This window comes from Papio anubis, chromosome 14 (assembly GCF_008728515.1).
Source record: "Papio anubis isolate 15944 chromosome 14, Panubis1.0, whole genome shotgun sequence".
NCBI lineage: Eukaryota > Metazoa > Chordata > Mammalia > Primates > Cercopithecidae > Papio > Papio anubis.
In genome coordinates, this window is record NC_044989.1 from 26,431,398 (window position 1) to 26,501,867 (window position 70,470).

Below are 70,470 nucleotides of genomic sequence, written 5' to 3' on the forward strand. Positions count from 1 at the left end.
ACTACAAAGTGGCTCATTGCTTATCTGAAATCAAATTTAACTGGGAGTTTCTGTTTTATCTGAATCTGACTTGAACCCGCTCTTAGAGGACCAAGCTTCCAGAATCCAATGACCACCTCAAGATTAGTGATCAGGGCTGGGCGTGGTGGCTCACACCTGTAATCCCAACACTTTGGGAGGCCGAGGTGAGTGGATCACCTGAGGTCAGGAGTTCGAGACCAGCCTGGCTAACATGGTGAAACTGCATCTCTACTAAAAATAGAAAAATTAGCTGGGTGTGGTGGCAGGCGCCTGTAGTCCCAGCTACTCAGGAGGCTGAGACAGAAGAATTGTTTGAACCCAGGAGGCGGAGGTTGCAGTGAACCGAGATCGCATCACTGTACTCCAGCCTGGGTAACAGAGTGAGACCTTGTCTCAAAAAAAAAAGATTAGTGATCAGCACTAATGGGGGTGAGAGGTGGGAGCAAGGAGGTGGGTAGAGACCAAAGGAGATAATAAGAAAGAAAAGAGAGGCCAGGTGTGGTGGCTCATGCCTGTAATACTACCACTTTGAGAGGCCAAGGCGGGTGAATCACTCGAGGTCAGGAGTTTGAGACCAGCATGGCCAACTACAAATCCAAAAGTTAGCCAGGCTTGGTGGTTACATCTGTAATTCCAGCTACCTGGGAGGCTGAGGCAGGAGAATCGCTTGAACCCAGGAGCTGGAGGTTGCAGTGAGTAGAGATCATGCCACTGTACTCCGGCCTGGGTGACAGAGAAAGACTCCATCTTAAAAAAAAAAAAAAAAAAAAAAAAATTAAAAAAGAAAGAAGAAAGAGAAGGTTTGAGAATGACTGTAGGAAGGCCTGCAGCTAGAAGGAGCAGGTGGGTTATAATCTGATCATCTCTGGTCACCATAGAAACCAGCTGTAAGTTCAACTAGAATGAGCTGATGAGCTCCAATATCTACGCCTCTCTGCCAGTGTAAACAGTCCACACTCCCTTCCCCCCAAGACCTACTGTTATCAGACCTGCTTCCAGCCAAGGATCTACCCCAGTCCTCTTCTTCTCCAGCCTTTTGTTCCTCTTTCTAGCCACAGTTTCAGGTGGCTGCCCATCAATACTGACCCCGCTGGGAGAGACAGGCAGCAAGATACCCAGTCCTTGCCCAGGAAGAAGTCACATTCTAGCCAGGGAGTAGACTACACAGGAGGGGAACAGCCCAAGGATACGTAGCGAAAGCTTGCTTAAAGAAAAAACAAAAGCAGGTGTGACCTGGCTTGTCTGCCCGCATCTTTCTGTCCTTTCCAGGGTAAAGCAACTCTCTCTTAATCCAGAATGTGATTACATTGATTGGGAAAACATTCAGTCTTTCAGACAAGCCACAGGCTGGCAGTAAGCACTGAATACAAATGCAGGGTTTGCAGTGACTGGAAATTACAGCCTGTTTGCAGGTAGCATGCAAATGTGTTCAAAATGTCCCCGACTTTGGGAGAAAAGGCGGGAAGTCTGGATTAAACTCCTATGCAAACCGTGAGGAGTGCTTTTGAAGGCACAGCGGGCTAAGGGCTTTCTCCATACCCCCTATTGGGTGGGCTCTGGTCTTACAGCAGATGTAGTAATTCTCCCCAGGGGGGCTTGCACGCACTTCCACATCTGTCCTCTCTCTACACAAGCTATGAATGTCATTTCCATTTTATAGATAGGAAAGTGGGGCTCTGAGTGATTCAGCGACCCAAACATGGTCACCTTGCTTAAAGTGGCAAACCCAGCCAGAGCCCTCCTCTCGCTTTTCCCTAGTTAGGCACAACTTGCGTAGGTGTCCTTGCATGTCTGAAGATTCTGCATTCTCAGGGATACATGAAGAAACTCCTATGTCCTCCCACCACCCCATCCACACTTGAGGATTCTGTGGCAGGGGGGCCCTTAACAGTAAAATTCCTTCCTTTGCTAAAAATGTGCTGAATTCGCTCCTTTTCATGATCTGTAACGTTACATAAGCTGTTGTCTTTTATCAGCTTTAACAAATCAGATATGAGCCATTAGGAGACAATTGTTCTTCTGATGGCCGAGGTCACCATACAACCAAGGCTGACTGATGTTTCACTTTCTAAAGACTCAGAAAAGGAAGGAAAACCCTGTCCCACCTCGCCCTAGCCCTTGTCTTCACTGACTGCAGGCCACAGCCACCAATTGACTTCTCTGGGCTGTGTCCTCAAGGGTACTGTCATGTGCGTCTGTCCGTGTGAAGAGACCGCCAAACAGGCTTTGTGTGAGCAATAAAGCTTTTTAATCACCTGGGTACAGGCGGGCTGAGTCTGGAAAGAGTCAGCGAAGGGACATAAGAGTGGGGCCATTTTATAGGATGTGGGTAGGTAAAGGAAAATTACAGTCAAAGGGAGGTTGTTCTCTGGCAGGCAGGTGTTGGGGGTCACAAGGTGCTCAGGCGGGGAGCTTTTGAACCAGGACAAGACAGGAAAAGGAATTTCACAAGGTAATGTCATCACTTAAGGCAAGGACCAGCCATTTTCACTTCTTTTGTGGTGGAATATCATCAGTTAAGGCAGGGGCAGGGCATTTTCACTTCTTTTGTGATTCTTCAGTTACTTCAGGTCATCTGGGCAAGTCACAGGGGATGCGATGGCTTGGCTTGAGCTCAGAGGCCTGACAGGTACCAGGAATGCAGAAGGGTGGAGATACAGGCCAAGTGTTAACATTTATGCTGGTTTGCAGATATAATATTTTACCCAGGAAATCAGGGCTTACAAAAATATGAGGCAAATTTTTATCCAACGTACAGGTTAAGTTCTATCCCTAAATTCCATCAAATAATAATCTGATGTGTAAAAATTAGTAATTCAAACTTTACACTGTTGGAACTTTTGTCAGGCCTCTGAGCCCAAGCTAAGCCATCAGATCCCCTGTGACCTGCACGTAAACATCCAGATGGCCTGAAGCAATTGAAGATCCACAAAAGAAGTGAAAATAGCGTTAACTGATGACATTCCATCAGTGTGATTTGTTTCTGCCCCACCCTAACTGATCAATGTACTTTGTGATCTCCCCCACCCTTAAGAAGATTCTTTGTAATCTCCCCAATCCTTGAGAAGGTTCTTTGTAATTCTCCCCACCTTTGAGAATGTACTTTGTGAGATTTACCTCCTGCCCACAAAACATTGCTCCTAACTCCACCGCCTATCCCAAAACCTGTAAGAACTAATGATAATCCACCACCCTTTGCTGACTCTCTTTTTGGACTCAGCCTGCCTCCATGACGCTCACACAAAGCCTGTTTGGTGGTCTCTTCACACGGTCGTGTGAGACAACTTTAACATATATTGAGCCTTAAGGGAATATGATTATGAGGCCTGGGTCACATGACAGGCAGTTGTAACCTAGGCAGCTGTAACCTGTTTCTCTGATTAGTTTTTTCCTTACCTACATTGTTTTGTAAAATGTAAATGACTAAAGGGTGCCAAGGAAGACCCCCTTGCTTCACTGTTGATCTTCATTACAGATTAACTTTTTCTCTTTTTGAGACCAAGTCTTGCTCTGTAGCAGGACAAGCCACAGACAAAACTCCTCAGACACCAAGTTAAAGAAGGAAGGGGTTTATTCGGCCAGGGGCATTGGCAAGACTCCTGTCTCAAGAGCCGAGCTTCCCGAGTGAGCAATTCCTGTCCCTTTTAAGGGCTCACACCTCTAAGGGGGTGCACATGAGAGGGTCATGATCAATTGAGCAAGCAGGGGGTACATGACTGGGGGCTGCATGCACCGGTAATTAGATCGGAACAAAACAGGATAGGGATTTTCAGTGCTTTTCTATACAAGGTCTGTAATCTATAGACAACATAACCAATTGGGTCGGGGTCAATCTTTAACTACCAGGCCTAGGGTGTGGCGCCAGACTATCTGCTTGTGGATTTCATTTCTGCCTTTTAGTTTTTACTTTTTCTTTCGTTGGAGGCAGAAATTGGGCATAAGACAATATGAGGGGTGGTCTCCTTCCTTGGCTCTATTGCACAGGCTGGAGTGCAGTGGTGCGATCTCAGCTCACTGCAACCTCTGCCCCAGGGTCCAAGTGATTCTCACGTCTCAGCCTCCCAAGTAGCTGGGATTACAGGCACCCGCCACCATGCCTGGCTAATTTTTGTATTTTTTAGTAGAGACAAAGTTTCACCATGTTGGCCAGGCTGGTCTCAAACTGCTGACCTCAAGTGAGCCACCTGCCTTGGCCTCCCAACAGCTGGGATTACAGGCGTGAGCCACCACACCCAGCTATTACAGATTAACTTTCTATACAAAGACTTCATGACTACCACGTTGTCTAAGACGGGATGTTAAATACACTCTTTTAAATTGGAAAGGAAATAAAAAGTTGTAAAGAAAACAAGCTCTATGGAAAAGAAAAACTAATTGTTATAACTCACAAACCAGCCTGTTGTAGAGAATGTTATAATCCAACTAAATGTCTTTGTTTCCTGCCTATATAAGCTAAACCTTAACTTTTTTGGCTTTTCCCCAAGCTTACTAGGATGTGAAAGACCTTAACTTTGAACTTTAGAGCACTGGCCCCATTTCTCTGGTGGCTGTTTTTCAGGTGGCTACTCCCAGCTCTTCGCTTGCATAAACTCTTCAAAATTGAATTCTGAACCTTTTTATTATTTCAGGTCAATAGATAGATTTTGCAAAGCCTCTGCATGTACATATTCATCCTGATTCTGTTCCCGGAAAGGGATCCCAATCCAGACCCCAAGAGAGGGTTCTTGGATCTTGAGCAAGACACAAGAATTCGAGGTGAAGCCACAGAGTAAAGTGAAAGCAAGTTTATTGAGAAAGTAAAAGAATGGCTACTCCATAGGCAGAGCAGTGACATGGGCTGCTTGACTGAGTATACTTACAGTTATTTCTTGATTATATGCTAAACAAGGGGTGGATTATTCATAAACTTTCTAGGAAAGGGGCGGGGATTTTCTGGAACTGAGGGTTCCTCCCCCTTTTTGACCATAGGTCACTTTTGTCGCCATCTTGGTTTTGGTGGGTTTTGGCCAGCTTCTTTACTGCATCCTGTTTTATCAGCAAGGTCTTTGTGACCTGTATCTCATGCCAACCTCCTGACTCATCCTGTAACTAAGAATGCTTAACCTCCTGGGAATGCAGCCTAGTAGGTCTCAGTCTTATTTTATCCAGCCCTGATTCAAGATAGAGTTGCTCTCTATCAAATGCTTCTGACAATTCCTCTGTATTTTTTTCAGAATTCCTGTCTCTTCAGGCCCTGATACCTTAGCCTGGGGCTCACTGCTACCTGGAAGCACTAATGCAATCTAGTTTTCTCCCCTAAAGCCCATTCTAGCCAAGTGGCAGAGACCGAGAGCCTCACTGTAGGTCACACCCTGGCGTGAGGGCTGATCAGCCACTCCATGGTGTCCACGTGGTTGTCTCTGCCTGGGGTGACCCTGCTTTCTGCACCTGGAGCAATCCGGCTCCTCCTTCAAGTCCCTACTCAGGTCTCTGAATTCCAGTTCCACAGGGCTACTGTGAAAACCAAGGCCATGGAGGTCAAGCTCCAGGCACAGGCCTGACACAGACGAGGTACCTGGTCTACGACAGCTCTGATTTATCACTGTTGTCCCCTCTTCTTGCCCACTCCCTTAGGTAATCCATCCCTCCTCCCTCAACCCCCTCTGCCTCTTACACATTCTCACATTGCTGCATGGTTAATGCCGTGCTGACCCTCTCCTCCAATGAATCTCAAATTCCCTGAGGGCAGTGACCTTGTCTTGCTTCCTTAGGACCCCATATCTGGCTCTAGGCCTTACACTTAGTGGACTTCATGTATATTTGCCAATAGACTCTTGTCTCTTGGGATCCACAGACAGTAGTTTGATGAATGGTCAGGACATTGTGATACATTAAAATTCATTGTATGATGTGGCTATAGACACAGACAGAGACTGTGCTACTGGTGACATCATGTCGGTCTGGTAATTAATAATGATCATTAGTAACGTTTACTTCAGGACAGTGCCCTTGGCCTGGACACGTGGGGAAAATGGTCCAGAGCCTCACCGACTGAGTCACTATACCCTATAGGAACGGCCTCTGATAGGGATGAGTGTCTGCTGCTGTGGGCTACCCCAGTATGCCCTTTGGGACAGAAGCTGTGTTTTATTCATCCTACATCTCAATAAACATTTTTTGATAAATCAATGAACTCCTCTGAAATCACACAAAACTAGAGGTGTTGTTGGAGACAAGAGATTCAGAAGAGACCAGGTGTAGTGGCTCACACCTGTAATCCCTGTACTTTGGGAGGCCGAGGTGGGCGGATCACCTGAGGTCAGGAGTTTGAGACCAGCCTGGCCAACACAGTAAAACTCTGTCTCTACTAAAAGTACAAAAATTAGCCGGGCATGGTGGTGCACGCCTGTACTCCCAGCTACTTGGGAGGGTGAGGCAGGAGAAGCCTGGGCAACAGAGCAAGACTCCATCTCAAAAAAAAAAAGTTAGAAGAAACCTCTTCTGGGTCTTCCAACTCCCCACTGACTGAAAGGAGAAGAGGCTCCAATTGAAGAAAGTTCTAGAACATTCTGTGGGTCCCAGACTTGCTCCACACTCACACCTCTGCACCACAGTACATGCCATGTCCATCCGCAAGAAAACCCTTCTGCTGTCTGTCTGGGGACCTCCTGTGTTTTTTCCAGGATCCCACTTACACACCTTCGCCAGCAGGTCTTCCTGCAATAAGGGGGGTCTAGTGCAGCCCCTTGAGAGTTCTAAGTCCACTCTGGCCATTTTCACAAGTTCAAGGCTGTCTCAGGGCAAGTAGGAGGAGTTGGCAGACAGGCCCTACCTCTTGTTGATCTATTTTTTTAATTACAAAAATTTTTGTGCGTGTGAGATAGGGTCTTGCTCTGTTGCTCAGGCTGAAGTACAGCGGTGTGACGATGGCTCACTGCAGCCTCAAAGTCCTGTGCTCAAGCAATCCTCCTGCCTCAGCTTCTCCAGTAGCTGGGCTCACAGGCCTGCATCATCACCCCTGGCTAATTTTTTAATATTTTTTGTAGAGATGGGGGTCTGGCTATGTTGCCCAAGCTGCTCTCAAACTCCTGAGATCAGGAGGCCTTGGCCTCCCAAAGTGCTGGGATAACAGATGAACCACCACACAGGCCACCTCCTGTTCATCTAAAATGAAGTTGCCAGCCAGCTGGGCGTGGTGGCTCACGCCTGTAATCCCAACATTTTGGGAGGCCAAGGAGGGTGGATCACTTGAGGTCAGGAGTTCAAGACCAGCCTGGCCAACATGGTGAAACCCTATCTCTTCTAAAAATACAAAAAATTTAGCTGGGCGTGATAGTGCTTACCTGTAATCCCAGCTGCTCGGGAGGCTGAGGCAGGAGAATTGCTTGAACCCGGAAGGCAGAAGTTGCAGTGAGCCGAGATTGTGCCACTGCACTCCAGCCTGGATGACAGAGCACGACTTCATCTTAAAAAAAAAAAAAAAGAAAGAAAAAAAGAAAGTGCGGAGGCACAAAATATAAGTTAAAGAGTTTACTTGAGCCAAAATAAGAACAGCTGCCCAAAAGACTCAGAACCAAGTGATCTTGGATATGAGTTCCCTTCCCTCTTTGTTACAAACAGGTTTTTAAAGGCAGAAAAAGGAGGACAAGGAGTGGGCTGATACAAAATTGTTTGTCAGGAATTCTCATTGGTTTACAGAAATCACATTGATTAGTGATTGGCTGTACAGTGCTAAGCTATAGGATGTGAGATACAGTGTTCAGTGCAGCATTGTTAGGTTAATTTATAGCTGTGGCAATAGCAAGCAGTTTCAAGAGATAAATACATAACTCAAAGTGGGAGTAGGACTTGATTGCTGTCTCATTTTAATGTCTCTCTGGGCCTGATAACTTATAGGACTCGCATTCCTCAGGTAAAAGTTATTTTCTCACCACTGAAACGAGATCTGCAGCATAGGGGAAGTGTGCTGGCTGAGTCTGAAGTCATTTTCCAAAATATCCGAGGCGTTTAAATCAGAGCAACTCCATCTTGAACAGGGGCTGGGTAAAATGAGGCTGAGACCTACTGGGCTGCATTCCCAGGAGGTTAGGCATTCTAAGACACAGGACGAGATAGGAAGTGGGCACAAGATACAGGTCACAAAGACCTTGCTGATAAAACAGGATGCAGTAAAGAAGCGGCCAAAACCCACCAAAACCAAGACAATGACAAAAGTGACCTCTGATTTTTCTCACTGCTCTTTATGTGCTATTTATAATGCATTAGCATGCTAAAAGACAATCCCACCAGTGCCCGTCAGTTTACAGATGCCATGGCAGCATCTGGAAGTTAACCTACATGGTCTAAAAAGGGGAGGAGCCCTCAGTTCTGGCAATTGCCCACCCGTTTCCCAGAAAACTCATGAATAATCCACCCCTTGTTTGGCATATAATCCAGAAATATCCATAAAAATAGCCGATCAGCTGCCCTTGGGGCTGCTCTGGCAATGGAGTAACCATTCTTTATCCTTTACCTTCTTAATAAACTTGCCTTCACTTTATGGATTCCCCACAATGTGCCAGGTCCAAGAACCCTCTCTTGGGGTCTGGATCAGAACCCCTTTCTGGTAACAAAAGGGTCTTGTCTCTGGCATGACAGGGCATGGGTGCAGACTACAGTGCTGGGAAAGGTATATTAGGAGCAGTTTTTTTCTTTTCTTTTTTCTTTTTTCTTTTTTCTTTTTTTTTAGACAGAGTTTTCGCTCTTGTTGCCCAGGCTGGAGTGCAATGGCTCGATCTTGGCTCACTGCAACCTCCGCCTCCCAGGTCCAAGCGATTCTCCTGCCTCAGCCTCCGGAGTAGCTGAGATTACAAGCATGCACCCCCATGCCCAGCTAATTTTTTGTATTTTAGTAGAGACAGGGTTTCACTATATTGGTCAGGTTGGTCTTGAACTCCTGACCTCAGGTGATCCACCTGCCTCAGCCTCCCAAAGTGCTGGGATAACAGGCGCGAACCACCATGCCCGGACTTTTTTTTTTTTTTTAAGACAAGGTGTCACCTTGTCACCCAGGCTGGAGCGCAGTGGCACGATCTCAGTTCATTTCAACCTCCACCTCCAGGGACTCAAGCGATCCTCCTACTTAGCCTCCTGAGTAGCTAGGATTACGGGTACTTGTCATGACACTCAGCTAATTTTTGCATTTTTAGTAGAGGCTGAGTTTTGCCATGTTGCCCAGGCTTGTCTGGAAATCTTGAGCTCAAGAATCCTCCTGCTTCAGCCTCCCAAAGTGCTAGGATTACAGGTGTGAACCACCACATCCGGCCAAGAGTAGGATTTTAAAAGCCAGAACCCCTCGAGGACTAAGCTCTGATTTTTTTTTACCTTGCCCAAATTCCTATCTAAGAGGTCTGGAGAGTCATGCCCTACAAACTATAAATTCTCATCAGATGGGTTTTATTTGACCCTATATATCGTGACTTACTTTCCAATCTGACTCTGGCATAATATTATGTGACAAAGAAGAAAGTCAAAAGATTTTACCAGAAAACATGTTTCTTTGCCATATCTTGAAATGGCACTGCAAATCAGTCTCTTGTGGGGGAAAATTTGCATCTGTAAAGAATGTCTATTACCAGCCGGGAGCGGTGACTCACGCCTGTAATCCCAGCACTTTGGGGGGCTGAGGTGGGTGGATCACGAGATGAGGAGTTTAAGACCAGCCTGGCCAACATGGTGAGACCCCCGTCTCTACTAGAAATACAAAAATTAGCCAGGCCTGGTGGCAGGCGCCTAAATCCCAGCTACTTGGGAGGCTGAGGCAGAGAACTGATTGAACCCGGGAGGTGGAGGCTGCAGTGAGCCGAGATCGCACCACTGCACTCCAGCCTGGGAGACAGAGCAAGACTCTGTCTCAAAAAAAAAAAAAAAAAAAGAATCTCTATTAACATAGATAGATATTTTTTCCCTTTCCTTCCCCACCCTCTATCCTCCTCCCGGCTTTGAGTTGTCCCGCCTTTCTGGACCAAACCAATATATTTCTTAAATGTATTTGATTGATGTCTAGTGCCTCTCTAAAATGCTGCGCCCCGACCACTTGGGCACATGTTCTCACGACCTCCTGAGGGCTGTGTCACGGGCCATGGTCACTCATATTTGGCTGAGAATAAATCCCTTCAAATATTTTAGGGTTTGACTCTTTGTCAACATCCTCTTCAAACAAACCTAGGGATGGTCTCTCTGCCTGGATGCCTCTGTGCTGCGACCAGAAGGTCCACAAAGGAGCAGTGAAGCAGGGCTTGGTGCAGGGGCCATGCGGAAGGCACGGATTTTTGGAGACTGGAGAACCCAAGCGCAAATCCCTATCCCACTGCTCACCAACAGGTTCTTAAGCAAATCACTCTGCTTCTCTGAATTTACTGTCCTCCGCTATAAAATGGTCTTCTCGGCAACTGGAGCTAGATGCCTTCGCCACTTTGCTGAGAGATATGAACTGTGCCCAAGGTGGGCGGTGTCAGAGAGGAGCCCCGACGTGGAAACGTCCAGCGTGGGAATCTCTTCTTTACAGGGTCCCCAAGGAACTCCCGGCAGGCCCACTTCAGGGCTCCTTTCTGACACTGCCCAGCTCAACCTCTCAAAACGATTCACAAAATGCTGTAATATCCACGATCCACCCTCACTGCACTGTCCCATCAGCCCCTTTTACAAATAGGAAGACCCAAAGACAAAAATAAGAAACCAAGGCCAGGCGCGGTGGATCACGCCTGTAATCCCAATACTTTGGGAGGCCGAGACGGGCGAATCACCTGAGGTCGGGAGTTCGAGACCAGCCTGGCCAACATGGGGAAGCCCTGTCTTGTCTCTACTAAAAGTACAAAAAAATTAGCTGGGCGTGGTGGCGGGCGCCTGTAATCCGAGCTACTCGGGAGGCTGAGGCAGTAGAATCGCTTGAACCCAGGAGGCGGAGGTTGCCGTGAGTCGAGATCATGCCACCGCACTCCAGCCTGGGCGACAGGGTGAAACTCCTTCTCAAAAACAAAACAAAACAAAAAACTGGGGGAGAGCGAGGAGGAGAAGAAAAAAAAATTAGGAAGACCTGGGCGGTGATTTGCCAGGGCCAAGGCGTGGCCACCAAAGCGCTCCAGGCCGACTCCGCAGAGCGCGGGCACCATGGCTCGGGCGCGCTCCCCGGGGGCGGGGCGAGCGGGAGGGGTCACGTGACGCCCGGCCCGGAAGCGCTCGCGCAGGAGACCCCGGGTGACGGGGCCGGGTGCCGCTAACTGGACCGAGCCCCAGCGTCCGCGACATGGCCTGGACCAAGTACCAGCTGTTCCTGGCCGGGCTCATGCTCGTTACCGGCTCCATCAACACGCTCTCGGCAAAGTGAGTCTGGGCCCTGACGGGCACGCAGGCCCTGGCGACCCCCGCGCTCGTTCTACGCCTTCCCCCTTCTCGGCCCTGCCCTCCCGGCTTCTTCTGCTTTCCCACTTGCTCCAGTCAGTTCGCGCGCTTTATGACCACCCAAGGGATGCGAGGCCCAGGGAAATGCGGAGCGGGGCTGCGCCCCGTGCGGGGGGATCCGCGCCCCGGCTTTGACTTGCTGTACAGCCTCCGCGCCTGTTTCCACATCTTTTAACAGGAGGGTTGGCCGATTCCTTTCCGCGGCCCTTCCAGTGCCGGCGTCCAAGCCTGAGCACCTCCCTCCATGAGCTGGGAGAGACCCCAGGACTTGTACACACGAGCTGCAGTAGTGGCTGTGCAGGCCGAGTGACCCAGTGAGCGTGGAGGCCTCAAGCGGCAGACAGGGAGGTACCCCACGGCCCCGCAAGGATGAGGGGTTAGAGCTGCGCCTTGAAGCTTAGGTGGGATTTCGGAATGTGGCTGAGACTTTAAGCCAAGGAAAGTCTACGGAAAGGCCAGATCAAAGTCGGCTGTAACCAGCATCAAATGCCCAGGCTAGATTTTCTCCCATAATCAGAAAAGTGCTTTTGAGCTGGGGAATGACATGTTGAAAGTGATATGATTCACTCGATGACATGAAGAGTCGTTTGGTGCAGGAAAAACCACTCCAAGGCTGCTGCATAGCAGAGGAGGGGAACTAGGAGGTGGCAGTGAGAAGAGAAAGGAAGGGACAACTGGTGGGAGAGACCAGGTGCCGAATGGCCACAGGCCTGAACCACATGAGCAAGAAACAAAGATCACTCCAGGGTTTCTGCCTGGGAGAAGAGAAGTGCCATTAACTCAGACAGAGAGGGCAAGTGGCACTTCAGCTCTGATGTTTTGGGGGTAAGACAGGGGGATAGTTCCCAGGAGGTTAGGGACTAAGGACCCAGGGCAGTCATGAGACTGAGGGACAGGATCTAGTCTCCCCTCTGTTGTGGGCAGGATGGCAGTTCTTTGTCTCTCTCTGTCTCCATCTCAGGGCAGGGCCTTCCTGCCCCTCCTTTTCTTGTTGCCCAGGCTGGAGTGCAATGGCACCATCTCAGCTCACTGCAACCTCCGCCTTCTGGGTTCAAGCGATTCTCCTGCCTTAGCCTCCTGAGTAGCTGAGATTACAGGCATGCACCACCACGTCTGGCTAATTTTGTAGTTTTAGTAGAGACTGGGTTTCTCCATGTTGGTCAGGCTGGTCTTGAACTCCCGACCCCAGGTGATTTGCCGCCTCGGCCTCCCAAAATGCTGGGATTACAGGTGTGAGCCACCGTGCCCGGCCCCTCCTTTTCACCATAAGAGCTGCAATGCCCAGTGGCCTTTGAAATGATACCAAGGTACATGGAGAACAGTGGACAGTGGCCCTCTCCAAGTTAGACCTCATGTCCACCTGGGCCCTGTCAGGCTCCAGAGCGAGGTGGGATTGATGTGGTGTGGAAAAGCTCTCATCAGGAGCTTTTCCACTCTGAAAGTGATGTTCCAGGTCCCCTGGGTTTTCTATCTGGCTTCACACTTTGAGAAACTGTCAGCCTTTTAAAGGGAAATGGCCATTTCTTATTTCTGAGGCATTTATACCTAGCAAACTCCATCAGTGGTATGAAAAGTGCCTCATCAGGCATGTATAAGGTACCTACGGTGTGTGAGGGAAGGGGACAGAAGTGACCAAGAGGTGATCCCTACCTTCGAGATGCTTGGAATCTGAGGTGGAGGAGACACACATGTACCCACACAGCAGTCACAGTGTTCTCCCTTCCCCAAACGATGGGCACAGTCACTGGAGCCCTGGGTGGGCCCCACCTGTTCCTCTGGTTCACCTCTGGCCAGCTGTGCCTTGTGGAGAACTGCTGACTTCCAGGCCCTGCATCCTCCTGGGGATCACCCCTCATGCTGAGTCCTTAGCTGTTCAGAGGCCCCAGCCTGAGGGTTCCCATCTCAGGATCCGAATGCAGCAAAGCAAGTCTTCTGTTCTGTCATGCTAGCCAAGGCCTCTGTGAAGTGCTTAGAGAGTGGCTGTAAGTCCACTAGGGCTGTTGCCCCTAAGGAGAATCCAGATTGCCAGTTACTGCTGGGGTAAACTGTGCTGACTCACCTCCTTCCTTAGAAAACTCCAAACCAGTCAGGTAGGAAACTTACAGATCCTCAGTCCCAGAAGCTGTCACCCTTAGAGGCTGCCTGAGAGTTAGGAAAAAGGCTCCCAGGTGACAGACCCAACTTTTGGTCCTGTCCCCTGCCTGACAGCTGGTGTGGGCCCTCTCAGGATCCTCCCACCCCAAGACAGGCCCCCAAATTGGACCCTAAACAGTGTTCTAAGGTCAAACCACGAGAAGGATACTCTTAGGGAGAAAGAGCATGTGGGAGCAGCTGCGTACACCCCGATGTGAAGTATGGATTTGAAATCACATTTCTGGCCAGGCACAGTGGCTTATGCCTGTCACCTGGCACTTTGGGAGGCAGAAGCGGGTGGATCACTTGAGGTCAGGAGTTTGAGATCAGCCTGACCAATATGGTGAAACCCCGTCTCTACTAAAAATACAAAAATTAGCTGGACATGGTAGTGTGACCTGTAGTCCCAGCTACTTGGGAGGCTGAGAAAGGAGAATTGCTTGAACCTGGGAGGCGGAGGTTGCAATGAGCCAAGACTGCACTACTGCACTCCAGCCTGGGTGACAGAGTGAGACTCAGTCTCAAAAAAAAAAAAGAAATCACATTGTTGACCCATGGTTTCCAGCAGGCACAGATAGGCAAGCATGTACTGACAACTAGCAGAAGCATCTCATGCACAAAGAGCACCTCGCATGCCCCAGGCCCTGCTCTGCCCTTTCATGTGTGAACTCAGGGAATTCTCATAACCGCCCTATCAGACAGAGCTAGGGGCTGATATTCCTGTATAAGGAAACTGAGGTAGGAAATGATTACATTCCTTGCCCAAGTTCAACTTAGCTACTAAGTGGCAGAGTTTATAGTTGAGCCAGCATGGTCTGGCTCTAGCATCCATGCTCTTAACCACCACTGGAGGGTGTGGCTAGGGACTTCTCCGGTCATTTTGGGGGCATTTAGAGTTGTTAAAAGCAGATAAATCATCCAGTCTAATCCCCACAATTTACAAAGGAGGCCCCAGGAGAAGTTTCTTTCTGTGATTCAACTGTTTGGTGTCTGAATGAAGGCTGGAACCCAGGCCTCAGGACTTTAAGTCCTGTTCTTTTATGACTGTGATACCCCAAAGTCCCTCCTTCCTGAGGGTTTCCTCCCACAGCTCCCCAGGACAGGACAGACAAGCCTGTGCTTGTGGAAGTTGTAAACCTGTAAGTGGCATCTGCCCTCCCAGCCTTTGATGTGTCCTCTCTCCAGGACTGGGCATCAAGCCTCTCAGCCAGCCTGGAGACCCTGCTGTCACCAGCCTACTTGTCCTCCCGCTGGAGCCCAGGCCACTCAAGGTTCTCTGGCAGTTTCTTGGCCTGTGACAAGAGCATGATGTTTCCCTTCCCAGGTTCTTGGGAGGATGAAAGGCAGTGGATGAGGAAGCACATCTGAGCACGTGCTGCCTGCTGTGCTGGGGCCGCAGGTCAACTTTCCTCTCTGCACGCTCAGCAGGCTTTGGGAGACTGCCACCAGCCATGCTGGCCCTGTGACCCCATCCCTGGGTCCTGGCAGGGGGCCCCTCCCTGTGAAGTGGCTTCTTCTTTCCCTGGCTGTTTTCTCAAAACCTCCTCACTAGCACCTTCTGTCAATCAACTTCTTTAGGCCAAGCCACTTCTGTCTGCCTGAGCCAGTGCCCATCCTCAGGTACTCATTTCAGAGCCCCAGTCTACTGAATCCAACTGAGGTTCTACATATGAAGAACCGGGGTCAACTGAGCACTGTGGCTCCAGCCTGTAATCCCAGCACTTTGGGAGGCCGAGGTGGGATGATCATTTGAGCCCAGGAGTTCAAGATCAGCCTGGACCTCGTTCTCTACAAAGGGAACCTCGTTCTCTACAAATAATAGTAATTAATTAATTAATTAATAGAGCCAGGGTCTAGTAGATGCCCACTAAGTAAAGCTCAGCTCCCCTCCTAAGTTCTGCAGGCTGTAGGGCCCTCCCAGCCAGGCAGGGATATGAGCCTGACTTCCCTTCATGCCCAGGCCAGGGACCCTGCCAAGGAAGTGGCAGGAAGCCTGGAAACCACTAGGCCTCTACTAGAGAAGAGGCGTTAGCTCTTCTTCTGTGTCCTTTCTGTGCCAGCTCCAATGTTTGCCCTTGGCAGCTGCCCCCACCACCCTTTGGTTCCATGAACTGGCATGGGATAATTGCTTCAAAGGGGTTGTTGGGCCAGCTTGAGGAAGTCTTAACTCAGGAGGACAGTGTAGTAGGGTGGGAAGTGCATAAGGCTTGGGAGCTGGGGAATAGATGAGCCACTGGGCCTCTCTGAGCCTCAGTTTCCTCATCTGTAAAATGGACTTGGTGATCCCTGCCCTACCTTCATCCCGGACACTGAAGATCTACTGAGGAAGGTTTCCTTTTTTTCTTTTTTCTTTTTTTTTTTTTTTTTGAGACAGAGTCTTGCTCTGTCGCCCAGGCTGGAGTGCAGTGGTGTGATCTCAGCTCACTGCAGGCTCCGCCTCCCGGGTGCACGCATTCTCATGCCTCAGCCTCCCAAGTAACTGGGACTGCAGGCGCCCACCACTATGCCTGGATAATTTTTTTGTATTTTTTTTAGTAGAGACAGGGTTTCACTGTGTTAGCCAGGATGGTCTCAATCTCATGACCTCGCCCATCTCGGCCTCCCAAAGTGCTGAGATTACAGGCGTGAGCCACTGCACCCAGCCTTTTCTTTTTTTTTAAAGACACAGTCTCTCTCTGTTGCCCAGGCTGGAGTGTAGTGGTGCCATCTCAGCTTACTGCAGCCTTGAGCCATCCTCCCACCTCAGCCTCCCAAGTCAATGGGACCACAGACACCTGCCACCATGCCCACCTAATTTTTGTATTTTTTGTAGAGACAGCGTCTTGCCATGTTTCCCAGGCTGGTCTCAAACTCCTGGGCTCAAGCAATCCACCTGCCTCAGCCTCCCACAGTGTTGGGATTACAGGCATGCACCACCACGCCCAGCATGAGGAAAGTTTCTAGTCCATAGAGATGAGAGGGCTCATCATTGTCACCTCAGGAGCCAGGGCCACCTGCTGTGGCACCCCAGAGAGTAGAGAAGCCTTGGCCCTTCTGTAGGTCCCAGGCAGGAGAAAGAAGGGGACTCACTGGGCTTGACAAGCTGGGGACACAAGAGGAAGTGGCAGAGATTCTGTGGGAATGGCCACAGCTAATCTGCCCAAGCCAGCCCCGTCGCCACTTCCTCAGTCTGTGTTCTCCACCCCCGCTCACGTGGACGTGCACACCTCCCAGAATGCTGAGCTTTGAGTTTGGGCCTGGCCAAACTAGGGAGTGACTCACCACCCAGCACGGAGAGCCCACTCCCCAGCCTGCCTGCCGAAAGGAGGGCCTCAGCTTGTTCCCGCGAGGGCCCTTCGGGCCTCCTGCCCCGGAGGTCATCTCCCCTAGAATGCAGTGTCTGCGGGGAAGACAGGCCTATCTGCTGGGCTGCCCCTCTCCTCCCACCAGCTAGGGGAGCAGGAACTCAGAGGAGAGCTTCAGAGCATCAGGGACGGGGCGCATAACTGCCTGCTGAGCTTCCAGGGTACTGGCCCTGTCTCAACCCCTGAGGAGCTGTGGGCCCCTGGAGCCCTCTCTGGCGCCTGGGTTCCTGTCTGTCAAATAAGGAGTTCTGTTCAGCTGATGGCTGAGTTTCTTCTGTTTCAGCATTGTGGCTCTGTGAACTGCAGGGACAATGGCTGAGGCCCCTCCAGCCACCTCTGCCTCAGCCAGCAGGACAGGTTCCAGATGTTTTTCCAGTAGCTTTCAGGCTGAAGCACAGCTGGGGCCACACTGACCCCAGCAAGGGGGAGATGGCTTCTGTTCAATGAAGGGAAAGGAGAAGGGACAGAAAATGAGTTTTGCTGAATACCTGCCATGTGCCAGGTCATGTATATACCCTTATATCATGTATTGCTTCTGACAGTTTGTCAGTGTTGGTAAGATTATCCCTGTAACTTGTCTAGCCTGTGGGACTTAAAACTCTGGGTTTTTTCTGTATTCTGCCTTTTCTGAGCATAAATTCAAGCAAGGTTTGACCCTGGATCTGCCTTAAGCCTCAGAGTCCCCATCTAAAATGAGGATCCTTGTTGTAAGGCTTAATGGAGTGTCCTATGAATTGTGCATTTAAGGAAACATGAGCTGGGCGCAGTGGCTCACACCTGTAATCCCAGCACTTTGGGAGGCTGAGGCAGGTAGATCTCTTGAGGCCAGGAGTTCGAGACCATCCTGGGCAACATAACAAGGCCCTGCCTTTACAGAAACTACAAAAATTAGCCAAGCATGGTGGCCCATGCCTGTAGTGCCAGCTACTCAGGAGGCTGAGGTGGGAGGATCACTTGAGCCTTGGGAGGCTGAGGCTGTAGTGAGCCGTGATCCTGTCTGAAAAAACAAAACAAAAAGACAAATGTTGTTGGCCAGACACAGTGGCTTATACCTGTAATCCCATCAGTTTGGGAGATCGATGTGGGTGGATCACTTGAGGTCAGGAGTTCGAGACCAACCTGGCCAACATGGTGAAACTCCATCTCTACAAAACAATATAAAAATTAGCTGGGCATGGTAGTGGGTACCCAGAATCCCAGCTACTTGGGAGGCTAAGGCAGGAGAATCACTTGAACCTGGAAAGCAGAGGTTGCAGTGAGCCAAGATCACGTTGCTACACTCCAGCCTGGGTGACAGAGGGAGGCTCCGTTTCAAAAAAAAAAAACAGAACAAAAACAAAAGACAACAAAAAACAAACATTGTGAAGGACTGACAGCAAAGTGCTGTCCACCTTAGGGGTCACTGCTGTCATCCCCAGGCACACTGGGGCTGGATTTTTGTTCTAGCCTGTGAGGCTGGGGTCTTTCTGATTCTGCACCTTGAGTCGAAGCCTGTCTGCAATCCAGGATGAGAAGCCTGGTTTTCTGCCCCAAGGTACCTGCAGGCCTGAGCATCTCAGGCTGGGCAAGGCATTCCATGCTGCTGACACCCAATCCCTTGGGCTGTCAGCCTGCCCCAGGCCCTCAGATACAAAGAGATTCCGTTTCCCCAGCCGGGAGCGCTGCCAGCCAGGCCTGTCTAGGCAGAGCTACCTGTGGAGAAAGCGAAGACAACCCTTGTGGGAGGTGGGGAGCTCAGCACCAGCCCTACAGTCAGCTCCCCAAGAAGCGCCCCAACTTTGGGGAAGGATAGGCCCCAAGGGGTTTCCCCTGTGGACCAGCTCGTTCTACCAGCAGGGGGCCCTCAGACTCAGGTGGGAAGTAGGACTTATGGAAACGTGGCCTCTGCACTGCAGTACCTGGCCTGTTTGCTGGAAGGGATCTGGAAGTCTCATTCATTCTACAAAAAATGTTGAGCTTCCGTAGAGTAACGTGCCAGGAGCAGAGGATTGAGAGATGTGGAAGCAGCCGGGTGCTGAGCTCTCTCAGATGACAGTAAATGAGGAACCAGAATGTGCTGGGTGTGTGAGTTGTCATTACTATAAGTGACTCAGGCAGTAGCCCAGCATGAGTTCTGGGTGGTGACCCCACAGCCAGATCAGGGAGGACTTCTTGAGCCTACCAGTCTGTGGTCTGGGTGTGGAACCAGGATGAGGAAGCAGCTTCGATACCTGCCCCCTGCAGACAAAAATAATAATAAAATAAATAATAATAATAATAATCCTTGCCTGAAGCTTCTGGTCGACCTTCATGGACCTGGCAATAGCTCCCTTGTCCTTCTTAGAGGAGCCTTGGTTCCTGGCCTGGGGATTCCCATCTCTCTGACTTCACTTGCTCTGGGCAGTTGGCTCTGTGCCCTTGGTAAGGCTTGACCTCTTCTCTCTTCCTTGCTTTGCCTCTGTTTCACTCAGTTGCCTCATGCAAGCCTTCTCAGGCGGCTCTTTCTGCAAAAGCAAGACTGGGTTCGAGAGCAGCCCTGATGGGTCTGTGGCATTTACCCATATTCCATGTGCTGTCCTGGCCAGGGATCCAAGAGCCAACAGCAAATCAGGCAGAAATTAGGCACCATGGGTACAGTGGCTCATGCCTGTAAATGATTTGTGCAGACTAGCCTGGGCAACATAGTGAGACCCTCTCTCTAAAAAAAAAAAAGAGAAAGAAATGAGACTCCAGCCCATGAGGTCAGGTGTTTTCCTGACCCGGGGTGGAGGCTTCCCCTGCTCCCAAACTCCCTGTTTTCTTTGCCCCACTGGTACTGGGACTGGTTACAGCCTGGTCCCCAAGCCTTGCCAGGCTCCCGGTTTCTCTCTGCCTTCTAACCAGTTCTGTCCGAACTTCTCCCTTCAACTCTCCTTTGCCCCCGCCATTCCTAAGAACCACAAGCAGTCTTAACTACCCCTCTTTCTCCACATCTCCAGGAGCTGGTGGGGTCTCTCACTGTGGAATAGGTTTGCCATAGCCCTGTTTTCTTCCTCAAACTCAGAGGCATATAGAGAAGCCAAAGCTGCACAGGGACTTTGTCAAACTTAGACCCTAACTGCGGCACAACCAGTGGCACATGCTGTGGGGCACTGCGGGGTAGGTACAGGAACCAGAGGACTCCCCTGCCCTTTGGGAGCTGAGGCTCGCTACAGAGATGAGCCAATGGCAGTACAGAGCTGTGCACTGCAATCTGACTACCCTGGAAAGACATTTCAAGGAAAGACATTTAATAAAAAGAAGCCCCGAGTCTTGCACTTTAGAGACATCCACTGCCTATGCAGGGTATGCTGCAGTAGGAGCAGGTCAGTGGCCCACAGGAAACGGCTCTGGGTCTGTGTTGACTTGAGTCAGCACGTGATGTGACTGATGCATTTGGAGCTGTGTCAACGAACCCAGGGTGTCAACACGAGGGAGGGGAACGCCTTGCTAGCCTCAGTCTGGGCCAGATCACATGCTCTTGGCTCTGGGCCTGGGTATACCAGAGTATTTCCAGAAGTCAGTGACCAGGGGTGAAAGGTTAGGAGAGGCTGGAGCTGTTTAGCCAGGAGATGAGAAGATTCAGAAGAAGGTCAATAAGTCCCCAGATACCTAAAGGGCTTTCAAATGAAAGATTAGACAAGACTCCACAGACCTAACGAAGCCCAGCAAAGATGAAATTCAAGACAGACTTTTCACGCACAGATGGCAGACAGTTCAGAGTGATTGGTGGTTAAGCTGCCCAAAGCACTATGCCACAAAGGATTCTGGGCTTGTGTCTAGGCTCATTGGGGAAGTATGTCATAATCAGTCATCACCATCTGCCGGGTGCTGGCTGGGAGGTCACACCAGGAGTGTGATGTCTTTGCCACCTGCTTAAAAGTCAGCATTAGAAAGATCTTCCAAACCATTCAGGCTCTTTGAAGGTGAGCAGGTGGTCTGTATTAGGTGGTCATTTCCCAGGGCCCACATACTCGTGTAGACCAGAGGTTCTTGATATTTTTCATGCCATGGGACTCTTTGACAGTCTGGCACAGCCTATGGACCTCTTCTTACAGTAATGTTTTAAAACGTGTAAATAAAAAGACTAGGGATCGGACCGGGCGCGATGGCTCATGCCTGTAATCCCAGCACTTTGGGAGGCCAAGGAGAGCAGATCACGAGGTCAGAAGATCGAGACCATCCTGGCTAACACGGCAAAACAGTCTCTACTAAAAATAAAAAAATTTTAAAAATTAGCCAGGCGTGGTGGCGGGCGCCCTGTAGTCCCAGCTGCTTGGGAGGATGAGGCAGGAGAATGGCGTGAACCCGGGAGGTGGAGCTTGCAGTGAGCCAAGATCTTGCCACTGCACTCCAGCCTGGGCGACGGTGAGACTCCGTGGGGAAAAAAAAAAAAGACCAAGGATTACAAAAGAAGTCAATTAAATTGAAATACAGTTATCAAACACTTAAAAAAAGCAAATTTGTGATACAGTAATATATATAGATATGCTTCTTTTTCTTTTTTTTGAGACAAGATCTTGCTCCATCGTCCAGGCTGGAGTGCAGTAGTGCAATCTCGGCTCACTGCAGCCTCTGCCCCCCAGGTTCAAGTGAGTCTCATGCCTCAGCCTCCTGAGTAGCTGGGATTACAGGCTTGCACCACCATGCCCGGCTAATTTTTATATTTTTAGTAGAGATGGGGTTTCACCATGTTGGCCAGGCTGGTCTCGAATGCCTGACCTCAAGTGATCCACCCACCTCAGCCTCCCAAAGTGCTGGGATTACAGGTGTGAGCCACTGCGCCCAGCTATATAGAAATGTTTTCTACTACATTAAATTATAAGTGGGTCTGACTACTGTAATTTTCATGAGTGATGAGTGTAAATGATACTTCACGATATATACAATGACTATAATATGATCACGAGAGTATCTGTGATTTCTATGCATTACAGAGGCACAGACACAGTAACTTGAGGAAATGCCAAGTTACAACTACTTGAGGTGAAGACCGGCCCCTTTGAGAGGGAGCGCCACTCTGGGGCCGAGTCACCCAGGTCTGGGCCTCTTGACATTGAGAGGTGTGAGCCTCTTCGCTAGCACCAGGGCACAATGCTGCCAAGGTCTGACCTTCCCTCTCTCTCCTACAGATGGGCGGACAATTTCGTGGCTGAGGGCTGCAGAGGGAGCAAGGAGCACAGCTTCCAGCATCCCTTCCTCCAGGTATCTGGCCGTGTCCCTCCTACCTCCTATCTCCCGGGCCTCAGACCAGGCGCCCCCGCCATGAGGCCAGGGTGTTTCCTGACCTATGAGTGGAGACTTCTTCTGCTCCCTGAAGAGCCATCCACTTCTCTCTCTCCCTCCCCAGAGCAGAATCCAAGGTCTAGAAGAGGGCAAAGAGCACCATCCTCTGCGAAAGTCCTGGCAAGTGGTCATGTCCTCACCACACCCAAGTCAGGACACGTGGAAAACATCAACCCTAGTGACAAGTCGGCTCTGTATCCACTGGGAGCCCAGACGCCATTTGGGACAGGGCAGACACCATAAATGGAAGACACTATTTGTTGAACTGAGAATCAGGAGACTCAAATGTCAGCCCCAGCTCTACCTCTTTGTGGCCTTACATAAGTCTTTGAGCCTCTCTTGGGTCTAGGTTTCTCCACCTGCGATTTGACTAGGGGTTGGCCTAGATGGATGGTTTTCAGAAAGGGCTCTGCACAGCCTTAGGGTTCATCAGGATGTATGAGGGCTTTGGGGCAGACCTAGGAGGCTATCTCTGGCCTCCATGGCAGCTCTGCATTTGTCTACGGTATATACTGGGGTTCTGGGTAAGCTCCTGTTTGACAGAAGTTGCATTAAAAAAAAAAAATAGTTAAAGATGATCCCCAAGGTCCCTTCCAGCTCTGAAGTCCTCGGGTTTTCATCCCTGCAGGCAGTGGGCATGTTCCTGGGAGAATTCTCCTGCCTGGCTGCCTTCTACCTCCTCCGGTGCAGAGCCACAGGGCAATCAGACTCCAGCGTAGACCCCCAGCAGCCCTTCAACCCTCTTCTTTTCCTGCCCCCAGCGCTCTGTGACATGACAGGGACCAGCCTCATGTATGTGGGTGAGTAACCAGGCCAGGCTGAGAAGGGCTCAGGGGAGGCTGTGGCTGAAGGGGCTACTGGGGGAACAGCCCCATCCCACCCGCCTCCACTTCATCCCACCATTCCCCCAGACTTCACACGCTCAGGCATGCAGGCAGGACTGAGTGAGCACTTACTACGAGCTTGGCATGTCTCCATCCCCGAAGACCCCTTAGTAACAGATGACCTTTGCCTTGGGAAGCTAATTGTCATTCATTTCTCCTTTCCTAGCTCTGAATATGACCAGTGCCTCTAGCTTCCAGATGCTGCGGGGTGCAGTGATCATATTCACTGGCCTGTTCTCGGTGGCCTTCTTGGGCCGGAGGCTGGTGCTGAGCCAGTGGCTGGGCATCCTAGCCACCATCGCGGGGCTGGTGGTCGTGGGCCTGGCTGACCTCCTAAGCAAGCACGACAGTCAGCACAAGCTCAGCGAAGTGATCACAGGTGCGGCCAGAGGCAGGGACACGGGGCTGCCCTATCTTGCCCTGTCCTCCTTGGGAGCCCAGCATAGACTCATACAAGCTCTGCCATGTGTCATATGCCAAGCCCTGGGTGAGGCGGGTAGCTCTGGAGGTGATGGATAGAATGTAGGGAAGACTGCAAAGGGATGTGGCTCCACCAAGGATGAGTGGCAGGCCGGGCAGGGCGAGGGGCTGGCTTGTCCTTTGATATAGATGCAGACATACAAACTACCGGATTTGGGAGTGGAAAGGAACGGGTGCTTACCAAGTGCCCAGCCTGGTGCTGAGCACTGTGTGTTCATCATCACAGTGACTCCCACAGGCCTTGAAGGGATGCATCACAGCCGATTTTACAATGAAGTGACTGTCCTGGGTCACTTAGGGTTGGGATCAGCCAAGAAATGTCTATCTCAAAGCCTGTTCCTTCTTGAAAGACCTGTGTCTTACCCTGTGGGGCAGCTCTTAGACACAGGCAGGCCTCTGGGGCCTCAGCCTGGCGCTGCTGGCCTGCCCCTCAGGGACCAGGGAATCAGGGACAGGCAGTAGTGACTGTGCCTGTGAACTACAGGGGGCCCTGCAGAGGTCAGGGGCTGGCATGTTGTGTCCCTGTGGCCATGCTGTCCTGGCCCCCACCCCCAGTGCAGCCCTGTTCTCATCTGGGTCCCTTCTTCCCCACAGGGGACCTGTTGATCATCATGGCGCAGATCATCGTCGCCATCCAGATGGTGCTAGAGGAGAAGTTCGTCTACAAACACAATGTGCACCCACTGCGGGCAGTTGGCACTGAGGGTGTGTGTGGGCACAGGGGCCTGGAAGGGGTGGGGTGGAAGGGAGCATGGGGAGCTGAGCTAGGGTTCACTTGGGAGGGGGTGAACTTCCTGCCCCCCATTGCCTTCCAGATGTGTTTTGACAAATCTTCTGACACCTGCTGTGCCAGGAGCCAGAGGAGACCAAGGACAGAGATGAATGAGATACAAGCCCTTCAGAGGAGGTGACCAGCAGGAAGAAAGGGCAGTCAGTGAATTCAAGCTTGGACTTGTGCTCGACTGATGTCTCATTGGCCATGCCTATCTGAGTCTCTCAGGACAGGGAGGGTGGCATTCGAGCTGCAAATTTCAACAGGCAGTAGTAGGAGCAACTCCAGAGCAAAGGCACGGGGGGCTGGACATGAATTTGAAAACCAGTGAGGAATAATTTGAGTGTAGCTGGGTGCGGTGGCTCATGCCTGTAATCCCAGCACTTTGGGAGGCCAAAGCAGGTGGATCACCTGAGGTCAGGAGTTTGAAACCAGCCTGCCCAACATGGCAAAACCCTGTCTCTACAAAAAATACAAAAATTAGCTCGGTGTGGTGGCGCATGTCTGTAGTCCCAGCTACTCAGGAGATTGAGACAGGAGAAATCGCTTAAACCGGGGGAGCGGAGGCTGCAGCAAGCCGAGATCTCACCACTGCACCCAGCCTGGGCAACACAGTGAGACTCCCTCTCAAAAAATAATAATAATTTGAGTGCAGTATAGGTTTGATGTTGGGGAAATAATCAGGAATTAAGTAGGTCAGGGTCATGTCATTAGAGAACTTTACCATCAAGCAAGTAGATTTAGACTTTAAATGACAGGCAGGGAGGAATCACTGAAAGTTTTTGAGCAGGGAAGTAACTATCAAAATTATGAGATTAGCAAGATAGAGCTGTGCTTTCAAAGAATGGCCTGGGGGCTAGTGCCTGTTGGGGAGCAGCTCTTGTCTGGCCCCCAGTGAGCTGAGGGGCTTAGGCAGAATGTGAATCAGCTATGTCAACAAGCATGCAGTCTATTTCCACTCATTTCTGTTTTCTAGCAAGAACTTAATGGTTGAAGCAGTGCATGGACTTACCTTCTGGCGCAAACTCCTTGTCACAGACCAGTAACACACTGAACTAGAAAGCTGTGTTTTTCCAAACTTGTGAAAATAATATAGTCAGTTGCAGCTAGCAGTTCTTTTTTTAAATGAATAGAATTTTTAAATATCAGAGCATTGTATACTGTAAGGGTGGCTATATTTTTATGAGAGAGTGTGCGTGTGTGTGTGTGTGTGTGTATATCCATGAACCTGTGCACATGTGTACTGGGTCACCATATAAAATGTATTTCTTGCTCGTGATCCAGTCAAAAAATCCCTGAGTGAAAGTGGAGAAGGGACAGCTAGAACCCATCTAATAGGCCACAAGCTCCCAATGAGAGGCTGAGGGATGTGAAAGGAGGGAGCCAGCATGAGGACCACTGGGAGGGAATGATCCGAGATCAGAGGAGGCCAAGCTGGTGGGCTGTGCTGGGGGTCTGGGGGCAGGTGGAGAGTGTAACTGTCTCCTCTACTCCCCAGGCCTCTTTGGTTTTGTGATCCTCTCCCTGCTGCTGGTGCCCATGTACTACATCCCCGCCGGCTCCTTCAGCGGAAACCCTCGTGGGACGCTGGAGGATGCATTGGACGCCTTCTGCCAGGTGGGCCGGCAGCCACTCATTGCTGTGGCACTGCTGGGTAACATCAGTAGCATTGCCTTCTTCAACTTCGCAGGCATCAGCGTCACCAAGGAACTGAGCGCCACCACCCGCATGGTGCTGGACAGCTTGCGCACCGTTGTCATCTGGGCACTGAGCCTGGCACTGGGCTGGGAGGCCTTCCATGCACTGCAGATCCTTGGCTTCCTCATACTCCTTATAGGCACTGCCCTCTACAATGGGCTGCACCGCCCGCTGCTGGGCCGCCTGTCCCGGGGCCGGCCCCTGGCAGAGGAGAGCGAGCAGGAGAGACTGCTGGGTGGCACCCGGACTCCCATCAATGATGCCAGCTGAGATTCCCTGGAGGCTTCTACTGCCACCCAGGTGCTCCTTCACCCTGAGACTGAGGCCACACAGGCTGGTGGGCCCCGAGTGCCTGTCCCCAAGGCCTCACCCTGTCACCTCCCTACAGAACCCCCAGGGCGGCTGCTGCCACAGAAGATAACATCCAAGTCCTCTTTTTCTCACTACCACCTGCAGGGTGGTGTTACCCAGCCCCCACGAGCCTGAGTGCAGTGACAGACCCCAGCTCTCTGGACCCCTCCTACAGCACTAGAGCTAAATCATGAAGTTGAATTGTAGGAATTTACCACCCTAGTGTATCTGAATCATAAACTAGATTATCATAGTTACCTAGTTTATGAGTCATAAGCTAGATTTGATTCTCCAAAGAAGAAAAGTCGGTGAGCAAATTTAAACCAGAACTAAGCATTATATTTTCTTTCTTTTTTTTTTTTTTTTTTTTTGAGACAGAGTCTCACTCTGTCGCCAAGGCTGGAGTGCAGTGGCATGATCTCGGCTCACTACAACTTCTGCCTCCTAGGTTCAAGTGATTCTCCTGCCGCAGACTCCCAAGTAGCTGGGATTACAGGTGCACACCACCACACCTGGGTAATTTTTGTATTTTTGTGGAGACGGGGTTTCACCGAGTTGGCCAGGTTGGTCTGGAACTCCTGACCTCAGGTGATCCACCTGCCTCAGCCTCCCAAAGTGCTGGGATTACAGGTGTGAGCCACCACGCCTGGCCAGAACTAAGCATGATGTTTTCTAAAATTTCTAAGATCCTCCCTAAACCTGTCTGGAGACCTGGGTTTTAGCCCAGACTCTGCCTCAAACTCACTGTAGCTCCCAGCACATTACCCAGTTGCTCTGGGCCTCGGTGTTATGCTCTGGGAAGTAGATGTTGATGCTGTGGACTTAGTGCCTTCTGGCCCCAGCATTCCATGGGCCTGTGATCTTCACCAACCTGAGAAAACAGTAACAGCCCATCCACTGGAAATACCCCTCTGCCCACAGCACCGCCCTCCTGTGCTGGTTATTTTTCTTCTTCTTCTTTTTCTTCTTTTTGAGACGGAGTCTTGCTGTGTCGCCCGGTTGGAATGCAGTGGCGCGATCTCAGCTCACTGCAACCTCCCCCTCCCAGGTTCAAGCAATTCCCCTACCTCAGCCTCCTGAGTAGCTGGGACTACAGGCACATGCCACCAGGCCCGGCTAATGTTTTGCATTTTTTAGGAGAGACGGGGTTTTGCCATGTTGGCCAGGATGGTCTCGATCTCCTGACCTCATGATCCACCTGCCTCAGCCTCCCATAGTGCTGGGATTACAGGCAGGAGCCACCATGCCCAGCGTTTTTTGTTTTTTTTGTTTTTTTTTTTTAAGAGACAGGGTCCTGCTTTGTCACCCAGGCACAGCTTACTGCAGCCTTGAATTCCTGGGCTCAATCAGTCCTCCTGCCTCAGCCTCCCAAGTAGCTAAGACTAACAGGTGTGTACCACCATGCCTGGTTTATTGTTTTATTTTTTTGCAGAGATGGGTCTCACTGTGTTGCCCAGACTGATCTCAAACTCCTGGCCTCAAGCGATCCCCCCATCTCAGCCTCCCAAAGTGCTGGGGTTATAGGCCTGAGCCACCACACCTGGGCAACAGAGTGAGACCTGTCCTTGTTTTCCTGCCCTTGCTCTCACCTCCGAGGCCTCCTCTGCCTGGGAGAGATTACAGGCGAATTCCAGGCAGCCCTTGTTAATTGTTTTTATGGGTTCTTTACCTGCTAGTTTAAAGACAAGGAAACTGAGGCCCAAAGTTCTACGTTGTTTGGCAAATGGAGTCTCCTACCCTCAGGTCCAGCAGCCACATGATTCTGCAGCAGACTGGGACCTAGAGCACATCTGGATTTCAGCCCCACCCCTGGCAACCTGCCTGCCTAGAGAACCCTCAAGATGACAGAATCCCCAGGATTCCACCATTTAGAGTAATTCTGGTATCCTGGGCATTGCGTTAAGTTGCTTAACTTTCATTCTGTCCTACAACAGCCTTCAGAGGTGGGAACAGGTGAAGAAACCATGCCCCAGAGAAGGTTAAGTGACTTCCTCTTCATGGAGCCAGTATTCCAACCTAAGTTTGCCTGATACCAGACCTGTGGCCCCACCTCCCATGCGGGTCTCTGTGGGGTCTTTGGGTTGGATCTCCTAGAGCTGGACTGGAAGCCTCATGTACTGTTGTCCTCTAGGTAACCACCCTGAAGAGAAGGGGTGGCATCAGGAACCACAGGGAACTGAGCAGCCTTTGTTCCAGTGCTGCTCCTTGGAACAGTTGATTGCAGACTCAAACCATTTTCCTGGGCAGCTCAGTCATAAAACACCAAATGCTTCCTTAAAATAGCCTCTGAGGGACGGGAGCTGTTGACAAGTGAAGCCCTCAGGTTGTGTGGGATTCCAGCAGGTTATTACAGCTTGTTGGGGAAGGGAGGGTCCATTCCACCAGCTTTGAATCCCAGGGTCCCCTGAGCTTCCCTGGGCCACAGTGTATGTCCCTGGAAGAAGGAAATGGACAGTGAGGATGATGGAGAGACTACAGCTGCCTCATCTAAAACCTGGGATCTTAAGAGCATTATTTTGGTTTTTTTTTTTTTTTTTTTAAAAAGGAAAATTGGCAATTGTATTAATCCATTCTCGCATTGCTATAAAGAAATACCTGAGACTGGGTAATTTAATTTATAAAGAAAAGAGGTTTAATTGGCTCACAGTTCTGCGGGCTATCCAGGAAGCATAGCAGCATCTGCTTCTGGGGAGGCCTTAGGAAACTTACAGTTATAGGGGAAGGCAAAGGGGAAGCAGGCACATCTTATGTGGCCGGAGTAGGAGCAAGGGGGCACGGGAGGAGGTGCCACACACTTTAAACAACCAGATCTCATAAGAACACTTTCAAGAGGACAGTACCAAGAGGATGCTGTTAAACCATTCATGAGAAATTCACCCCCATGATCCAGTCACCTCCCACTAGGGCCCACCTCCAAGATTGGGGATTACATTTCAATATGAGATTTGGGTGGGGACACACATCCAAACCATATCAGCAGTATTGGACTTTTTTCATGAAAGAGAAGGGGCACAAGAGGGTGTCTGGAGCTAGCCTCTAGAGTGTTGGTATGGAAAATCTCTCCAGTGTTTGAAAAGCATACCAGTTGCCTAGTCTTCCATTCATTGTTCAAATGAAGAAACCCAAAAAGCAGAACTTCCTAAGGGTCACACAGCCAGTTACAGGCAAAAGCCAGATGTCCTTGTTCTCAGTCCTTGCCTGTCCCGTTCTGCCACAGATACTGCAGCCAGAGGCCAGGCATGGTAGCTTATGCCTGTAATCCCAGCACTTTGGGAGGCCGAGGTGGGTAGGTCACCTGAGGTCAGAAATTCGAGACCACCCTGGCCAGCATGGTGAAACCCCGTCTCTACTAAACATACAAAAATTAGCCAGGTATGGTGGCACAAGCCTGTAATCTCAGCTACTCGGGAGGCTGAGGCAGGAGAATCGCTTGAACCCGGGAGGCGGAGTTTGCAGTGAACCAAGATCGTGCCACTGCACTCCAGCCTGGGCAACAGAGTGAGACTCAGTCTCAAAAAAAAGAGAAAAGTGTAAAGATATAAAGAAAAAATGCTTTTGTATACTTGCACAGTGTGTGTTTTAAGCTAAGTGTTATTACAAAACAGTCAAATTTTAAAGTTAAAAAGCTTATAAAGTTAAAATGTTACATTAAGCTAAGGGTAATTTATTATTGAAGAAGGAAAATTTTTCTTTTTAGAGACAGAGTCTTGCTCTGTTGCTCTCACTGGAGTGCAGTGGTATGATCCTATCTCACTGTAGCCTTAAACTCCTGGGCTCAAGCGATCCTCCTGCCTCAGCCTCCCAAGTAGCTGGCACTACAGGCATGCACCACCATGCCCAGCTAATTTTTTTTTTTCCTTTGGAGATGGGGTCTCACCACGTTGCCCACACTGATCTCTAACTACCAGGCTCAAACAATGCTCCTGCCTTGGCCTTCCAAAGTGTTAGGATTACAGGGGGAGCCAGTGCACCCAGCCCATTTTTTATACTATTTTTTACTGTACCTTTTCTAGGTTAGATGTTTAGATACACAAATACCATTGCGTTACAGTTGCCTACAGTATTCAGTACAGGAACATGCTGCACAGGTTTGTAGCCTAGGAGCAATAGGCTATACCATATAGCCAAGGTGTGAGTACACTATACCATCTAGGTTTATGTAAGTATACTTTATGACTGCACAATGACAAAGTCGTCTAACAACACATTTCTCAGAGCATATCCCCATTGTTAAGCATGGGAACTATATAATGCCTTTATTATAGATACATGACTGTATAATAAGGGCTATATGATAAGCCAGAGTTACCAGGGCACTTGGGAAACTTATTTTTTTTATTTTTTAGAGACAGAGTCTCTCTCTGTTACCCAGGCTGGGATGCAATGACATGATCTTGGCTCCCTGCAACCTCCTCCTCCTGGGTTCAAGCGATTCTCCTGCTACAGCCTCCTGAGTAGCTGGGTCTACAGGCACACACCACCACGCCCGGCTAATTTTTGTATTTTTAGTAGAGATAGGATCTCACCATGTTGGCCAGACTGGTCTCTGACCTCAACTCCTGACCACAAGTGATCCACCTACCTCAGCCTTCCAAAGTGCTGGGATAACAGACCTGAGCCACTGCACCCAGCCTACAAAATGTTTTTAAAAAAATTAGCCAAGTGTGATGGTGCATTCCTATTAGTCCCAGCTACTCAGGAGGCTGAAGTGGGAGGACTGCGTGAGTCCAGCAGTTCAAGGCTGCAGTTAGCTCTGACTGCACCACTATACCCCAGCCTAGGCAATAATGCAAGACCCTGTTGGGGGGGTAGGGGGAAACGTGTGTGTGTGTGTGTGTGTGTGTGTATGTATATACACACACGCACAAAACAGAATTTACCATTTTAACCAGTTTTAAGTGTACAGTTAGTGGCATTAAGCACATTCATAGTGTTGTGCAACCATCACCACCATCCATATCCAGAATTTTTCATCTTCTCAAACTAAAACTCTCCACCTATTAAATACTAACTCCCCATTCCTCCCCCACTCACTGGCAACCACCATTTTACTTTCTGTCTCTGAGTTCAATTATTGCAGGTACCTCATACAGTATTTTTTTTTTTTTTTTTTTTTTTTGAGACGGAGTCTCGCTCTGTCACCCAGGCTGGAGTACAGTGGCCGGATCTCAGCTCACTGCAAGCTCTGTCTCCCAGGTTTATGCCATTCTCCTGCCTCAGCCTCCCGAGTAGCTGGGACTACAGGCGCCCGCCACCTCGCCCGGCTAGTTTTTTTGTATTTTTAGTAGAGACGGGGTTTCACCGTGTTAGCCAGGATGGTCTCGATCTGCTGACCTCGTGATCCGCCCGTCTCGGCCTCCCAAAGTGCTGGGATTACAGGCTTGAGCCACCGCGCCCGGCCCCCTCATACAGTATTTGTCCCTTTTTTTTTTTTTTTTTTTTGAGACAGTCTTGCTCTGTTGCCCAGGCTGGAGTGCAGTGGCACAATCTCAGCTCACTGCAACCTCCTGCTCCCAGGTTCGAGCAATTCTCCTGCCTCAGCCTCCCGAGTAGCTGGGACTACAGATGCGTGCCACCACCCCCTGCTAATTTTTTGTATTTTTAGTACAGGTGGGTTTTCACCATGTTAGCCAGGATGGTCTCAATCTCCTGATCTCATGATCCACTGGCCTCAGCCTCCCAAAGTGCTGGGATTATACAGGCATGAGCCACCACTCCCAGCCTTGTCCTTTTTTTTTTTTTTTTGAGACAGATCTCACTCTGTGGCCCAGGCTGGAGTGCAGTGGCACAATCATGGCTCAGTTCAGCCTCAACTTCCTGGACTTGAGCGATCCTCCCACCTCAGCCTCCTGAATAGCTGGGGCAACAGGTGTGCACCTCCATGCCCAGGCTAATTTTTTTTTTTTTTTTTTTTTTGTATCTTTGTTAGAGGTGGGGTTTCTTCTTTCTTCTTCTTTTTTTTTTTTTTTTTTTGGAGACAGAGTCTCGCTCTTGTCACCTAGGCTGGAGTGCAGTAGCACAATCTCAGCTTGTTGCAACCTCCGCCTTTCGGATTCAAGCAGTTCTGCCTCAGCCTCCCGAGTAGCTGGGATTACAGGTGTGCGCCACAACACCTGGCTAGTTTTTGTATTTTTAATAGAGACGGGGTATCGCCATGTTGGCCAGGCTGGTCTTGAACTCCTGACCTCGGGTGATCCGCCGGCCTCGGCCTCCCAAAGTGCTGGGATTACAGGCGTGAGCCACCACACTCGGCAAGATGGGGTTTCGCCATGTTGGCCAGGTTGGATTCAAACTCAAGGGATCCAAACAGCTCGGCCTCCCAAAGTGCTGGGATTACAGGTGTGAGCCACCGCACCCCGGCCCAGCATTTGTCCCTTGGTGGACTGCCTTATTTCACTTAGCATAACGTCCTCAAGGTTCATCTATGTTGCAGCAGGTGTCAGAATTCCCATTGTGGTATACGCCCCATTTTGTTTATCCATACATCTGTTGATGGGCATTCAGGCTGTTTCTGCCTTCCGGCTGTTGTGAAGAATGCCGCTATCAACACGAGTGTGAGAGTATCTGTTCAAGTCCCTGGCTATATTTAAATTCTTTTGGATATTTAGCCAGAAGTGGAATTACTGGATCATCTGGTAATTCTATTTTTGATTTTTTGAGGAACCACCAATACTATTTTTCACAGCAGCCGCAGCATTTTACACTCCCACCAGCAATGCACAAGGGTTCCATGAAATTACTAATTTTATAACTAACTTTTTTCCTGATTACATGTTCACTGTACTACATTTAGAAAATGCAAGAAATAAAATTTAGAAAATTAAAATTCCCCTTACTCTACATACTGGGACAGGACTTGAATTTTTATTATCCCCAACAAAGGGAAGAGAGCGTTTTTCTGGGACGATTGCGTTGCTATAGTGCCGAGGCCTGCCCTGCCGGAACCCAAGCTCCGCCGATCCCGCCGTCCCCGCGACCCCAAGGATCAGCAGTTGAAGTTCACGCAGTTGAACTGGCTTCTGAGTGTATTTGTGGATAATTCCTGGGAGGGTCGCAGACACGACATGGGGTTGTCACATTCTCTGTGGGTCTGTTTCCTCGTCTTTAAAAGCCGTCTCTGCGTTGCTAGGGCAAAGCATAAAATGTTTAAGGAAAGTGACTTGTCTAGAAAAGCACGTGCTACAAACACACCATCTACGTTCCGAACTGAGCTTCGGTGTTTTGACTCGAGGGCACCTGAGGACGTCAGTACGGTCCCGCAAACACCAGCACCCAGATTGGCAAGCAGGGGCAGGAGAATTTCCCGCCCCCTCTTACTTCTTTAGGTGTCTATTGGTTGATTTTACCATCAGTCGCCCCTATCCTCCTATCATCGCCGCTATTTGTTCATACTCTCATTGGCCCTACCTGCAGTCGCTCTACGTAAGGGGCGTTCCAGAGTCAGCCACTGGAAGTCGCTGGATTCGGGTTTTAAAAAACGCCGGCGGTGAAGTGGGCGGAGCGATCGATTTGAACACGAGCGGCGCGGACTGCGGCCAAGCACCGGCTACTGTGAGGCTCGCGGCCCAGCGCTCTCTGGGCTCCCCAGAAGTCAGCCTTTCGCCCCCGGACCCGGCCGCCCGAGCAGGAGCCGTGGGGCCGGGCGCCGGCACCCTCCGCGGCGTGCCATGGGCCCGCGCCGCCGGAGCCGCAAGCCCGAGGCCCCGAGGAGGCGCAGCCCGAGCCCGACCCCCGGCCCCTCCCGGCGGGGCCCCTCCTTAGGTAACTGGCCGCGGCCGCATCTCGTAGAGGAGAAAACCGAGGCTCGCAGGCGGAGCCCGGATCTTCCGAATCCCGATCCCGTGGCCTTCCCTGCTGGGGGACAACGCGGTTCCGCCGTCTGGCATCCGCTCCGGGCACGGGCGGTGGCAGCCCTGCGAGGGACTGGAGCAAGCGGTTCCGAAAGCGGGAAGGGACCGGCGCAGCCGCTTGGCTCCTAACGCCGTCTTCTTGTTAGGACTAGCGGTTACCCAGCGCCCACCGCCGACCAGGCATTGCGTCCCACTGTTCGTGCGTTATCTCAGCTTTATATCGTGCCCATTTTACAGCTAATGAGAAAGCCAAGGCACAAGCCAGGGAGCTTGAGCAGAGTCACACAACTTGTTCTGGCGGACATGGGATTTCCAATCCTCTGTGTTTGTGCATTTTTAGATTGCACAAGTATTGACTACTTTCGGTGACGATTTCAAACAGGAGTCCTCTTAGGAGGCGTCTTTCAGGTTTTTTTTTCCCTTCCGGGACAGGCTGTTAGGCCTCGAACCGAGGCCTTCTGCGCTGCTCACGCTGTTGCGTTCCAGAGCTTGTGTCCGGGGAAAGAGGGGCCAAGGTCTGTGTCTTCATTGTCTGTGTGGTAGGCTGGTGGATGGGAGACCCAAGGGCAGGAGGAGGCAGATGCCTGTGTGGTACACGGTGGCAACAGCTGCTTTACTTATCTCTTAACTCTTGCTACATAGCTAGGAAGAAGATGGGAAGTGTATTGTAGAGTTTGTCTGTTTCATTGTTTTTTGTAGAGACTCGGTCTCCCTATGTTACCCAGGCTGGTCTCAAACTCCTGGTGATCCTCAAGTGATCCTCCTGCCTGGGCCTCCCAAAGTGCTGGGATTACAGGCATGAGCCACTGTGCCTATAGGCTTTTTGGTTTTTTGTGTTTTTTTGAGACCCATCGCCCAGGCTGGAGTGCAGTGATGCCATCAGGGCTCACTGCAGCCTCAACTTCCCAGGCTCAGGTGATTCTCCCACCTCAGCTTCCCGAGTAGCTGGAACTACAGGCATATGCCACCATGCCGGCTAATTTTTTGTATTTTTAGTAGAGATGGGGTTTTGCCATGTTGCGGCTGGAGTAGGTTGTTTCTAGATGTTGCTGTTGCGGATGGGATTTTTTTTCTTTCCCAAAACACAAGCATTTAACCTTTGCATCCAGCCAACTTGCTGACTTCTCGTTCATCCTAGTCTCTTTTAGTTGCTTCAATTGAAATTTTTAAGTAGACTATTATGTCATCTGCATATAACTTTAGAATCTTCCATTTTCGTCTCTAAACATTTTATTTCTTATTGTATGGTATTAGTAAGGCCCTGAGACTCACTAAGAGTGGTGTTTTGGCCATCTTTGTCTTATTTGTAATTTTAACAGGCATATGAAGTATGATGTTTGCTGTTGCTTTCCAAGGTAGAAGCATCCTTCTACTCCTGATCAAATGGAAGGTTATCTCAAATGGGCAGTCAACACTTCTTGGCAGTCCTACCACCTTTGTCTGGTATTCTTTCTTCAGTTTTAGAGACGGAGTCTCACTCTGTCGTCCAGGCTGTAGTGCAGTGGTGCTATCTTGGCTCATTGCGGCCTTGACCTCCTGGGCTCATGCAATCCTCTTGCTTCAGCCTCCCGAATAGCTAGGATGACACGTGCGCCACCATGCTTGACTATTTTTAAAGCTTTTTTGTAGAGACAAATTGTTTTGTCTCTACAAAGAAAAGCCATCGTGCCTGCCCTTTGTCTGGAATTCTTGCTTTTCCATTCTCCCCATGACTATTTCATACCTTTTTCTCCTTCCTCGACTTCCTACAGCTCCATTCCCCCTACTCTTAGCCAATGATGGCCTTGACTAGGTGTCCCCCTTCCTATCAAAGCTCTTCCTCCTTCTACATGGGGTCTTGGTCATATCCTTCTTTCACCTACAAAGGAGCTTTCTACCTGTGCTTAGATAAATCCAGACACTTAACACTGGCATTGGCACATGTGCTCTAGCATTTATGATCTTTTTTTTTTTTTTTTTTTTGAGGCAGAGTTTCCCTCTTGTTGCCCAGTCTAGAGAGCAACGGTGATCTCGGCTTACCGCAACCTCCACATCTTGGGTTCAAGTGATTCTCCTGCCTCAGCCTTCCGAGTAGCTAGAATTACAGGCATGCGCCACCACATCTGGCTAATTTTGTATTTTTAGTAGAGATGGGGTTTCACCATGTTGGTCAGGCTGGTCTCCAACTGCCAACCTCAAGTGATCCTCCTGCCTTGGCCTCCCAGAGTGCTGGGATTACAGGTGTGAGCCACCGCTCCCAACCATATTTATGATCTTAAGAGAAAGGGCAGGGGTGTCTCCTTGACCCCACATTCTCACTTCCCTATACCTCCCATTTCTCTCTATTTCCCTTCATAGCTCTCCTTTTAAAATAGCCAGACTTGTTAGGTCCACATACATTGCGTCTGATTCCTCACTTCCTAGTGACCCTACAACCCACTCCAATCTGACTCCCCACAACCAGTATCCCACTTCTAATTTGCTTGAACTACTCCTGTCAGGGTCACCAGCACCTTTTGTAGTGCCAAATCCAGTAGGCGGGTCTGTGTTCTTACTGTGTCTCAGAAGCATTTGACGCAGTGGGCCTCTTTCTCCTTGAAGCGTTCTGTTCCCTTGGCTTCCATGCCACTGTGCACTCTGGCAGTTCTGCTTAGTGTTCTTTACTGCTTGTGCTGCCTCCCTCCGCTCCTTGATGTTGGACTTCCTTGACATTCTTTTCCTTTCTACCCCCTCCCTAGATGGTCTCATCTCCTCAGTGGCTCTAAATCCCACCGAGATTTACATTGACAGCTCTCAAATTTATGTATACCTGGATCTCTCCTCTAACCCCAGATACCTATATCTAACTGCCTTTCTATCTGAAGGCTCGTGGTTATGTTAAACTTAACACACCCAAAACTGAACTTCTGGTTACTCCCCTCCAGCTCCTTCATCCTCAGTTTGCCCATTTCAGTAAATGGCACAACTACCCACCCAGTTGTTGAAACCACAAGCCTGGGAGACCACCATCTCCAATACAAATGCAGGTCCAGATAATTCTACTTCCAAACTGCTCCTTAATCACTCCATTTCCACCATCTCTGCTCCCACTACCCTAGTCCAAGCCACCAGCGTCTCTCAAGAGCAACTGTGAGAGCCCCCTAATCAGCTGCTAATCCACTTCCACTCTGTCCCTTTCCACTTCTTTCCTTACACAGCAGCTGGAGTGACCTTCAACATCTCTATTCTGCTTAAAACTCTTCCCTGGCTGCTGCTTATGTTAGGATTAAATTCCATCTCTTCATGTTGGCATTTCAAGACCCAACTACTAAATTTTTGATCCCAGTTCTTTTCCATGATCTCTCTAATTGGTTACTTTTCAGAACCACTTGTCCTTGGTTCATGGATTTCATATCTCTGTTACCTCTCTGAGATTATTATCCATTTTTCTCTCGAGGTTTCTATCTCTTTTCTCTATTAACTCAATTTCGTCTGGTATTGGTTATTTTGTTTGTTGAGTTTGGTTCCTTTCTTTCATGGTATTGGCCTTCTTAAATTGTTGGGTGATCTTTAGTTGTGTTCATCTTCACATTTTCTGTGAATGCTATGTCTTGTTTATTTTTTTATTTTATTTATTTATTTTTGTTTGTGACGGAGTCTGGCTCTTGTTGCCCAGGCTGGAGTACAATGATGCAAGCTCAGCCCACTGCAGCCTCCACCTCCTGGGTTCAGGCGATTCTCCTGCCTCAGCCTTCCAAGTAGCTGGGATTACAGGTGCCCGCCACCCCGCCCAGCTAATTTTTGTATTTTTAGTAGAGATGGGTTTCTCCATGTTCGTCAGGCTGGTCTCGAACTCCTGACCTCAGGTGATTCACCCACCTCGGCCTTCCAAAGTGCTGGATTACAGGCATGAGCCACCGCACCCAGCCCTATGTCTGTTTATTAAAGACTGCCTCCAGTGACTGGATTGCCAACTGGTGGTGGGGAGGGAGGGAGGTGTCAGTAGCTTGTCTCCTGGGTATGGGTCCTCCCTCTTTTAAATGTCACCAGTCTCCTGGACACTGCCCTGTTTCATTGGCTTATGTTCCCTAGCCTCACCCAGGGATGATCTTCTCTGCCGGCTGCCTGGCACAGGCCGTCTCTGGATTGTCTCACCTTCCCCACTTGCTCTTGCAGCTCTTCTAACACTTTGTGATTAGTTTATTGTATTAAATGCCTTCTGTTGAACTTGGTGTAGAGTCTCTTTCCTTGGCTGGATCTTGAATAACATTTCTGAAACAATTTTATCCTTCAAAATGTTATTTTTGTATTTTGTTTGTTTGTTCAACTTATCAGAGGTTCACTCATCTTGGTCCTTGGTTGTAATTATGGAGCAACTGTGCTGTTTTTTCTTTAACTTTCATTTTCACTAACTTATTATCTAATATTTCTTTTGTTCTATCTTGTTGTGGTTTACTTTAATAACTCTCTAATACTTAATTTGAATGCTTAGCTCAGATATCTTTTAATGTTCTTGTTTTCTAATAGGTACACTTTAAGGCTATGCATTTTCCTCTAGTGCTATTTTGGCTGTATCTCATAGATTTTGGGGTATGGGCTTTTTATTGTTATTCATTTCTAAATAGTCTAATTTCAATTAAGTTTCCTCTTCAACACAGGGTTAGTTAGAAGAAACTGGTTTTTATATTCATGGGTTTTTAATTTCTGATTAGAGAATTTGACTTTTTTGATTTCTATTTTTGGGAATATTTTTAAGGTTATTTTCTTTTTTGTTCTTGTTGGAACCAGGATTTGAGCCAAAGACTCTGACTCCACAGCCCAGGTGCCTGACACTGGCACTGAGTTAGGCCATTCTTTACACAGGTCTCAGCTTGGCCACTAATGAGGGCTGACCAACTGTCTTCACCTCACTGAGCCTCAGGATAATCAAGACAAGAGAATTGTACTAGTCCCTCAGATTCTTTCCAGCTGTAAAAGACAAATAAGAAATCTAAAAACAAAATAATTGAGCTTCCAGTCTAGGTGAGAAAGATCTAAGACTTGTACAAAGTCCTGCAAAGCCCAGAGGAGGACGGTCATCCATCTGTTTGGAAGGGATCAGGATTCGGGAAAGGCTTCATGGAAGAATTAGCATTTAAAATCAAATGCAGAGGATCATTCACTCATTCATTTAACAAAATATTTATTTAGCACCTATTTGCCGTTTTCTAGTTGCTGAAGATAGCAGCAAAATAACTATATATCAGGTTGATGCAAAAGTAATTGTGGTTTTTGCCATAACTGCAATGACTTTTGCACCAACCTAATAAAAAGACAAAAATCCCTGCTCTGTGGAGTGTAGGCACATAGATATAGTTTAGTGATTTGACAGCTTACCTGACTCAGCCAAGCTGTGAGGCATCACCTATTTTCCACTGAACTTACCTTTCTTTTGCTCAGGCCCTTCCTCCCGTCAACATGGTCGGCGGAGACAAGCTTGGCTAAAGGAGATCCGAAAGCTTCAGAAGAGCACACACCTCTTGATAAGGAAGTACCCCTTCAGCCGCCTGGTGAGCTCTGGGAGCTTCCCACCAACCCCTATACCACCCTCCTTTTTAAAATTTTCCCAGATATTAGGGACCCTACTGTCTCTTACCTAAATGACCAAGGGATCTCTTCTGTAACCTGGTAGGGGAATCTTTTCTGAAAACATGAGCCCTCCAAGAGCACCTTGTACTTCTTTATGGAATTGATTTCTAACCCCTACTACCTTTTTAAAACTGTAGTTTTTGACTATATAAATAGGAACTCTCTCATTTGTCCACTCTTGGATCCCTTTTCCTATCCTGGGAGATTGCTTCCCATCACCCAGTTACTGGTGATTTCCCCATCACCAGTAAGAGATCCGCCAGTTCCTAAGCTCCCAGGAGTCAACACCTGCTCCTAATTGGGTCCTAAGATTAAGGGCCAGGAAAACATAATGGAAAGGGGGATTCACTGGAACTCATGGAGGGCATCATTGTCCCTTGAATCTCTCTTCTGTTACTCCCTACTCCTACTCCTCCCCATCCCCACTCCTTCACAGGCAAGAGAAATATGTGTTAAATTCACTCGTGGTGTGGACTTCAATTGGCAAGCCCAGGCCCTATTGGCCCTACAAGAGGTAAGAAGGCACCAAGGCACAATTGGGTGAGGGCTGAGTGGGAGAAAGAGGCAGCCTAGAATTCTCCAAGGCTGACTGGAGTGTCACATGCTGAATCTGACCTCCTGGAAAAGAACAACAAGGTAACCCCTGAGGGTTTGGAGGCTGGATTCTGTGTGGTGATAGCAGAATTCCCTGGCAAAGTTCGGTCTCATTCTGTGAACAGTTTCCTACAGTCCTTTGTGCCCTCAGAGATTAAGTTTAGCGGGTCTGCAAGAAAAAGCAGCCTATGCCCCTTCATCTATGTCCATCTTTTTTTCTCTTTCTGTCTCCAGGCAGCAGAAGCATTTCTAGTTCATCTCTTTGAAGATGCCTATCTCCTCACCTTACATGCCGGCCGAGTTACTCTCTTCCCAAAGGATGTGCAACTGGCCCGGAGGATCCGGGGCATTGAGGCGGGACTCGGCTGAGCTCCTGCGCCCAGTGTTTCTGTCAGTCTTTCCTGCTCAGCCAGGGGGTAAGCGCACCTGCTTTCTCATGACTAGGGCTGGAATTTCTCAAGGAATTTCCTTTCTCCATCCTTAGTCCCTTGCCACCTCACCTTCCCTTTGTTCTCTAGTAAAGGTTTGATCTAGTTTTGACTGCCTGGGACTATGTGGCTTGTGCCCTTTTGTACAATGTTAGATAAAAGATATCCTTCTATTATGACCAGATGACCCCAATTTCTTTTGGTTGTTATTGTTGTTGTTTTATTTTTATGAAACAGGGTCTCACTCTGTCACCAGTGGTGCCGTCGTGGCTCGCTGCAACTCCTGCCTTGGCCTCCCAAAGTGTTGAGATTATAAGAATCAAATGACCTCATTTTGATTAAGAGAAAACTTTCTCTTTTTTGATTAAGAGAAAGTTTTCTTACTTTTGAAAATGGCTTGTTAGTAAGTGTGTTTCCTTAATTTCAGGGATGATACCAGGGACTCTCTGGAGCCGTGATTAGATCCAATGGACTCTGCCATGCTGTCTGGACTTTGCTGTCTCTGAACAGTATGTGCATGTTGCTTTGAACTTTTTTTTTTTTTTTTTTTGAGAAGAAGACTGCGTGACTTTCCTCTGTAACAGAGGTAATATATGAGACAATCAACACCATTCCAAAGGCCTGAAAATAATTTTCAGATAAAGAGACTCCAAGGTTGACTTTAGTTTGTGAGTTACTCATGTGACTATTTGAGGATTTTGAAAATATCAGATTTGCTGTGGAATGGGAAAAAGGATATGTACTTATTATTTTAGATCTTTCTGTAGTATTTACATTTTTTACTATGTGTACATTTGTACTTCTATTTGACACATAAGGGAAAAAATAAGAGGAGAACACTTTGAGCAGTTGCCTGGAAGGCTGGGTATTTCCAGCATATAGACCTCTGCCCTTCAGAGTAGTCTCACCATTAGTGGCAGCATCAAGTAACTGAGTGGACTGTGCTTGTCAACACGTGTAGCTTTTCAGAAACTTAATTGGGGATGAATAGAAAATCTGTAAGCTTTGATGTTCTGGTTCCTTCTAGTAAATTCCTGTCAAAATCAATTCAGAAATTCTAACTTGTAGAATTTAACATTTTACTCTTGTAAATCATAGAAGATGTATCTTATCAGTTCAGGATTTTAAAGTACCGTTTCGATGCTTTTACAGGTATTTTCGTAGTATCTTTGTAGAGAGATAATAAAAATCAAAATAATTATTTAATGAAAATGGACTTACTGTTATAGCATAGAGATTATACTATACTTTTTGTACGTTAACAATAAGTTCTTTGTTTGCAAACAACCACAATTTAAACAAGATAATTAAGGGAGGTGGTTTTGCTTCTGATGGAGTAGAGTATGACCAGATGAAAACCTTGCCCTTCTGTTGTAACTGAAAGCAATTTAAAAGATTTCCAGAGACATGAGAAGTGTCGCCCAAAGTGAAAAGTATGTGGTGAAAATGATTAGTGAGGGCAGACTACTAACAATGATGTGTCAGTCAACTGAGGTCAGAGACAGATTAAAGAGATGCACAAAGTTCTATTGTTTAATACTTTTTTTTTTTTCCTGAGACGGAGTCTCTTTCTGTCGCCCAGGCTGGAGTGCAATAGCACGATCTCAGCTCACGGTAACCTCTGCCTCTTGGGTTCAAATGATTCTCCTGTCTCAGCCTCCCTAGTAGCTGGTATTACAGGCATCCACCATCATGCCTGGCTAATTTTTGTATTTTTGTAGAGACAAAGTTTCACCATGTTGGCCAGGCTGGTCTTGAACTCCTGACCTCAAGTGATCCACCCGCCTCAGCCTCCCAAAGTGCTGGGATTACAGGCGTGAGCCACCACACCCAGCCTGTTTAATAAATTTTAAGCCTTTGGAAAAACCTCTTCCTGTTTGACATCAGCTTATTTTTATGCAGGCATTCGAATAAAGCTTATCTAGTCACAAATATATTTAATGTTCTTGTCAATGTCGTTAGTTAGAAGAGTATAATCTTCCTCTAGTTTTCGTTAAATTGACACTTCTCAGCTCTCTTGAAATTGTACTAACCAGTATATTGCTGCAATACATGTACATCACGTTCAAATGCCAGGCAGGAAGCGGGCTCTCAGCACCACATGGTATTTATATGATAACATGAGAATAAGTGGTTTACATCATGATATTGTTACATAATATTGTTACAATTTACTATAAATTTTGAGCACTTATGATGTTGTTGGGTTTTTTGTTTTCTGTTTTTCCCAGATGGAGTCTTGCTCTGTCACCCAGGCTGGAGTGCGGTGGCATGATCTTGGCTCATTCAACCTCCACCTCCTGGGTTCAAGCAATTCTCCTGCCTCAGCCTCCCGAGTAGCTGGGATTATAGGCCCACGCCACCACACCCAGCTAATTTTTGTATTTTTAGTAGAGATTGGGTTTCACCATGTTGGCCAGGCTGGTCTCGAACTCCTGACCTCGTAATACACCCACCTCAGCCTCCCAAAGTGCTGGGATTACAGGCGTGAGCCACCATGCCTGGCCGGGGTTTTGTTTTATGTATTTTTTAATTTCTTTTTTTAATTTTTAATTTAATTTTATTTTTTGTAGGGGCAAGGCTTTGCCACGTTGCCTAAGCCGGTTTTGAACTCCTGAGCTCAAGCAATCTACCTGACTCGGTCTCCCAGAGTGCTGGGATTACAGGTGTGGGCCACCACTCCTGGCCATATTTATTTTTGAGAGAAAGGGGGGTCTCGCTCTGTCACCCAGGCTGGAATGCAGTGAAGCAATCATAGCTCGTTGCAGCCTCAAACTCCTGGGCTCAAGCAATCCTCCCACCTCGGCCTCCCAAGTATTTTGAACTCTAGATGCTTGCTGCCATGCCCTTGTTTTATTTTTTTATTTTGTTTTTCCCTACTTTCAGGGTGATTTCATCAACATTCTTTTCTAACCTTTCAATTGAATTTTTTATTTCTGATTTCATGTTTTTAATATCCAATTAACTCCTTATTTTGGGAATGTAACTTTTTTGTAGTATTCCAATCAGTCAGCATTCACTTAAAAAAAAAAACAAACAAACAGAAATAACTCCAGATATTTCAAGCAAAAAGGGATTTGGTGGAAGGGGTTGGCTATAGTAATGTCAGGAAGGCTGGATGAGCCAAAGAGAAGAGGATGCTGCCCATAGATCAGGAAGCTCCCAGTGCCCACCCCCACTGCTACTCTGCTGGAAGCACAGCCCTGCCATCATTGCATTGAACTGTACCACTGCCACTGAACAAAGTCAGGATCCCCTACTGTGACCATTGTATCATGCCCGGCTGACTCTGCAATATCATTTTGATGTGTCTTCAGTATGGATTTCTTTTTTTTTTTTTTTGAGTCAGAGACTCACTCTGTCACCCAGGGTGGAGTGCAGTGGCGTGATCTCCAACTTTCTCAGTTTTCTTTGATAGGAGAGTGGTCCAAATGACCTTTTCTGCCATTACTGGAAGTTGAAGTTTGATGTGTCTCTTGATTTTCTCATACTCATCATTACTTTAGTATGTACTTATTGCCATTAAAATAAAACAAAAATAACTTAAATTTATTCAACATCAAACATAACACATGCTATCATATATAACAATCAAGACTCTCAATTGCAAGTTTGGGAACCCCAACTCAAACTGACTTAAGAGGAGAAGGTTCATGTAAATGAAAAGCCCAGAGACATTTCTGGTTTCACTACAGTCAAATCGAAGAGCTGTAACAAAGTCATGAGATTTGGTCTCTCCATCCTTTTCTGCTTCTGTTGGTATCACTTTCAGGCAGGCCTTCAGAACCTGTGAATTTGGCATGTCAAGTGGCAAAGGGGAATTAAGAGTGCTAATCAGCTGACATTAAAATAGGGAGATTTTAGAAGAAAAAAAGGACAAAGCAAAAAATGGGGAGAGTACCTTGAAATTTTGGGAGGGCCCAATGTAATCACAGGTGCCATTAAAAATGGAAGAGGGAGAGAGAGGCGTGTTAGAGATAGGAGTGGGGGAATGGTCAGGCACATGCAACATTGCTGGCATTGAAGATGGAGGGAGAGATCACAGACTGACGAGTCTAGGTGGCCTCTAGCAGCGAAGAGGCAAGGAAGCGGATTTTCTTCTAGAACCTCCAGAAAGGAAAACAGGCCTGCCCATACCTTGATTTTTAGCCCAGCAAAACTTGTGTCAGACTGCTAAACTACAGAACTGTAAGAATAAATTTGTGTTTTAACTAAACCACTAAGTTGTTGCTAATTTGTTACAGCAGCAATAGGAAACTAATACAAGTGGTTTCCCAAGGAAATTTGAGGCTTCTTAACAGGTAAGAGAGAATGTAGGCAGGGCAGACAAAAATAACAGATGTCTACTATACCACATACGGTGTTATGGTAGACATTGGTTTTCATCCACAGTTCCAGGCTTATAACTCCCATAGCCCCTGTTAGTTCTTTTGTTGTAATATTGGGTGTGTGTTAGGCCTCGGGAAACAGAATCTCTCCTTCTCCTGCCCTCCTTTCACCTGCCCCAAGGCAGGACTCTGATCTTTTTCAGGCTTTCAGATTGTGGGTCTTAAGATCCTCCCCAGGGAGGTTCTCCCTATATCCTGGGGGAAGGAATGCTGAGGTCTTGAAGCTTCCATAAAAACCCATGAGGACGGTTCAGGGAGCTTCCTGATACCTGGATGCGGGGAGGTTCCTGGAGGGTGGCGCCCCCCACCCCGTCACCCACGGAGGGCTTGGAAGCTCTGTGTCCATTCCCCCATACCTCACCCCACACGTCTCTTCATCTAATTCCTTTTTTGTTGTTTTTTTCATGCATTTTTTTAATTTTTAATTTTTCATTTATTTTTTTGAGATGGAATCTCACTCTGTCGCCCAGGCTGGAGTGCAGTGGCACAATCTTGGCTCACTGCAACCTCCGCCTCCCAAGTAGCTGGGATTACAGGCAAGGGCCACCACACCTGGCTGCTAATAAACTGGTAAATGTGTTTCCATGAGTTCTGTGAGCCACTCCACCAAATTAATTAAACTCAAAGAGGGGGTCACGGGAACCCCAACTTGAAGCCAGTCAGTTCCAGAGGCCTGGACTTGTGACCGGTGTTTGGGGGGTGGGCAGTCTTGGGGACTGAACCCTCCACCTGTGGGATCTGACACCATCTCTGGGTAGACAGTGTCAGAAATGAATTAAAGGACACCCGGCTGGTGTCCACTGCTTGGTGTGTGGGGAAACCACCCCCAACATTTGGTCACAGAAATCTTCTGCATTGATGATTGTTGTGCTGTGAGAATGAGGAAAAGCATGGTTAGAGTTCTCCCTACACACCATGTGAAGCACTGTGTCACAATTACACATTTTTAAAAGCCAAATGGCACCTACATTTTTTTGTTTGTTTGTTTTTGCCATTACTTTCAGTGGCAACAACCACAATTACTTTTGCACCGACCTAATAATATACTTTGAGCAGCATTAGAGTTTTATTTTATTTTATATAGTTTGGATTTGTTTTAGTGCTGTTTACAGGGACTGAAAAGCTCCATTCTTTTTAAACAATTTTCTAATTAAAGTATAACATACATACCAAAAATCCAAATGTATACAGATTACAATTTTATAGCTCAATTAGTTTTCGCAAAGTAAAACTAATGCATCCCAGAAGCCTGCCCCATTCTAGTCAATACTTACTTTGCCGAGGATAATTGTTATCCCAACGGTTTTTTTTTTTTTTAGATGGAGTTTTGCTCTTGTCATCCAGGCTGGGGGGGTGCATGGCCCAGGCTGGGGTGCAGTGGCACGATCTCAGCTCACTGCAACCTCTGCCTCCTGGGTTCAAGTGATTCTTCTGCTTCAGCCTCCTGAGTAGCTGGGATTGCAGGCACCCACCACCATGTCTGGCTAATTTTTGTATTTTTACTAGAGACAGGATTTCACCATGTTGGCCAGGCTGGTCTCAAACTCCTGACCTCAGGCAATCTACCTGCCTGGCCTCCCAGATTGCTGGGATTGCAGGTGTGAGCCACTGCACCCGGCCTGTCCTGACTTTTAATACCATAGATTTGTTTTGATTGTTGTAGTAAGTGGAATTATAGAGCATATATTCTTTTGTGTTTTTCAGTCAACATGTTTGTGAAATTTATATTTTCTCGTGTGTTTATAGGTGTTAATTATTACTGCTGCATAGGGTTTCGTTGTGTGAATATGCCTATTTTTTTTTTTTTTTTTTTTTTTTTAGTGAAAGCAAGTTTATTAAGAAAGTGAAGGAATAAAGAATAGCTACTATGTAGGCAGAGCAGCCTATGCCTAAATTTGTATATTTCCATTCCATTGAACATTTGGATAGTTTCAAGCTTGGGGATTACAAATATTGGCTATTGACTTTTGCCTCAAAAACAAACAAAAAAAAGAGACTTGGAGATGCATTATTTTGGGGGGTTGTTTGTTTGAGACAGGGTCTTGTGTGATCACACTTCACTGCAGCCTCAACCTCCCCAGGCTCAGGTGATTCTCCCACCTCAGCTTCCCTAGTAGCTGGGACTACAGGAGCATGCCACCACAACTGGCTAATTTTTTTTTTTTTTTTTTTTTTGAGACAGAGTCTCACTCTGTCACCAGGCTGGAGTACAGTGGTGCGATCTCAGCTCACTGCAACCTCCACCTTCTAGGTTCAAGCAATTCTCGTGCCTCAGCCTCCCGAGTAGCTGGGATTACAGGCACACACCACCACATCCAGCTAATTTTTGCATTTTTAGTAGAGACGGGGTTTCACCATGTTGACCAGGATGGTCTTGATCTCCTGACCTCATGATCTGCCTGCCTCAGCCTCCCAAAGTGCTAGGATTACAGGCATGAACCACTGCGCCTGGCCATTTTTGTATTTATTTTAGTGGAGATGGGGTTTCTCCATGTTGCCCAGACTGGTCTCAAACTCCTGGGCTCAAGCAATCTACTCTCCTCAGCCTCCCACAGTGCTGGGATTTCAGGTATGAGCCATTGCACCCAGCCTGAGAGGCAGTTCTTTGTAAAGTTTTTATAAATGTTCTGAATGTGTGAAGGAAATTAATTTACAATGCACAAATATATATATATATATATATATTTGTGTGTGTGTGTGTGTGTGTGTGTGTGTATATATATTTAAAAATTCCGACTGAGCACCTCTAATCCTAGCACTTTGGAAGGCTGAGGCAGGAGGATTGCTTGAGGTCAGGATTTTGAGATAAGACCAGCCTGGGCAACAGTGAGCCCCTGTCTCTATTTTTCTTTTTTTTTTCTTTTTTTGAGACAGAGTCTTGCTCTGTCACCCAGGCTGGAGGGAAGTGGCATGGTCTCAGCTCACTGCAACCTCCAACTCCCAAGTTCAAGCGATTCTCCTGCCTCAGCCTCCCGGACCCTGTCTGTTTTTTTTTTTTTTTTTTAATAAATAAATAAAAATTTTGTGTAACTTTGTAAATCTGGGTTTTGTGCACTTTTCTGAGAGGAGCCATGATTTCCTTGAGATCTTCAAGTCCACCCTCCATAGATGGTTATGAACCCCCTTTCTAAAATTCTATGAGTTATTCTGCCTCTAACCTCACATAAATATTCTCAGTAAGTATATTGCATATTTTTGCATAGATTTTTAAGAAATATGTAACAAGTCATTTGACACATATTTGTTGAATATTTGCCTTAATTGCCTCAATTTTCCATCCCACAGGACATCCCTCCACTTGAGTGACAGAGTAATAATAATGCCTTACATTGATACAGCTTTTCAATGTATAATGATCTTTCAGCACTGATCTGATGCTCTCAACTGCAGACAACACGTCACTTATATAAGACAGATTTAGAGCTCCTAAGACATTGAGTGGATTAAAAAACCAAATTCATCTTGAAGGAGCAGCCGAAGCATTTGAATTGAGAATTTCTCCCCTCCCTTCCTGGCACTGGGCCAATATTGCTACACCACGTTACAGCAGAGGGGTACAAGTAGATTCCTAATTGTTTCTACCATCAGTTTAAGTTCCCTGCTTTTGTGCAATGTCTTATTACAAACCTCCAAATCCATGGCCCTTGCATGCTGTTTAGAGAAGCCTATTTGTCTGCTCTGTATTTACCAGCAGCCTGCGTGACTCACTTCTATTTGGCCTGGCCCACCAAATCCAGGCAGCCCCAAATCATCCTTGTTTCTCCCCAAAAATACTCATCCTCTCCCAAGCCCCAGCCAGCATCCTTCAAACACCAGTGGGACTCAGCACATCTTCAGCTGCTTCACTTTGCTGATCACTTTTTAAAAAGTCAGTTATAAAAAGTGGCATAGGCTGTGGGGAGAGCCTGCTTGAGTTGTGCACATCCACGAGAACTCTACAGGGCTGTGGTCCTGGGGGGCAAGGCTGTTTCCCTCCCTGCTCATGGCAGTGGAGTTTTCTGGAGAGAGGAGTGGGGGAGGACAGCTGAGTTTCGTCCAGCAGTGGGCTGTCTAAGAGGCAGTGATAGGCTCCAAGTGGGGAAAGGAAAGGGCTATGGCAATTTCCAGGATGACACTAGGTCTAGGCACTGGGTCTGAAAGTGCTTCATGGACCTTTTTTTTTTTGAGACGGAGTCTTCCCCTGTCGCCCAGGCTGGAGTTCAGTGGCGTAATCTCAGCTCACTGCAACCTCCACCTCCCAGGTTCAAATGATTCTCCTGCCTCAGCCTCCCAAGTAGCTGGGACTACAGTCGCCCACCAACACGCCCAGCTAATTTTTGTATTTTTAGTAGAGACAGGGTTTCACCATGTTGGCCAGGCTGGTCTTGAACCCCTGACCTCAAGTGATATGACAGCCTCAGCCTCCCAAAGTGCTGGGATTACTGGTGTGAGTCACCAGGCCCAGCCTGTGGACCATTATTTTGTATGCTAAAGCTACAATGGCCCAAGTAAGGTTTTGGTTTTTGTAGAGTCTTTTATGATAGTTTTTGTTATCAGGCATTTATGCATAAGAACCCTCTCCTCATGGTCTTCTGACTTTGTTTGTTTATTTGTTTTTGTTTTTGTTTTGAGATGGAGTCTTGCTCTGTTGCAGACTGGAATACAGTGGCACGATCTTGGCTCACTGCAACCTCTGCCTCCCAGGTTGAAGTGATTCTCCTGCCTCAGCCTCCCTAGTAGCTGGACTACAGGTGCCCGCCACCATGCCCAGCTAATTTTTGTATTTTTAGTGGAGACAGGGTTTCACCATGTTGGCCAGTCTGGTCTCGAACTCCTGACCTCAGATGATCCACCTGCCTTGGCCTCCCAAAGTGCTGGGATTACAGGCGCGAGCCACCGCACCCTTCCTGTGATCCCTCAGCATTCCCTGTTGCCATACTTGATGTTCAGCTTCAACTACCATAGAATTTTCATAGAATTTCAGGGTCAAAACATGCCCTTTTTTTTTTTTTTTTTTTTTTTTTTGAGACAGTTTCGCTCTTGTTGCCCAGACTGGAGTGCAATGGCGCAATCTCAGCTCACTGCAACCTCTGCCTCCTGGATTCAAGTGATTCTCCTGCCTCAGCCTCCCGAGTAGTTGGGATTACAGGCATGCACTACCACGCCAGGCTAATTTTGTATTTTTAGTGGAGATGGGATTTCTCCATGTTGGTCAGGCTGGTCTCAAACTCCTGACCTCAGGTGATCCGCCTGCCTCAGCTTCCCGAAGTGCGGGATTACAGGCGTGAGCCACCCTGCCTGGCCTCAAAACATATCCTAAAAGTCATTTTACGACCGGGTGCGGTGGCTCACACCTGTAATCCTAGCACTTCGTGAGCTGGGCGGGCTGGATTATCGAGGTCAGGGAGTTTGAGATCAGCCTGGCTAACAGTCCCTGCCCTACTAAAAAAAAAAAAATGGTAATTTTAGCCGGGCATGGTGGCATTGTGTTTCATCCAGCTAATTAGGAGGCTGAGGCAGGAGAACTGCTTGAGCCCCGGAGGCGGAGGTTGCAGTGAGCCAAGATCGTGCCACTGCACTCCAGCCTGGCCAACAGAGCAAGACTCTGTCTCAAAAAAAAAAAAAAAAATCATTTTACTTGACTGTCTTCTGTAACAGTCAACCTTTATTTGAATACCTTCAGCGATTAAAAAAAAAAATTCACCAGTCACTCAAGTAATTACGTTTCAGAAAGTTTTAAGTGTTTATTTTATTTATATAGGGAGATATATACATATGTATTATACATAGGGAGATGTATATATATTAGGTATGTATATTTAAGATACACACACACATACATATCTCAACTTTGCTTTCCTTTGTCTTAACCTCATTAATTATGCCTTTGGTACCCCAGAGAATAATTTATCTTATTTATTTATTTTTGAGACAGGATCTCACTCTGTTTCCCAGGATGGAGTGCAGTGGCGCAATCTCCGCTCACTGCAACCTTGACCTCCCAGCTTAAACAATCCTCCCGCCTTAGCCCCCGAGTAGCTGGGACCATAGGTGCATGCCACTGCACCCAGTTAATTTTTCTATTTTTTGTAGAGACAGGTTTTCACCATGTTGCCCAGGCTGGTCTTGAACTCCTGGGCTCAAACAATCTACCTGCCTTGGCCTCCTAAAGTGCAGGGATTACAGGCGTGACCCACTGCACCCAGCCACCACATAATTTATCCTCCATGTAACTGAAGAGAGTCATCGGGTCCCCACTGTCTTCCCTGTGTCAACCTAAAAAAACAGAGAGAGGCTGTCTCTAAAATAAAATATTTATTCAGCAATAGAGCATTGCAATGGGAATACACGTGCCACAGTAAACTGCATATTCAGGAAGGGAAGAAAGACAAAGGTTTTTAAAGGAAAAATAAGGAGGATTACATATTGTTTTGAGATAATTATCCTTGGCTACAAGGATCAATAACAAGGATGGCAGCAGTCTGAGGTTGAACAGGCAGTTTGAGCAGATGTCCTTGAAGAATTTGTGTGTGTGTTAAGGTTACAATGGCCCAAGTAAGATTTTGGTTTTTGTAGCATCTTTTATGATAGTTTTTGTTATCAGGCATTTATGCATAAGAACCCTCTCTTCATGGCCTTCTGGCTTTGTTTGTTTATTCGTTTTTGTTTTGTTTTGTTTTTTTGAGACGGAGTCTTGCCGTGTTGCAGACTGGAATGCAGTGGCGCACTCTCGGCTCACTGCAACCTCTGCCTCCCAGGTTGAAGTGATTCTCCTGCCTCAGCCTCCCTAGTAGCTGGGACTACAGGCATGTGCCACCATGCCCAGCTAATTTTTGTATTTTTGGTAGAGATGGGTTTTCACCATGTTGGCCAGTCTGGTCTCAAACTCCTGACCTCAGGTAATCCACCCACCTCGGCCTCCCAAAGTGCTGGGATTACAGCAGTGAGCCACCGTGCCTAGGCTGTTTGTTTGTTTTTAACACAGTGACTCCATTTTGATTCTGGCAACTTTCACACCTTCCACTGGTGAATCATTCCTACTTCCATATTTGAGTTGGGGTCCCACTCTGTTGCCAGGCTGGAATGCAGTGGTGCAGTCATGGCTCACTGCAGCCTGGAACTCCTAGGCTCAAGGAATTTGATCATCCAGCCTCAACCTCCTGAATAGCTAATACTACAGGCACATGCCACCATGCCCAGCTAATTTCTTTATTCGGGTTTTGCTACATTGCCCAGACTGGTCTCAAACTCCTGGCCTCAGGCAATCCTCCAGCCTCAGACTCCTGAGTCATTGGGATTACAGGCCCCACTTTCTTCAGTTGTTCTCGTTATTATGTGGTTCAGGGCCTCTCACCCCATGACACAGTTTGACTCATCACTGTGCCCTTCGTGAAGTAGGTAGTGTGGGAAAAATACATGGAAAGCAATGTTGAATTTTGTATAGTCAAAGTCTTATTCCTTTTTTTTTTTGTTTTTTAAGACAGAGTCTCGCTCTGTTGCCCAGGCTGGAGTGCAGTGGCGCGATCTCTGCTCACTGCAAGCTCCACCTCCTGGGTTCACACCGTTCTTCTGCCTCAGCCTCCTGAGTAGCTGGGACTACAGGCGCCCTCCACCACACCTGGCTAATTTATTTTTTTGTATTTTTAGTAGAGACGGGGTTTCACCGTGTTAGCCAGGATGGTCTCGATCCCCTGACCTCATGATCCACCCGCCTCAACCTCCCAAAGTGCTGGGATTACAGGCGTGAGCAACCGCACCCGGCCCAAAGTCTTAATCCTAAGTCTGGGTATTCATATTTATATTAGTCCATTCTCACACTGCTAATAAAGACATACCGGAGACTGGGTGATTTATAAAGGAAAGAGATGTAACTGACTCACAGCTCATCATGGCTAGGGAGGCCTCAGGAAACTTACAATCATGGCAGAAGGGGAAGCAAACACGTCCTTCACGTGGCAGCAGCAAGGATAAGTACTGAGCAAAAGGAGGAAAAGCCCCTTATAAAATCATCAGATCTCGTGACAACTCACCCATTATCATGAGAACAGCAGCATGATTCAATTACCTCCCACTGGGTCCCTCCCATGACACGTGGTGGGGATTATGGGAATTACAAGATGAGATTTGGGTGGAGACACAGCCAAACCATATCAATCTTCAAAATAAGGAATACTGCCCTACTTTGCAGAATTTGGGAATTAAGGTAATATACATCCAAGTGCTTGTAAACTAAAAAGAGACGCATGCATACTTTTGCCGGAAGCCAGAGAAGGTGGGGCTTCCACTTGAAGTGGTATTGGCACCTAATGGTGATCCTCTCACACCCAATTTTGGTTTCTGCTACTAAAGTAGGAAGTTTTACTTTCAGAATTGGATGACAGCCAGCCACTCACAATGTTTGGTAGTTTATGATTCCCTGGCTTATGTTGTTTGGGAAAAGAGATCTGGACGTTCCACCTGAATGATCTGAACCGCCCCAGAGGCAGTGCTGCTCCTCCAGCTGGTGAGAGCTCTGGGTGGCTACAACCCACAGTCCCTGTCCACCTGTCTGTCCCCAAGGACAGGCACATCTGGCACCAGTGGGTGGTCAAAAGCATCACCCCTAGGATGGGTGCCTAGAGTGGTTTCCTAGGGTTCACTGTAAGAAGGATCCAGGCTGAAAGCTCCCAAAGAGAAGGCAGAAGAGGACCAGAGGCTATGGGACAGGCAGTGGAGATCAACCACAGAGGCTCGGAGGGCCACACCCAGGTCCCCACAGCCTCTCCTTTCCTCCTGGCACAAAGATTGCCCTCTCTGTCTCTCCATTCAAGACTTGCCCCACCTCCCAAATCACTTTCCTGGAGCCTTGAACTGAATAGCATCTTCACTTTCCTCTGGCAAGCACCGCATGCTTGGTGCACGCCAAGCTTGGCACTGGGAAGGAGCAGGACAGATCAATTGCCTCAAAACACATGGTCCTTGATGGGACAGGATACAAGGCAGCCAGCAAAAGGGATTGTTATAATCATGGCAACAACACCAATACCTGTGTGTCTATGGATGAAGAACTTTGCAAAATGCAAACCATCATGGGGTAGGAAGTGTGATCACCAGGGAATTTCTTCTTTATAATTTATTGAACATTTATATTCATTTTTACCTGTTACATAAACATTATGACTTATTTAATATTTTCTTTTTTTAATTTAAAATAGATAGAGACAGGGTGTCCCGATTTTGCTCAGGCTGGCCTTGAACTCTTGAACTCAAGCGATCCTTCTGCCTTGGCCTCCCAAAGTGCTGGGATTGCAGGTGTGAGTCACTGCACCCAGCCTATTTTCTTTAAAAAAAGAAGAGTTTTGTTTTTTTTTTTTAATGCTGAAGAAGCAGTTAAGAAGCAAGTTAAAAAAAAATTAAAAAATAAAAAATAAGAAAAATAAACTTATAAAAAAAAATTTTTAAGAGACAGGATTTCACTCTGTTGCCCAGGCTAGAGGGCAATGGCACGATCTTTGCAGGTGTGCACCACAGTGCCTGTCTAATCACCAAAAAAAAAAAAATGTGGGCCAGGCACAGTGACTTATGTCTGTAATCCCAGCACTTTGGGAGGCTGAGATGGGAGGATTGCTTGAGTTTGGAAGTCCTAGACCAGCCTGTGCAACAGGGTGAGACCCTGTCTCTACAAAAACTTAGCTGGGTGTGGTAGTGCATTCCTGTAGTCCCAGCTACTTGGGGGGCTGAGGTGGGACGATTGCTTGAACCCAGGAGGTTGAGCCTACAGTGGGCTGAGATCGTGCCACTGTACTCCATCTTGGGTGACCAAGTAAGACCCTGTCTCAAACAAAACAAAACAAAATTTTGGAGACAGGGTCCACTATGTCACCCAGGCTGGCATTTAATATTTTCATAATAAAACCTGAAAAGATCACAAGTATGTGACTATGTTCATCCATAAAAATATAAATGCATTATTAATGCTAAATGAAGAGGAAAAAAAAAAAATAAGGGCAGAACAGGAAGCTGTGCAGCCAACCTGACAGCCAGGAGAGCATACTTTTTGACAAACATCAAAGAGCCATGGAAGCAGCAGGAATTTTCCAAGATTTTTATACTTCTTTCTACATAAAGTGGAATAGATACATCATAGTGATTCAAAGTTGAAAATCAAGGATCTGGCGAATCCTTCTGCGATAACATCCCCTTGCCTTCTGTGCTTGCCTTCTAGGAGGCAAGTGCATGGGAATTGCTGAGCCAGTCCAAAACAATCCTCCCCTTCTGTTTCCATGGCAATGAGGCCAGCCAGGGGCAGCAGCAGATGCCAGGAAAGAATAGAGAATATTCTGGGTCAAAGTCTTTGTTGAAGCTAAGGTGGTGCATTTGGAGACCCCATTTCTCCATCCCACAGAAGGTAAGGGGGAAAGCACCCCTCTTCCCATTTCTGGCTGCACAGGGAATGCCCCAGGGGTGGGACTCTTCAGGGTACCAGACACTGTCTAGGAAAGCAGGGAGCCTGGTTCTAAGTCTGATGTCTCACTGCCAAACCTACCTACACTTTTATTTCCAGGGTTAAACTCAAAGGGCAGAGCTTATTTAGATGGCACTATTGTTCCAAGGAGGCCTGAAATGTCTATGGACAAGAATATTCTACCGGAAGGGATCCATGGTTCCCACCTGTATCTTTCTGTTATGGATTAGAAAATGTTCATTCGATATGTATGGAAGGAGGTGACAGATTCTCATAGGCCCTTGAGCGTTTCCTTTTTCACTTTTTTAAATTATTTATTTGTTTGTCTTTTTGAAACAGAATCTCACTCTGTCACCCAGGCTGCAGTACAGTGGCACCATCTTGGCTCACTACAACCTCTGCCTCCAGGGTTCAAGCAATTCACCTGCCTCAGCCTCCCAAGTAGATGGGATTACAGGTGCGCGCCACCACGCCTCGCTAATTTTTTTTTTTTTTCTTTTTTAGTAGTGATGGGGCTTCACCATGTTGGCCAGGCTGGTCTCAAACTCCTGGCCTCAAGTGATCTTCCTGCCTCAGCTTCCCAAAGTGCTGGGATTACAGGGATGAGCTACCACGCCCGGCTTGTTTTTTAAATTAATTATTTTTTATAAGAGACAACATCTCACTATGTTGCCCAGGCTGGTCTCCAGCTCCTGGGCTCAAGTGATCCTCCTGCCTTGGCCTCCCAAAGTGCTGGGATTAGAGGCGTGAACTATCATGCCAGCCTACTTAAACCTTTTTAAGACTCAAAATTTATACTTTTTAAGCCCCTCTTCTTTATTTTTAGTTGGGATCTCACTCTGTCTCCCAGGCTGGAGTGCAGTGGCACAATCATGGCTCACTGCAGCCTCAAGTAATCCTCCCATGTCAAGGGATCCTCCCACCTCAGCCTCCTCAGTAGCTGGGACTACAGGCACATGCCACCATGCCTGGGTAATTTAAAATATTTTTTTATTAATAGAGATGGGGTTTTGCCATATTGCCCAAGCTGGTCTCAAAATCCTGATCTCAAGCGACCCTCTTACCTCTGCCTCCCAAAGCACTGCAATTATGGGCATGAGCCATCATGCCCAGCCTTGTTCCCCTATTCTTCAGGGCAACACATCTCAAGGATGTGACTCCTGTGTGGCTCTGACCTGTGTGCAGTTGGTGCAGTGGGGTGGTAGTGAGGGCAAAGGCAGTGAGCGAGGTAAAGAGGAGGGGAGGCCCAACACCACTGGGGGAATCCAGAATGTGTCGCCCCGGGATATGTCTCTTTGACATAACTACTTTTGAGCTAAAGGCAATTAAGAAGCAGCAAACAGGCTGGGCATGGTGGCTCACACCTGTAATCCCAGTACTTTGTGAGGCTGAGGCAGGTGGATTACTTGAGGTCAGGAGTTCAAGACCAACCTGACCAACATGGTGAAACCCCATCTCTACTAAAAATACAAAAATTTGCTGGGTGTAGTGGCACATACCTGTAATCCCAGCTATTCAGGAGGTTGAGACAGGAGAATCACTTGAACCTAGGAGGCGGAGGTTGCAGTGAGCCAAGATCACACCATTGCACTCCAGCCTGGGCGACAGAGCGAGACTTTGTCTCAAAAAAATTATATTTAATTTAATTTAAAAAAGAAGCAGCAAATGGAGAAAGAGTTCTTTCTGTCCTCCCCACTTTTCCACCTGAAGACAGGATATACATGTATATATATGTGAGCCTTCTAGGTTTCTTTTCTGTTTATTTTGAGGCAGAGTCTCACTCTGTCATCCAGGCTGGAGTGCAGTGGTGCAATCTCAGCTCACTGCAGCCTTCACCTCCTGGGCTCAGGTGATCCTCCCACCTCAGCCTCCTGAGAAGCTGGGACCACAGGTGCGTGCCACCATGCCCACCTTCTGTGTTTCAGCACTCACCTATTGCTCATGACACTCCTGTAAAGTTAGTAGGATCCCCAACTTTCATAGAAGGTAATAACAGTGGAAAGAACACAGGCCTAGCATGGGACAGCCCCAGGTGTGAACCCCAGTTCTGACACAGTAGCTCAGTGACCCGGGCAAGGCGCTCGTTCCCTCTAAGCCTCAGTTACCTGGTCTGGAAGATGGAGATGAGAGACCTCCTCACTGGGGCATTGTGAGCGTTGACCTTACCAATGTGTGGAAAGTGCCAGCACCCAGTAAGTGGTAGCAACAAGAATTATTCCTGTTCCTCAGAGAGGCGGAGTAGCCACAAGGCAGAACTGGGACTTGAGCATGGCCAGCAGACCCAAGTCACAGGAAAAACTGCCAAGAATGGGCACCCTGGTACCAAGCAAGGAACACGACGGCATAAGCAGGGGGCCGGCCCCCAAATCACCTTCACAGGGAGCCCGGGCCTATTTCAGGGTCCTCTGTGGGGATAGAAGCAGAAACAATACTCAGGCCAGTGTAGGAGCCAGGACTTCATGAGGCTCAGCAGTTTTAGGCAATTCCAAAAGGTTGTCACCAGCTATTGAATAAAATTGGTCATCCTCGGTTCCAAAGCAGAAGGGCTAATGTGCCATGACATATTGAATGGATTCAGTGTCTTTCTGCAAAGGAGATCAAAGCACTTCAAAATCATTTCCTGCAGACTCTCCTGAGAAGCAGCCAGGGAGGAAAACCTGTTTCACGTAGGAGATACGCTTGGTGTCAGTCACCATCTCTGAGATTGTAGAATTCTTTCTGTTTCCAAAAGGCTCTGGCATGCCGCCTCAGCGGCACCCTGGGAGGTAGACTGGTGGGATTGACCCATTTTACAGATAGGTAAATGGGAGCTCAGGGAGTTTGAGAGCCTTTCCCAAGTGAGGACTTGCCCCTCACAGATGGCCACAGCACACTGGCATCTCCATGGCCCACTGTGAAACCCACACAGACCCCAACGGGGTCAGGTCCTGGAAGGCCAGGATGAGGTTGACCTTTGAATCAACAGCTCACAACTGTGCCACAAATGCCCCCCTCTCTGAACTCCAGGAGCCAGTGCTTGTGTACAATGGAAGCGGCCTCGTGGGCTTCTGAAGCCTGAGTGACAGGCAGATCCCCCAGCCACTCTAAGTCTTACGCTGGGAGGCATCCTCCCTGCCTTGCTGAGTCTGCTATTTTCTCCTTCCTGTGGCACCCCCATACTCCTCCTGTGCCCTCAATCCCTCCCCTTCCACTCACCCAGGGCTCTTGTTCAGTCCCGCACACCTCTGTCTCCCTTCTGCATTGGACTTCTTGCAGACAAGGCAACGGAGGCTCATAGTAAGCATCTGGGTTCAAGTTCCCAACGGCCCAAGTCTAAAGCCAGGGCTTCTCCTCCTGGCCTCTGCCTTCACTATGTGCCTGGCACATAGTAGACCTCAGCCTCCCCTTCCTCCAGCGCCCACCTCCTGCCTCCACCCATGCATGTCCCAAGCTTCTTCCTTTATCGCTCTCGCCTCACTCCTCCACTCTCCCCTGGCTTCAGCGAAGACTCTTCAGATAATCCCCAAGCCCACCCCTCTGGCTCCAATCACCATCCCAGATTTGAGGTTTATGTTTCTAAATCTACGGGGTCCCAGCTCCTTGGCTGCTCAACTTCCTGGGCTCTTCCAATACAGTGTTTCTCTTTTATTTTTATTTTTTGAGTCAAAGTCTCACTCTGTAGCCTAGGCTGGAGTGCAGTGGTGCAATCTTGGCTCACTGCAACCTCTGCCTCCCAGGTTCAAGTGATCCTCTGTCCCCTCCCCTATGTGACTGATGTTTGAAGTAACACAAGCTCTTTAGGGCTAAGGCTTTGACTCCTCTTACCTGCCCCTCAAAATATTATAGCAGTTTAAAAAGTACAGTCATTTACTCTTGAGTATGAATAAGCCACTAATCTAGATAAAGGAAAAAGCTGAGGAACCTACCAGATCAAAAGGAAAAGGAAAGACAATAGTAGACTAAGGCCAGCAGTGGTGGCTGTACTCCCAGCTACTTGGGAGGCTGAGGTGGGAGGATCGCTTTAGCCCAGGAGTTCAAGGCTGCAGTGAGCTATGATGGCACTGCTGCACTCCAACCTGGGTGACAGAGTAAGACCCTGTCTCTAAAAAAAAGAGAGAGAGAGAGAGACACCCTCTGCTGTAAATTGACTCATTGTGATGAGACAGTCTATTGTCCCACCCCCACAGTTGGGCTTGGACTGGGGAAAGGCGCAGGGCACCCTCGCTTTGGTATCCACATGAGCTGTGCTGCATGCTTCTCACTCCTGCTCTCGCTCTCATCCACCCACACCTAGAAGTCTATCTGGCGCCAAGCATGAGCACTTGCTCAGACTCATATTCTGCCGAATCTATTGATTATGCCTAAGTTCTTTCTGCTCTCCCCAGGGGTACAACTAGACCATGCCCAGCCATATTCATCTCTTTTATGGGGCAGTGAATGGAGAATGCCCTGGTTAACTGACCTGGGAAAGAACCGAGAAATTGGAGCAGACGTTTCAAAACAATATCCCTTGGCTGGGTGTGGTGGCTCACGCCTGTAATCCCAGAACTTTGGGAGGCTGAGGCGAGTGGATCATGAGGTCAGGAGTTCGAGACCAGCCTGGCCAACATAGTGAAACACTGTTTCTACTAAAAATACAAAAATTAGCCGGGCGTGGTGATTCGTGCCTGTTGTCCCAGCTACTCAGGGAGGCTGAGGCAGGGGAATCGCTTGAACCCAGGAGTTGGAGGTTGCAGTGAGCCGAGATTGCACTGCCATTGCACTCCAGACTGGTGACAGAGTGAGACTCCGTCTCAAAAAATATATAATAATAATAACAATAATATCCCTTGACTCTCTATACCTATTGCTAATTTTTTTTCAGAAAGGTAAAATCATGACTCATACAGAATGAACACATCTTAAAGATTTTATTTAACTCATTAATTACTGAGAGAACCAGTAAAATATAAAAACTGTTTCCAAGGAGAATCCAACGAACAAACACATATGTAGATGACCAGGAATGCAGAAATGAATTACTAAGAGATGGCCTCTTTCACTGAATGAAATGAATTGCATCTTTAATGGAAAATGTATTTACATGTTTATAAGCTGGAATAATTTGCAATCACAGACAATGAAAGGTGCAGACCATATAGAATCAGATAACCCAGTAAAGTCTAAGCCTTCCTTTCCACAGAAAAGGTATGTATTCAATTCCTAGGTCTGAGAATCACAACACAGAATGGGTTATTTGTTTAGTATTTTTTGTAGAGACAGGGTCTCACTATGTTGCCCAGGCTGGTCTCAAACCCCTGGGCTCAAGACATCCTCCTACTTTCAGCCTCCTAAAGTGCTGGGATTATAGGCATGAGCCACCTTACCTGGACTGGGTGTTTCAAACAACAGAAATTTGTCTCAAAATTTTGGAGGCTAGAAGTGCAAAATCAAGGTGTTGGTAGGGCCTGGCTCGCTCTAGGCTCCAGGGAAGCCTCCTTCCTTGCCTCTTCTGGCTCCTGCTGGTTTCTGGCAATCCTTGGCTTTCAATGGCTTGTAGATGCATCACTGCAATCTCTGCCTCCATAGTCACATGGCATTCTCCCCATGTCCGGATTTCCCACTTATTAGGACATCAGTCATATTGGATAAAGGCTCATTCTAATGACCTCATCTTAACTTGATTAAAGCTGCAAAGACCCTATTTCCAAATTAGGTCACATTCACAGTACTGAGGTTAGGACTTCAACATATGTCACTTTGGGGAGTGACACAATTTAACCCATAAGAGTATTGAAGAGGCCAGGCACAGTGGCTCATGCCTGTAATCCCAGCACTTTGGGAGACCAAGGCAGGCAGATCAAGACCAAGGCAGGAGATCGAGACCATCCTGGCCAACATGGTGAAACCCCGTCTCTACTAAAAATACAAAAAAATTAGCTGCGTGTGGTGGTGTGTACCTGTAATCCCAGCTACTTGGGAGGTTAAGGGACAAGAATCGCTTGAACCCAGGAGGCAGAGGTTGCAGTGAGCTGAGATCACGCCACTGCACTCCAGCCTGGCAACAGAGCAAGACTCTGTCAAAAAATAAATAAATAAATAAATAAATAAATAAAAAGAATGTTAAATAAAAACTGAAGACAAATTAAATTGAATAGCATTTAACTGAGCAAAGAATGATTCACTAATCATGAGCCTCCCCAAACAAGAATAGGTTCAGAGAGACTCCAGGGCTGCCATATTTATGGATGAAAAATGGAAAGTGATGTACGGAAAATGAAAGTGAGGCACAGAAACTGCCTATTGGTTACAGCTCGACGTTTGCCTTCTTTGAGCATGGTTTGGATAGTTGGCCACCTGTGATTGGCTGAAACTCTGCGATTGGCACACAAGTAGGTTACAGTCTCTACACATCCAGTTTGGCTAGAGTTTACTATATATGGAGAACTTAAAATATGTAAGGAGGGAGCTTTAGGGTAAACTAAACGTAGCAACAGATACCCAGTAATCTTTTGGGCCAATAAAAAATTTTCTACAATTTTCCTGACTTCCCTTGCCCTCTTTTTGATCATAATAATCTCCAAGATTTTTCTTGATGGCAATACACAAAACACCAGTCTCACTAGATATGTGCTAATTATTTACATGGGTGCAACAAGAGTGTTAATTAATCATATAAGCCTCTTTCAGTTTGTTTTGCAAATCCAGAGCCATATAGTATTAGCATCTAAGGCCAGAAAACTAACTTCTGTCTTTAAGTTTTCATTGTGAATCAAAGAGTGAATTCATTAATTAATTTGTTGATTTATTAGGTCTTACTGTGTCTGCCAGGTTGGAGTGAAGTGGCGTGATCATGGCTCACTGCAGTCTCAACTTCCCAGCCTCAAGCAACGCTCCCACCTCAGCCTCCCAAGTAGCTGGGACTACAGGCACTTACCGCCACATCTGGCTAATTTTTGTATATTTTGTTGAGACAGGGTCTCACTATGTTGCCTAGGCTGTTCTCAAACTCCTAGGTTCAAACAATCCTTCTGCCTTGGCCACCCAAAGTGCTGGAATTATAGGCATGAGCCACCACACCTGGCTGAACTTTTTTAAAGCTTATATTCCTTCTTTCCCTGAAATTAAAAAGCCAACCTCCCCAAAATGTTCTACTACATTTCATCAATAGTACATATAACTTTGAATGAATCCCTTTTTACTTAAGGTTCCAAAGCTTGTTAAGCCTCCTGGTCAGACCTTAGGTGACCTTTCATACCACCACTAAGGCTGCGATCCTAAATAAGGCATAAGGCAGGTAGTGGCTAGTTTTCCTGGGAGAGTTTTGTGAGCATTGCCTTCTTAAGTAAAGTTGCAAAGTTTTCTAAGGGGTCTCAGCTCAGTCTGTGCTCAAGAGTCTACTCTTTGAAATAGCAGTAGGAGCCCGGCGTGGTGGCTCATGCCTGTAATCCGAGCACTTTGGGAGGCCAAAGTGGTTGGATCACATGAGGTCAGGAGTTTGAGACCAACCTGGTCAACATGGTGAAACCCTGTCTCTACTAAAAAACACAAAAATTAGCCAGGTTTGGTGGTGAGTGCCTGTAGTCCCACCTACTTGGGAGGCTGAGGCAGGAGAATGGTGTGAACTTGGGAGGCAGAGCTTGCAGTGAGCCGAGATCACACCACTGAATTCCAGCTTGGGTGACAGAGCAAGACAACATCTCAAAAAAAATAAAAATAAAAATAAGTGAAATAGCAGTAGGTTAAAACACCTGGTACAGTTCTTTTCCACAGACTTTGTGTCTATCCTTTCTTAAGAGACATGGACTCTGGCCTATAGTGTATAGCTGACCCTTCAGATAATCATCAAAACAAAAGAAAACCTATTTGTAAATGGCAGATTCTTAATGGCTATGGCGAACTTATTACTTTACCAATAAAGTCAGAATGGAGGAGAGTATAATTCTCTATTGAAATATAGTATATAATTGTTTCACGAGAGTTTTTGTCAGTGTTTCTTCCCTGAGGATAAAGGCGTTTATTTTTCTGTTTATTTATTTATTTATTTTAGCTACAGGGCCTCCTTCTGTCACCCAGGCTAGAGTGCAGTGGCATGATCATGGATCACTGTAGCCTCGAGCTCCTTGGCTCAAGCCATCCTCAACCTCAGTCTCCTGAGTAGCTGGGACGACAGGTGCAAGCCACTGTACCCAGCTGATAAAAGCATATTATAGATAATGAGGACATTGAAACATTTCCAGAAACTTCCCCATAAAGAATACCAGTTTCTGAAATATTTATACATTTCCCAGCAACTCAGAATAGTAACACATCAAACTTAATTATTTTTAGCACCTCTCTTTTTATAGGCAGAAAACCAGACAAATTTTCTGACTTTCCAGGGTGCCCTCTGGGAAATCTCAAAGATAGTTTTAGGTATAAAAGGTATCTTTAGGCTAGGCATGGTGGCTCATGCCTGCAATCCTAGCACTTTGGGAGGCTGAGTGGGGAGGATCACTTGAGCCTGGGAGATTGAGGCTATAGTGAGCTGCGGTTGTACTAACTGCACTCCAACCTGGACAACAGAGCAAGACCATGTCAAAACAAACAAAGAAACAAAAAGGTGGGGCCAGGTGCGGTGGCTCATGCCTGTAATCCCAGCACTTTGGGAGGCCGAGGCAGATGGATCACCTGAGGTCAGGAGTTCAAGACCAGCCTGGCCAACATGGCGAAACTTCATCTCTACTAAAAATGCAAAAAATTAGCTGGGTGGTGGCAGATGCCTGTAATCGCAGTTACTTGGGAGGCTGAGGCAGGAGAATTGCTTGAACCTGGGAGGCAGAGGTTGCAGTGAGCCAAGATGACACCATTGTACTTCAGCCTGGGTGACAGAGTGAGACTCTGTCTCAAAAAAAAAAAAAAAGAAAAAAAAAATGGTGGGCACAGTGCCTCATCTCATGCCTGTAATTCCAGCACTTTGGGAGGCTGAGGCAGGCAGATTGCTCGAGCCCAGGAGTTTGAGACCAACCTGGACAACATAGCAAGGCCCCACCTCTACAAAATAAATGCAAGAATTAGCCAGGCGCGGTGATGCGTGCCTGTAATCCCAGCTACTTAAGAGGCTGAGACAAGAGGATCACTTGAGCCCAGGAGGTCGAGGCTGCAGTGAGCCAAGATCACACCACCACTGCACTCCAGCCTGGGGGACAGAGAGAGACCCTGTCTCAAAAAAAAAAAAAAAAAAAAAAAAGATATCCTGAAAAATCCTTTTTTTTTTTTAATTTTGTGTCTAATATCTGAAGGCAAAATATCGAGAGTTGTCAGAGGAGATTTGGGTGCATGATTAAGATAGAATCATGAGTGACTGGGAAATGATACTTGGTTATCTCTTTAATCAAAATGACAACAAAATATTTAAAAATAAATACGGAAGGCAACATAACTGTAAAAAAAATTGTAAAGAATCTTAGTGCTTTTATGAGAAAATTTTGTTTTTTTTTTCTTATGTTTACATAATCAAGGACATAAGAAAGTCAAAATAGAGTGCGGGAAATTATATTGACAGAATCCCTTATATGCAGGCAGATTTCACGGAGATAAAGAATTACCTTTTTTAGGCCAGGCATGGTGGCTCATGCCTGTAATCCTAGCACTTTGGAAGGTCAAGGCGGGCAGATTGTCTGAGCTCAGCAGTTCTAGACTAGCCTGGGCAACATGGTGAAACCCCATCTCCACCGAAAATACAAAAAAATTAGCTGGGCTGTTGGTGCGCGCCTGTAATCCCAGCTACTCAGGAGGCTGAGGCAGTGGAATCACTTGAACCAGGGAGGCGGAGGTTGCAGTGAGCTGCGATCACACCACTGCACTCCAGCCTGGGTGAGAGAGTGAGACTCTGTCTCCAAAAGAAAAATAAAGTAATTACCTTTTTTAAAATTGTATGTGAAGGCATTAATTAATACATTAAGCAAGCAAAACCGAGAAAACAATGAATTTTGTCAAATTTTAAACATATTTCATATGCTAACATATCTTATATATTCATATAAGCTCTTTTCAGACTCAGCTGTTGTATATTAAGGCAAATAAAAATCACTTTCTGAATTTTGTCCTTCGTTATGGTCTTTTATATTCTGAAACAAACTGACACTTTAAGACACAAGTTCTGGCCGGGCGCGGTGGCTCAAGCCTGTAATCCCAGCACTTTGGGAGGCCGAGACGGGCGGATCACGAGGTCAGGAGATCGAGACCATGCTGGCTAACACGGTGAAACCCCGTCTCTACTAAAAAATACAAAAAATTAGCCGGGCGAGGTGGCGGGCGCCTGTGGTCCCAGCTACTTGGGAGGCTGAGGCGGGAGAATGGCATGAACCCAGGAGGCGGAGCTTGCAGTGAGCTGAGATCCGGCCACTGCACTCCAGCCTGGGCGACAGAGCGAGACTCCGTCTCAAAAAAAAAAAAAAAGACACAAGTTCTGTGAGTGTGGTCTGGGGACCCCCAAGAAGTCTGCAAGACCCTTTCAGGGGGGTTTTCAGTTTTGAAGCCAAAACTATTTTCATAATCACACTAAGACATGATTTCTCCCTTCTCATTTTCTCATGAGCGTAGAGTGAAGCTACATGACATGTGAAATGGCAAGAGACTGAGGACAGAAGCAGCTATGGGAACCCAGCTGTCTTCTATTCAGCTAGACATTAAAGAGATTTGCAAATAGACAATAATGCTGCTCTTCTCATTTTTTGGAGAATATAGTCATTTTTCATAAAAATATGTTAACATGCAACGATTCCATCATTGCTTACTTCAAATAGATTTTTAAATTTTTTTATTTTAATTTTCTATGTGGGGATGATGCTGGTGATTATGATTATTATAGAGACGGGATCTCACTATGTTGCCCAGGCTGGTGTTGAACTCCTTGGCTCAAGTGATCCTCCTGCCTCAGCCCCCCAAAGTGCTTGGGTTACAGGCATGAGCCATGGTGCCCAGCCTCTGTGGGGATTATTAATAGATGTAACTCATATAAGCAAAATCTCTTTGGTATCCTCTATAAATTTTCTCTGTATGTAAAGGGTCCCAAGACCAAAAAGTTTGGGAATTGCTGCTTTAGGAAAAACTACTCTTTTTCCTTTTTAAAAAATTTTTATTTATTTATTTATTTATTTGAGATGGAGTCTCGCTCTGTCACCCAGGCTGGAGTGCAGTGGAGTGATCTCGGCTGACTGCAACCTCCACCTCCAGGGTTCAAGCCATTCTCCTGACTCAGCCTCCTGAGTTGCTGAGATTACAGGCACGCACCACCACGCCCAGCTAATTTTTGTATTTTTAGTAAAGACCACATTGGTCAGGCTCATCTCGAAGTCCTGACCTCATGATCCACCTTCCTCGGCCTCTCGAAGTGCTGGGATTACAGGCGTGACCCACCACGCCAGGCCTCTTTTTCCTTTAAAAACAAAAGCACATTCACAGTTGTATTTCTCTTTTGCTACTGCTCCTAGAATAGTCTCAACCATGTGTAATAATTATAACTTTTAACCAAAGTAATGAACTTCTATTTCACAAGGAAAATTAAGGACTGGATAATTAAGAAATGTCTGTTACACACAAGTATTTTTGCAGACAAACAAAATTCTGAAGACATATAACACAACTTTCTATAGCCAGACACATCCCTTTTACACCTTCTTAGTGTAGCAAAAATGAACACCTTCATTATAGCACCCCAAAGATATAGCCTCTCTCTAACATGTGAAATATATTAAACCTCCTGGGGGACAGAGAGAGACCCTATCTCAAAAAAAAAGGATATCCTGAAAAATCTTTCTTTTTTTATTTTATTTTATTTTTATTTTGTCTCTAATTGTGTGTGCCACCATGCCCAGCTAATTTTTTTTTTTTTTTTTTTTTTTTTTTTGTATTTTTAGTAGAGACAGTTTCACCATGTTGGCCAGGCTGGTCTCAAACTCCTGACCTCAGGTGATTCGCCCACCTCAGTCTCCCAAAGTGCTGGGATTACAGACATGAACCACTGTGCCCAGCCCAAAAAGGCATTTTAAGCAAAAATTCTGAACTTAAAAACTGAAAATATGAGCCCAGGAGGTCGAGGCTGCAATGAGCCAATACTGCACCTTTGTACTCCCACCTGGGCGACAGAGTGAGACCTTGTCATTAAGAAAAAAAAAAAAAAAAACTGAAAATAGAAAAAGAGGGCTTTTACAATGTTGATGAACTCATCTTAGAGTACATGATTTATAAATACATAACTATCCATACATTCTTTTGCAGTGATAACCACTGGAAAAATGAGAAGGTAAAAAAGCCAATCTAGACAGATTGCCTCTTTATGTTAGTAATACCAGGAGTCTTAAGAGAGCCGCTGTGGCCTGTGTCTCATTCATCCCAGCTTCCTTTCTAATCCTGTAGCTGATGATGAAAATGTGGTAAATCTTCTGGCTTACCTTTGATGCTTTTTCATTAATTCACTTCTGGTAGTAAATTGTGGCAAGTCTTCCACTTCCATCCCATCAGCCATTCCCATCACCTTGTCTAAAAGGTATTGTAACTGCAGCCCATGAAAAGGTGGTTGGGCCAGACCATGAAGAAGGGACAGCAGCTGGTCCAGGCGGCCACCGCCGTTGGGTGGGTTGTGGTAGTTGGGCAGGTGGTGCAGGATGAATTCCATGCGGGCCTTCCATTGCTTCTCACTCTCTGAATAGGAGCGGAACTGCTCCACGAAGTCGGACACCTGCAGCACCCCGAGACCAGCTCCTCCACCACAGTGGCCACCTCGCCACCAACCATGGTGCCCATCGCCCTAATTTTTGTATTGTTAGTAGAGACGGGGTTTCACCATGTTGCCCAGGCTGGTTTCGAACTCCTGACCTCAGGTGATCCACCTGCCTCGGCCTCCCAAAGTGCTAGGATTACAGGCGTGAACCACTGCGCCTAGCTGAAAGCCATTTTTAATATTTCATTTTTTGTGAAAAAAAATTGTGCTGAAATTGTTGGAGAGATATATCCCAAAATATTTTCTGTGATTCTTTCTGAATAGTGAAATTGTGGATGCTTTTTTTTTTTTTTTAAATTATTTTTTCCACAGCAAATGTGTGCTACTCCTATAATAAAAAGAAATCAATAAAATGTAATTTTAAAAAGACAACATTTAAAGGCCGCTAACCTGAATTTTATTTACCGTGAGCAAATTTTGATGTACTAGCAAGCTGGGTTCTCCCAGGCATCTATCTGCCTGAAATAATACCTGGGATTGTTCTTAAACCCAGGACTTTATGAGAACAACAAAGACTCTGGGGAGAATGATTAAACTCATGTCATGAAATGAAAATGAAACCTTTCCAGCAGCCAGGCCCCGGATCTTCAGAAATGCTCAGCAAATATTACTTTCCTTTCTTCTCTTCTTTCCTTCCGTTCAGCCTTTGACTAGGTCAAATGGCCTTTGAAGGTCAATGTCCCATGTCACGTGTCCTTGTGGCTTCTCTTGACCACTGTCCCTCATGGATAGTCTACAAGCTGTTCTGGGTCTAGAGTCTGACCTACATGCCCACTTGATCCTCTGCAAGCGATCATCACCAAGTTGGATGTTGGTTTTATTCCCCAGGCCCCCATCCTCCAAGCTAAAGGGATGAGGGGCACATCTAAGGTCCTTGTAGGATTCTGGCCCCAGGGGCAATTCCTTCCTTGTGCAGAATCTGCCCTCTGGGCAGGGATTAGGACTTATGTGGATTTAAGCACATTGTGGACATTGTAAACCACTGGGAACACTTGTGGGGAATCCCAGCATCAACTCCATCAACTCTCACATCTCACTGGCAAGCTGGTGAGAACCCTTCTCTTGTCATGGTGAAAACAGGTCCCATGGCTGGGCGTGGTGGCTCACGCCTGTAATCCCAGGACTTTGGGAGGCTGAGGCAGGAGAATTACCTGAGGTCGGGAGTTCAAGACCAGCTTGGCCAACATGGTGAAATCCCATCTCTACTAAAAACACAAAAATCAGCCGGGTGTGGTAATGCACACCTATAATCCCAGCTAGTACTCGGGAGGCTGAGGCAGGAGAATCACCTGAACCCGGGAGGTGGAGTTTGCAGTGAGCCAAGATCGCACCATTGCATTCCAGTCTGGGCGACAGAACAAGACTCTATCTCAAAAAAAAAAAAAAGAAGAAGAAGAAAGAAAACAGGTCCCTGTTCTGTTCAGGTCTTCGGGGCAACGTTTAGGAACTCTGAAGCCAGAGTGTGTGGGTTCAAATCCTGTCCCCAGTGTTCACTCATCCCAGGCACATGGCTCATCCTCTCTGCCTGCATCCTCCTGGTCCATGTTAAGTTTATATAGGAAGTGCGAAGAATGGAGCCCAGTACACAGAAATCTGCACTCCATGTTGGCTGTTCATGTTATTTGGACCCGAGCGCTGTCTCCACAGGAGCAGCAGGGGCAGTACTGAAGGGAGCACTGAGCTTTTCCTCTGAAAACACTCCTTACAGTCAGCAACCCCATCCTGAATGGTGCTAGACAAAGCCGCCCCAGCATTTCTTTTCAGGTGGAGCCAGAGTTGGCACCAACCTCAGCCTGGTGGGCAGCTTCTCAGCAAGGACAGACCTGTCCTTCTGCCCCAGGATGCCAGAGGGTGACCCAAGAACCGACTCCCTCCCCTTTGGCTGGAAGGTTGGACATAGCTGGGTAAAACTGACCTTGGACTTAATGTTCTTCAGAGTAGAGACTGAGATGTGTATCAGACCAGAAGACAGCCAGGACCCACTCCCAGAGTAGCTTCTAGATGGTCCAAGGAGGGGTTGTCCCCAAACACCTCAAATGTGTTCCAATGGGAAACGAAGCCTGCAGTACTGTTTGTCCCGTGTTTGGACAGTCAGT

The 70,470-nt window shown here is 47.4% G+C and overlaps 2 protein-coding genes and 1 pseudogene across 8 annotated transcripts; 2 read left to right on the forward strand and 1 right to left on the reverse strand.

Annotated features, from left to right (window-relative positions):
- Nucleotides 1–11,189: 11,189 nt before the first annotated feature.
- On the forward strand, nt 11,190–26,723 carry SLC35F6 (solute carrier family 35 member F6). Of its 6 annotated transcripts, none has more exons than XM_009183838.4 (7): nt 11,317–11,361; nt 22,046–22,118; nt 22,264–22,319; nt 22,828–22,999; nt 23,250–23,462; nt 24,158–24,268; nt 25,834–26,723. In XM_009183838.4, exons 4-7 carry the CDS (start codon nt 22,837–22,839, stop codon nt 26,301–26,303), a joined length of 957 nt encoding a protein of 318 aa, XP_009182102.1. In that variant the 5' UTR covers nt 11,317–11,361; nt 22,046–22,118; nt 22,264–22,319; nt 22,828–22,836; the 3' UTR covers nt 26,304–26,723. The 6 variants fall into 6 exon arrangements, with proteins under 6 accessions (XP_021780370.1, XP_003908429.1, XP_009182103.1 ...); XM_009183837.3 differs by lacking the exon at nt 11,317–11,361 and adding an exon at nt 18,178–20,839; XM_021924678.2 differs by having other exon boundaries at nt 11,190–11,361; nt 22,046–22,319.
- A 5,849-nt stretch (nt 26,724–32,572) lies between these two features.
- CENPA (centromere protein A) lies at nt 32,573–42,054 on the forward strand. 2 transcript variants are annotated; one of them, XM_003908381.4, is made up of 5 exons: nt 32,573–34,145; nt 39,632–39,741; nt 40,257–40,334; nt 40,649–40,830; nt 41,270–42,054. In XM_003908381.4, exons 1-4 carry the CDS (start codon nt 34,052–34,054, stop codon nt 40,781–40,783), a joined length of 417 nt encoding a protein of 138 aa, XP_003908430.1. In that variant the 5' UTR covers nt 32,573–34,051; the 3' UTR covers nt 40,784–40,830; nt 41,270–42,054. The 2 variants fall into 2 exon arrangements, 1 of the variants encoding a protein (XP_003908430.1); XR_636203.3 differs by having other exon boundaries at nt 33,832–33,935.
- Nucleotides 42,055–67,734: 25,680 nt separating this feature from the next.
- On the reverse strand, nt 67,735–69,553 carry LOC110741150 (annotated as a pseudogene).
- Between the last annotated feature and the right edge of the window lie 917 nt (nt 69,554–70,470).

Coding starts and splice junctions, on each gene's coding strand:
- CENPA (XM_003908381.4), top strand. CDS start 34,052: ATGGGCCCGCGCCGCCGGAGCCGCAAGCCCGAGGCCCCGAGGAGGCGC. Junction 34,146..39,631: donor CCGGCGGGGCCCCTCCTTAG/GTAACTGGCCGC, acceptor TCTTTTGCTCAG/GCCCTTCCTCCCGTCAACAT. Junction 39,742..40,256: donor AGTACCCCTTCAGCCGCCTG/GTGAGCTCTGGG, acceptor ACTCCTTCACAG/GCAAGAGAAATATGTGTTAA.
- SLC35F6 (XM_021924678.2), top strand. CDS start 11,285: ATGGCCTGGACCAAGTACCAGCTGTTCCTGGCCGGGCTCATGCTCGTT. Junction 11,362..22,045: donor ATCAACACGCTCTCGGCAAA/GTGAGTCTGGGC, acceptor TCTCTCCTACAG/ATGGGCGGACAATTTCGTGG. Junction 23,463..24,157: donor GCTCAGCGAAGTGATCACAG/GTGCGGCCAGAG, acceptor TCTTCCCCACAG/GGGACCTGTTGATCATCATG.